At 38.8% G+C, this 72,089-nt stretch overlaps 2 protein-coding genes across 10 annotated transcripts; one reads left to right on the top strand and one right to left on the bottom strand.

The window, feature by feature from the left end:
- Positions 1 to 23,111: 23,111 nt before the first annotated feature.
- MOSPD2 (motile sperm domain containing 2) lies at positions 23,112 to 47,615 on the bottom strand. 5 transcript variants are annotated; one of them, XM_039339860.1, is made up of 15 exons: positions 47,357 to 47,615; positions 46,164 to 46,227; positions 44,963 to 45,118; positions 43,856 to 43,942; positions 41,987 to 42,141; positions 41,207 to 41,267; positions 38,256 to 38,294; positions 37,747 to 37,871; positions 36,513 to 36,680; positions 30,677 to 30,789; positions 29,550 to 29,646; positions 28,894 to 28,990; positions 26,956 to 27,085; positions 25,101 to 25,203; positions 23,112 to 23,991 (listed from the first exon to the last, which is right to left on the bottom strand). In XM_039339860.1, exons 1-15 carry the CDS (start codon positions 47,363 to 47,365, stop codon positions 23,851 to 23,853), a joined length of 1,545 nt encoding a protein of 514 aa, XP_039195794.1. In that variant the 5' UTR covers positions 47,366 to 47,615; the 3' UTR covers positions 23,112 to 23,850. The 5 variants fall into 5 exon arrangements, with proteins under 5 accessions (XP_039195794.1, XP_039195795.1, XP_039195797.1 ...); XM_039339861.1 differs by having other exon boundaries at positions 46,164 to 46,224; XM_039339863.1 differs by having other exon boundaries at positions 44,963 to 45,093; positions 46,164 to 46,224.
- A 60-nt stretch (positions 47,616 to 47,675) lies between these two features.
- Positions 47,676 to 67,549, top strand: FANCB (FA complementation group B). 5 transcript variants are annotated; one of them, XM_039339859.1, is made up of 11 exons: positions 47,676 to 47,910; positions 56,233 to 57,066; positions 57,247 to 58,266; positions 59,604 to 59,756; positions 60,935 to 61,027; positions 61,352 to 61,480; positions 62,009 to 62,166; positions 62,745 to 63,181; positions 65,136 to 65,373; positions 66,065 to 66,365; positions 67,413 to 67,549. In XM_039339859.1, the coding sequence occupies exons 3-11, from the start codon at positions 57,346 to 57,348 to the stop codon at positions 67,416 to 67,418; spliced, it is 2,436 nt and encodes an 811-aa protein (XP_039195793.1). In that variant the 5' UTR covers positions 47,676 to 47,910; positions 56,233 to 57,066; positions 57,247 to 57,345; the 3' UTR covers positions 67,419 to 67,549. The 5 variants fall into 5 exon arrangements, with proteins under 5 accessions (XP_039195793.1, XP_039195792.1, XP_039195789.1 ...); XM_039339858.1 differs by lacking the exon at positions 67,413 to 67,549 and having other exon boundaries at positions 47,677 to 47,910; positions 62,748 to 63,181; positions 66,065 to 67,131; XM_039339855.1 differs by lacking the exon at positions 67,413 to 67,549 and having other exon boundaries at positions 47,678 to 47,910; positions 66,065 to 67,131.
- The last annotated feature ends 4,540 nt before the right edge of the window (positions 67,550 to 72,089 follow it).

The raw sequence follows: 72,089 nt of genomic DNA, 5'->3' as shown, positions 1-72,089 counted from the left end.
GTGAGGAAATGGGGTCGGGATGATCTTCTGGAAGCTGAGGCAAGCAGGAGCCATGGAAGTGCAGTCGGTATCTGAGCCGTCAGTGGCAGCGGCGGCGGGGGCAGTGGCTCCTAGCACCAGTGCTCTCCCTTTGGAACCGGCAAAGGATATGGACCAGCTGCGTCTTCGCCTCTGTGTCCTCAACTGAGCAGGATTACGTGGGCACCCTGCGCTTCCTGCAGGGTGCAAATGCTGGGGCTCCGGAAGGTATGCCTGGACCCCGGAAAGGGGAGGGAGTCACTGGGGCGGGCGAAAGGTTGCGTCGAGGAAGAGGAAGGGCAGCTGTGCATCTGCTCCAGCGATGGGACCCTCGGTGGCCACTTGGTGGCCACGCCCACTTGGCCACACCCGCTCAGTGGCCACACCCACTTGGCCACACCCCTGGGGTCACCACAACGTGGGGAGCTGTATTATGGGGTCACGGCATTAGAAAGGTTGAGAACCACTGTACTAGAGGCTATAAAATGACAAAAAAATGGGAAAACACCAGGCCCAGATGGGCTTCCGGCGGAACTTTATAAAAGTCTACAAGACATATTAAGCGAACCACTGAAAGATGTTTGTAATGGACTATTGTTAGAGGCTAAACTTCCAAACACATGGATAGAAGCAAATATTACTTTGATACCAAAAGAAGATTCAGACTTGACGTATATTAAGAACTATAGACCGATTTCATTACTCAATGTGGATTATAAAATTTTTACTTCAATAATGACAGAGAGGTTGAAAAAATACTTAGTTGAATTTATACATCCAGATCAAAACGGCTTCTTACTGAAGAGACAAATTAAAAATAATTTAAAGGTGATAATGGACGTATTAGAATACTATGAATTACATCCAGGGAAACAATTAGCATTAGTATTTTTAAACGCTCAAAAGGCATTTGATAATGTTTCCTGGCAATTCATGATTCAGCAACTGCAAACAATGGACTTTGGAAAGAACTTTACAAATATGATAAAAACAATATATAGCAACCAGACAGCAAAAGTGATAGTGAATGGAGATTACACTGAGAGCTTTGAGATAAGAAAAGGCACGAGGCAAGGGTGTCCACTATCTCCATTATTATTTATCTTTACTTTGGAAGTGTTAAATAGAAGGATTAGACAGGACATAGAAATTAAGGGATTGAAAATAAAAGATGAAATATACAAGTTACAAGCATTTGCCAATGATTTAGTGTTTATTTTGGAAGAACCTTTAGAGACGATTCCTAAGCTATGGGGAAAGATAGAAGAGTATGGAGAAATGGCGGGATTAAAAATAAATAAAGAAAAAACTAAAGTAATAGTTAAGAACCTCACAGATAAACAAAAAAGGCAAATGCTAGAGAAAACAGAGGTATAAATAGTGAAAAAAGTTAAATATTTAGGTATCCATTTTTCGACCAAGTGTTCATCAATAAAAGAAGACAATTATACAAAATTATTGAAACAAATAAAGCTAGACTTGGAAAGATGGAAAAATCTGCAGCTGTCAATATTAGGAAGAATTGCTACAGTAAAAATGAATGTGCTGCCGAATATTTTATTTCTATTTCAAACAATTCCGATAAAACTTGAGAAATTTTTTTTTCAAGATTTAAATTCATTAATTTTGAACTTTATTTGGCAGGGGAAGAAAGCTAGAATTAAGATGAAAACATTACAATATGCTAAGGAAAATGGAGGATTTGGGCTGCAGGAATGGGCATTGTACTATCAAGCATCTGTGTTAACATGGGTGAAAGAGTGGATAACACTTAGAAATAAAAGGTTGTTGTATTTAGAGGGACATGATTTACAATTGGGGTGGCACGTTTTCTTATGGTATGGGAAAAACAGAGTCCATAAGTATTTCCAAAATCACTTTATAAGAAATGCCTTGTCAACAGTATGGGAAAAAATTAAAGCTAAAATATATCTAAAAATTCCAAGGTGGTTATCAACAATGGAGGCATTTATACATCCGAACTTGGTAGACTTTGAAAAAATATGGACATATAGTGATATTCTAAATACTGATGGGAATTTAAAATCTAAACAAGAACTGGAAAACCAGGGAATCAACTTGTCATGGTGGGCACATTTACAGATACAAAGTAGATATGAAAAAGATGTAAAAATGCATGGATTTTATAAGGATCAAACTGCGTTTGATAAGATTTTGTTAACTTCAGATGAGAAATTAATTAAGAAAATGTATAATTTTTTGTTAATTTTGGATATGGAAAGCGAACAAGTGAAAGAAACAATGATAAGATGGGCGAAAAATTTTGGCTATAATATAGAATTAGAAAAATGGCAAATGTTATGGGAGAGAAATTCCAAACTAACAATGTCAACTTCATATAAAGAAAACTTGTATAAGATGTTTTATAGATGGCACCTGCCACCAGCAAGATTAGCAAAAATGTTTAAAAATATGTCAGATAGATGTTGGAAATGTAAACATGATATAGGCGTGTATTACCACATTTGGTAGACATGTGGCAAGGCTAAGGTTTATTGGAGAAAGATACATACGTGCTTAGAAAAAATATTGGGTGAACAAGTTGATTTTAAACCTGAACTTTTTTTATTAGGTATAATGCCTGAAAAGATTAATAAGCAAAGACTATATTTAATCTTACACATTACCACAGCAGCAAGAATAATTTTTGCACAATACTGGAAGAATGAAGGACTGTCATCAGAAGAAAAAATAATCAGGAAAATATTGGAATGTGCAGAGATGGACAGACTAACTATGAGACTGAAAGATAAAGAAGATACAATTATCAAACTTGGGATTTATTTTATTGTTGGTTAGAGGAAAGAATGAAGGATTAGGAATTGAATATGTATTAGCATAGCTAATCCCAGACAACTCATTGATTGGAAAAAATAACATATGTTTATGGAAAAAAACCAATAAAATCTTTAAAAAAAAAGTTCAATCAATTCCAACTTTGTGAGATCTTTTTTTCTCTGCAAGAAGTTGAAATTGATTGATTGAACCTTTTTTATATATATACACGGTGGTGGAAGCCTAAAGCGAAAAGGTTTTATAAAACCCAGCTGAAGGCCTAGGATTGGGATGACAGCATGCGTTCACCACCACGGCCCTATAGTTACATAAGGCCAACAGGGAGGTGCCCATTTGTGTGGATTATAAGTGCACTATTAATAGAGCACTTCAACAAAATTCATATCCGATGCCTGTAGTCAGCCATATTTTGGTGTCACTACAAGGAAGTCGCATATTCGCCAAATTAGATTTGGCTCAAGCCTACCAACAACTGCCCGTGGACGATGCCACAGCAGAAGCTCAGACCATACTTACCCACAGAGGGGCTTTCAGGGTAAGACGCCTACAATTCGGGGTCAGTGTCACCCCAGGGATTTTCCAGAGTGTGATGGAGCGCACACTCAAAAGTATCCCAGGAGTGTGTCCATATTTCGATGACGTCCTCATAGCTGGAGAGTCAGTAGAAATATTGGCAGAAAGGCTCAAAGCCATCCTTCAGCGGTTCCGCGAAGTGGGGATGAAACTAAAGATGGAGAAATGCAAAATAGGGATAGCTTCAACCGAATTTCTAGGGTTCCGCATTGATGCCGCAGGCATTCACCCTGCTGAATCCAAGCTCAAAGCAATTCAGCAGGCCCCCAGTCCTACGTCAAAGGGGGAGCTTCAGGCCTTCCTAGGGTTACTTAATTTCTATCATGCCTTTCTTCCACACAAGGCCGCAGTGGCAGAGCCATTACAATGGCTCTTGGACAAAAAGGCACAGTGGCAGTGGACGAGCGTCCATGAGAAAAGCTTCTCAGCAGTCAAATCACTGTTGTCTTCAAACTCGGTACTAACATTAAAATTCGTGAATCACCTACAATAAGGGAATAAAAATAAATAAGAATGATTATATGTTGAGAGCTTTTACCGACGATTTGGTTGTGACATTATCTCAACCGACAGATTCGGTAAGGGATTTGGTTGAAATCATAACCCAGCATGGGAAAGTTTCTGGTTTTAAGGTAAATAACAATAAGACTAAAATATTACCGAAAAATATGTCTATGAAGGAAAAGGATATGTTAGCCAAATTAACAGGTTTTGAAATAGTGAAAAAGGTTAAATATTTGGGAGTATATATTACAGCTTCTAATGTTAAATTGTACAAAAATAATTATGAGACATTATGGGTAAAAGTGCAAAAGGATTTAAATGATTGGAAAAAATTACAGTTATCTTTGCTGGAGAGAATCTCAGCGGTTAAAATGAATGTTCTTCCAAAGTTTCTTTTTTTGTTTCAAATGATACCTATCTTGAAAAAAGATGCCAACTTGGAGGAATGGCAGAAGGGTATTAACAAGTTTATTTGGGCAGGGAAAAAACCAAGAGTTAAGTTTAAGATTATACAAGATGCATGGGAAAGAGGAGGACTTAAGGCGCCTAATTTAAAATTGTATTATGATGTGGTGGCTTTAACATTGATTAATGATTGGCTTAAGCCAATAACTTAATAAATAAAAATATACTTGTTCTTGAGGGATCGGATTTATTATTGGATGGCATGCATGTTTAATTTATAATAAAAAAGTAGATCAGGTTTTTAAATCTCATATTTTAAGAAACTATTACGTGTCTGGAAGAAGTATTATTATAAGTTAAACTATAAAATTCCAATTTGGGGGATTCCTGGACACGTGATAGAGGGGGTATCTAGGGGTGTGAATTTGGATAGGATTTCTTATAAGGAATTACTTAGTTTGGTAGGGAAGGATTGGCAATTAAAATCTTTAGCTGAGTTGAAGCAAGAAAATATTGTACACTCTTGGTTTCAGTATAATCAATTGTTAGTTAGGTGGAGTTTAGATCAAAAGGTTGGTATTACTTTAGATGACGTGAATTTGGTAAAACAGATTAAAGATCAAACTCGAGCCCATATAAATATAGAATTTATAATGTTTTAATAGAATTGGATTCTGAAACAGAGTTAGCTAAAGACGGTATGGTAAAATGGGCACAAAATATTCAAGAGCTGATTCTACTGGACACCTGGGAGACAATTTGGGTTAGAAATGTAAAATTTACTCAAGCTCAAAATTTCAGAATATTCAGAATAAATATGAGACTAAAAAGTATTATCTAGCTTATGAGTAAATTTTAGATTATTATTAATAGTTTAATATGGTAGAACTTATATTAGTCTTAGTTTTATGGTTTAATTATATTATTATTTTCGTATTTAATTTGCTAATATTTATTTTGAAGAGGAGTTAAAGTATGTTATGGATTAGATTGTTTGTATAGTTGGGTAATGTTAGATTATGATTGTTTATTTGTAACCCTGTAATCAGCTCTGGGAAGTGGGGGAGGGGTGGAGGGGTGGAAGGGATTTGGGATATATATTGTATAAAATCTTTAAAACTTTTAATAAAAAAACTCGGTACTAACACATTTTAACGAACAGCTGCCCATCAGTATTGCTTGTGATGCATCCCCATATGAGGTAGGGGCTGTGTTGAGCCATTTAATGGCTGGTGGGAGACAAGTCCCCATAGCCTATTATTCAAGGACTCTGTCCTCGGCAGAATGCAACTACGCCCAAATAGATAAGGAGGCATTGGCCATTGTGCCTGGCATTAAGAAATTTCATGACTATTTGTATGGTTGGCCATTCACAGTCTTTATGGACCATAAGCCACTACTGGGTCTGTTCACGATGGACAAACACTTCAGATCATTTCTCCAAGGATGCTGAGGTAGTCCATCTTTCTGTCAGCTTATAGTTACAGGCTGATTCACAAACTTGGCAGGGAAATGGGCCATGCAGATGGCCTTAGCAGACTGCCCCTGCCGCACTTAGAGCCAGATCCCACTCCAGCAGCTCGTATTCTGGCTATCCAGGATTTGCCGGAGTCTCCCCTAATGCAAAGGATGTGGCTGCCGAAACAGCTTTGGACAAGACACTGAGCCGCGTGTTGAATTGGGTGCTCACAGGATGGCTGGACATAAGTTTGGGACCTAGATTTCAGAGTTTCAGTAGGAGGAAGGACGAGATTTCAGTTCACAAAGGCTGCATTTTGTGGGGGAGTCGGGTCATAGTCCCATACTCATTGAGGCCCAGGATACTAGAGTCTCTGCATGACGGACATCTGGGAATAGTCTGGATGAAGGCACTCGTGAGAAGCTACCTGTGGTGGCCAGGGTTAGATAAAGATATTGAGGCCCAAGTACACAGATGCTACATTTGCCAGCAATCCCGACTAGAAATGCTGCAAGCCCCTGTCCATCGATGGGAAACCACACAAGCCCCATTGGTCCAGAATCCACATCAATTTTGCAGGCCACTTTCAGGGACAGCTGTTCCTTATTGTGGTGGACAATCACTCTCAGTGGTTAGAGGTCGTACCTGTCCAAACTATGACTACTGCCAGGACTATTCAGGAACTGTGCAGGATCTTTGCAATGCACAGGTTACCCGACGTGATAGTCTCAGACAATGGGGCTCAGTTTATCGCTGCAGAATTCCAGTCCTTTTTAAGGGCTAACATGATCAGGCATGCGACTTCGGCCCCTTTTCACCTGGCCTCTAACGGCCAAGCAGAACACATGGTCCAAATGATCAAAGAATCCTTAAAAAGGATCGTAACCAGCAACTGGTAGCATAGACTAGCACAGGGGTCGGCAACCTGAAAAAGTGAAAGAGCCACTTTGACCCATTTCCCTCAGAAAAGAAAAAACTGGGAACTGCAAAATGTTTGTGTGCGTGCGTGCACGTGCACACGCGTGCGCGCAGGAACAGAACAGAGAACTTGATTGAAGAGGCTGGATCAGCTTCATTTTCTTTCCTCCGAGGCCAGAATCCCCAACGCCCCTCCCCACGTTGATCCAGAAAGATTTGCGCCTTACCCGAACCCCAAATCAGTCCCTTCCAGCAAGTTGCCAAGCCTCCCCTCCCTCCTCCTTCCCTGGCAGCTACTGTGTTTAAATTTGCTTTTTCTTGGGTGGCTACAGAGCTTCCTTCATTTTCTTTCCTTCCTATCCCTCTTCTCCCCCCTCCCCCCCACCTTCCCTTCAATGCCCTTGCGCTGCACTGTATCCTCCTCTCCCTTACATGTTAAATTTTTAAAGTATGGGCAGCTCTGCCATCCTGGCTTCTCCCCTTGGAAAAGACTACTCTCTCCCCACCCCGCGGTCTCCCTTTCTGGGACTTTCTTTTTCCCACCTTTTGGCGCGAAGGTTCCCAGGGAGCGGAGGAGGCTGACGGGGAATAGGAGCTGCTACGGCAAATCTGTCGAGGCGGCAATAGATGGTCGCTCGGGCTCGCCTATCAACCTGCTGCAGGAGGCCAGAGTTCTGCTCTGGAGGAAGGTGAAGGGACGCGGCTGCCCGTTCGCCGCCTCAGCTGGGACTGGTGCCCGGCCCGGCGAGATACGTGGCTGGCTCGGCTTCCCAGGGAGTGATGCCCTCGCCAGCCGCCGCCTCAGCCATGTCTGCCACCTGGCCTGGCCTGGGGAGACACGTAGCCGGCTCGACTGCCCAGGGACAGCCCAAGGAGTGATGCCCCCGCTGGCCATTACCTCCACTGGGACTGCCATCTGGACCGGCTCGGGGAAACACGTGGCCAGCTCGGCTGCCGCTGGGGGGCAGCAGAAGGAAGAAGGGGAGGAGGAGGGAAAGGAAGCTGCAGCTGCCGGGACTCCACACTGCTCGGCCTCGCCCTCCGCCCTCGCCCTCTGTCCATCTGATGTAGCCACGGTGGGGGCTGATGCCATGTGGGCCACTGGCCCTGGCCGCAATGCTGCGGTTGCTATGCCTGACTGGCCCCTGCCAGCTCCTCCGCTGGTCTGGCTGCTCCCTCCCAGAAACCCCTCTTGCCCCGGCACCCGCCCGAGAGCCAGCAGGAGGAAGAAGGGGAGGAGGAAGATTGAGGAAGCCGCTGCTGCCGCCCCAGCCAGGACTCCATGCCACATGGTCTTGCCCTCCACCCATCCGATGTAGCCGCAGCGGGGTGCCATACGGGCCGCTGACCCTGGCCGCAATGCTGCAGCTGCTCTGCCTGACCAGCCCCTCCACTGGCCTGGCTGGCTCTCCCGGGCACCCTTCTTGCCCTGCTGCCTGCCCGAGCCACCTGTGGGGCAGCAGGAGGAAGAAGGAGAGGAGGAGGGCAAGGAAGCCAGCCCCGGGCCCCAGGAGGAGGCTCTCCTCTCCTATCATTGCTGCATCTCCCTCTTCCTTCATGGCAGCCGGGACTCTGGGCGCGCCTTCCGGCCGGCGGGGCCAACAGTCGCACTGGCTGGGGATCACAGAGGCTGCTCTCCCTTGGCCTGCAGCTTGCGGGAGGGCTAGCCTGCTCCCAGTGGGATTCAGGGGCTTCCCCACACAGCTCCATGGCCACGTGCGCCCCAGATGGGGCCAGCCCGGGAAAGGGACTTCCTGGCGTGCTTCTCTCAGGGGGTGGGGCATCTGGGCACTCTGGAGCCACAGGTGATGGCTCAAAGACCGCATGCGGCTCCAGAGTTGTGGGTTGCCGACCCGTGGACAAGCAGATTTCTTACTCTGCCAATACACGACTCCATGCACTTCCATGGGCAGAAACTCAGCAGAATTAAGATGGGTCTGTTGCTTAATCACTAAGCTGGATCATCTGCATCCAGATCGAGTTACATCGGAATCAGAACAGCCAACGCCACCGAGGAGATTGCATGTTGACGACCCAGTTTGGGCTCAAAACTATGGGCAAGGGGCACTGTGGGTGGTAGCTGTGGTTGGTAATGTGTTAGGGCCACTCTCTTATGAAGTGGTTCTGGAAGACAGTTGTTTGATACGCAGGCACATTGATCAACTGCGCAGGAGGCTAGCGAACCAGCCACTGGCTCATGACTCTCGCAAAAGCCAAATCCAGGGAGAGCCTGACAGCAGCCGTGCATCAGAGTCTTCGAGCATGGGCAAGACTTCCAGGAGAGGGACACTAGTGGACAGCGAGTTGGCCCCGAACCCAGAGACTGCACCCACTGAGCAATTCCAGCAGTCGGCTCCAATTCCCAGCCTGGTGGAAACCTTTCCACCTATGGATACTGGCTTGGGTCTACTTGGATAGACCAGCCACAGAGACTCAGGGCTACCTGTAGTAAATGGATCCCAAAGCCCCAGTCTACCCAGCCTGGCCAGCGAGCTATTAGATCGGGGGCCTACAATGGTGCCGAGGCGCTCAGAACGGTCAAGAAGGCCACCAAAATATTTACAGGACTGTGTTCAATATTTGTCATTATGAACTATCTAGGGGGAAGGGGTGTTATGTATTGAGGTTAATTTACTTGGAAACTGTTAGAAATGGCCAAAAGGCTGCACCTGTTTAAGCTCCAGACTGACTGTCTACATGTTAATTAGCTTGTCTTTAAGAGGGTAATACTGCTTTAATTCTATTGGCTGCTGCCTAGTGGTGAGCTGTATAAATAGTGGTTAAGCAGCAATTAGGGCTGCTTCTGTTGTTAGCTGAATAAAGAGTTATTGTTGCACCATTCGCCTCGTCAATGCCTGACCGAATGGAAACATAACACCTTAGTTAGCTGACTAGCAAAAAGTTCATCTATTTCCTCTGTTTGGTTGGGTGGCCTATAGTATACACCTATGGCAATGTCATTTTTCCTCCTTTTATATTGACCCAAATGCATTCAAGACAGTTTTCATCATTGTTGTGCTCTATTTCTGTAGAGATGTAGTTATTTCTTATATAGAGAGCAACTCTACCTCCTCTTTTATTTGGTCTGTTTCTTTTAAATAATTTAGATCCCTCCATATATATACACTGTATATGTAATATTGGTTATTCAGGTCTTTGGTTATAAATAAAAATAATTTTGATTATGATTATATAACGTGGGGTGGGGGAATGTGAGAAAACCCACAATTAATAATAGGAATAACGAGGATGAAAAAGAAAGCAATCATCTTAAAGAAAAATGCAAGGCACAGCAAACTTGACTATTTTAGATGTAGGATCACATAGGATACTACTTGTAAATATTTTTGTAGCAAGGCTACCTGGCTAACTAAATTGAAAAAATTAGGCTATCAATGGCTAGTAGCAATGATAACTATCTGGAACTGCAGACTAAAACTATTGCTTCATGCAAGTAGGGGGAAACAGGGCAACCATCAAGCTAAAGCGGTTTCTATTGGCCAGTTTGGGAAATAGGATATTGCTAGTTTTAATGTAACAAAGTCCTTATGTTCTTGTAAGGCTAGGTCAGATGATAGAGAACTTGGGGAAGTGAGGTAACTAGACAGAAAAGGGGAGGAAAGCCTTTCCTTCCAGTTTGGATAATTCCAAAACTGTAATAACACTTAAATTAAAAAAAAATAATTAGCTATTATGGAACATAAAATCCTTGCCCCTTTTTGTCTAGCAAGGGCAATCCATTTACATGCCAGGGGTGCTGCTCACACACGGTGCTCAAAGTTGGAGCCAATGGGTAAGCCTCGGTGCCCAATACATTTGAGTAGGATTTTATAGGTCCAACTTATCAATCCATACTCCCTATTTTCAGTTACTATTTAAAAGATATGATCACCCATATTACCCCTCTAGATTTAACTGTTGTTACTCACTATTGCTAAATATACAATAGCTCATTTCCAATTACTTTTGAACTTAGCAGCTATATCCTCCTTCCAGTGGTGAGATTTTGGTTGATTAACATGGGAATTTTCACTCTAAATGATATAATGAAGTTGACTACATGTTCTAGCATGTGTTATCATTAGAAAAGAGTGCACAGTGTTCCATGCAACATACCTAAACTGTAATGTATTGAGGTGAATTACTTGGAATTGTTGAAAAAACGGTCACAAGACTCTGTCAGTTAAGAGCCAGACTTGCTGTCTACATGCTAATTATCTTGTGTTAAGTGGGAACTAATACTTGAATCCTATTGGCTGCCACCTAGTTGCTGAGTGTATAAATAGGGATGGAGCTGCAGCTATCCAGGCTTCTGTTTAAACCTTTAATAAAGAGTTGTTTTTCACATGCTGCCTTGTCGATGCCTCACTGATGACTCACAGAACACCAAACATAACAGTGCCGATGAAGGTGGGATATGCTGCCAAACTCGAAGAGCTGAGTCACTAAGGGGGTAAGCCAAGCAATGATGCCTTGGTTGGGACCCCGATCCCCCCCATTCCTGCCAGTACAAAAATGCTGGAGAAAGAGCACTCCTAAGGAACCGTCCCTGGGAAATTAAAAGAAGCCTTGGCAGCACGAGGCATTGCGAGGCCAAAAACAACGAAAGCAACTTACCATGGCCAAACTCAGGAAACTCTCAGAATTTGACGTCGCACATCCAGAGAGGTGGAGCTCGGACATTGTGAGAGTTGAGAATTACTTTAGAGTTCGTGAGGACAGCTTGAAGGCTGCAACATTGCTGTCTGTTTGTGGCCAGGTGACGTTTGAGATCGCTGAAAACTTAATAGCTCCGGCGCTGCTTGAATCTGTTACTTATTCTGAACTTAAGAGAATGCTCAAAGAACACTTTGAGCCAAAGCTATCGGTCATCGCCTGGAGGCACACCTTCGAAAGAACAGACCAACAACCGGGCGAATTGGCTGCCGAATTCATTGCTGCCCTTTGTCAAGCAGCCTGATCCTGCAAGTTCTAAGATCTTGAAGAGAGGCTACGAGACCACTTAGTGTGCGGGTTAAGAAGCAGGGATCTCCAACAGAAATTGTTTGCCAAAGAGACTTTCATTTCAAGATGCCCTAAGAGAAATCACAGTACAAATATTTCCAGAGCATTAAATCAGAAAATTGTGTTCCTGAAAGTCAGTGTCATCTTTTCAATTCACTAGAAACAGTGATTCCTAACATCATAAATATACTAGATGGGAAACTAGGATAAATTCTAGTAACAAACGGTCTACCTTTCTGTTTGGAAGAAACACCTCTCAATTGCGCATATGAAATAAGCATGCTTTTTGAGAAACATGACTTGGGACAGTTCTGTTATTGAAGTACCTCTATAGCAGGAAGGCCAGTCCTGGCATCTCTCTGTGTGGTGTCTGAGAAGTATGGTCTTCAGAGCCACTCCAATAGTTGTTGGATTATGACATTTCATATGAGAAAATGTGAAACTTTTTAAATACATGGAGTAAGACTTTAATACTGTATTTAAGTAAATAAAAATGTATGCTTTCATCCTGCCCTCTTCCTTCTTCAGCCTATTTGTTTTTAGGACTATCGCCTGTGAAATACCATCAAGTGGTCAAGAGAGACCTCAATCTGAAAAAGTTTTCAGATGCTTCAGTTATAAGATGGAGTCTGTGTTCAGGCATTTTGAGAGAAAGTTTTCCTCACCCCCAGAAAGATAAAGCTGGGATGATCACTAGTAACATTTTCAGAAGCTCAGAAGAGCACATGACTCTACTTTGGTAAGACGAGTAAGAAAAGAAAGCACAAAGTGGGTGGGGTGAGTTCAGGAGTGGCAGAGGGAGGGGATCTCACACAGAGTTGAACAAAGCAGATAATAATTCCCCTGCAAGCACCCTCCCCCAACAGTATGACAAGCCCCAAAAATACATTGGCAAAAGCAAGAAAGGGGAAAAGGGAAAGATTAAAGCCAAATACATTTGAGGGGCTCTGACATTCACCCCCCCAATAGAAAGACAAATCCACTTGTAAAACAAAACAGGAAGGGGAAAAGAAAGGAAAATAAAAACATTATTACGCATTAATACACATTATTCAGGTGTATCTGGATATTGTGCATGAAAGCATTTAAGCAATCTAGAGGCCCTAACATGCTTCTTATAAACCCATTCATTCTATGAAGCAGGCAAGTCTTTCCAGGCCACTAAGTACTGTGTGGACTTGTGATGTTTGCAAGAATCTAAAATGTCCTTAATTTCAAAGTGTTGCTCTCCCTCAACCATAACAGGTTGGGGAGCCGGAGTGGTTACAGGTTGTATTTTGGAGGTGACCTCAGGTTTCAATAGGCTACAATGGTAAACTGGGTTGATTTGTCTCAAATTCTTAGGGAGTTCCAACTCCACTGTAACAGGATTGATAATGTGTTTAATGGGAAACAGACTGATAAATTTTGGCCCCAGCTTCTTTGATGGCTGCAATGAATGTAAGAATCTAGTGGAGAGATAAACTTTATCTCCAATATGAAAAGGTTTTGCACTTGATGAACCCACTCCTTAAGAGAAGGGATGGCAGGTTCGTTGACAGGCAATTCAGGCATAGGAAGGAAACTCTGCCCATTAGCCACTTGGAAAGGAATGGTATTTGAGTGAACTGCTTCGGCAGCACATATACTAAAATTGGAACGATACAGAGAAGATTAGCATAGCAAATGGCAACAGATCACTCCAATTGTCCTGCTGATAATTAAGAAAACAATGGAGGTATTGTTCTAGAACTGAGTTCGTTCGTTCTGTCCCCCCCATTCATTTGAGGATGACTAGATGACAGCCCCTGAACAGAACCCAAAAGGTCTGAAAAGGCTTTCCAGAACTTAGAGGTGAATTGGACTCCCCGCTCTTTTGGGCAGCTCAAAAATAAAATCCATAGAGATTTCTCTCCAGGGTGCTGAAGGGCTCACTCCTGGCTGAAGAAGGCCAGGCGTTTTTCCCTGCCTACGTTTAGCAGCAGCACAAGTAGGCAGTTAGCCACATAACTTTCAATGTCTTTTTTCAAGGAAGGTCACCAAAATTGCCTCTTGAGCAGGTGAAGAGTCTTTACGAACCCAAAGGGTCCTGCCATTTTTGAATCATGACAGGCCTGCATTATCCTCAGTCTCTCATTTGCAGGCACATATAACTTTCCTCCAACCCAAGCTAACCCATCTTGCACTGAACAGAGATTTTTATGGCTGTTGAGAACCACTCGTCTTTCTCCAATGCCTTCCAGAACTCCTCTACCACCACATTATCTAGGGGAGGGGGTTTCTTCATCTGCATTATTGTAATGTCTGGGGCAGCCAATTGCTGTGGGGAAAGTAGAGGTTTAACTATCTCTGCCTTCACACTATTATATTGTGGCATTCATGACAAAGCATCTGCTAGGAAGTTCTCCCCCCCGGCAGGTAGTGGATGGAGAAATTAAAATAGTGGAAGTGCTGGGACCAGCGCGCTTGTTTAGGAGACAACCTCCTGGGGTTTTTCAAAGCTTCCAGGTTTTTATGATCAGTCCAAACCTGGAAAGCAATTTTGTTTCCTTCTAAGAAATCCTCCAAGTCACAAGGACCCATTGTATTGTGTATGCTTCCTTTTCCCAAGCAGCCCACTGTTATTCAGCTCTGACAACTTTTGGATGTGTAAGTGCAGGGCTGTAACTAGCTCTGTTGATTTTTCTGCAATAAACTAGCATCTGCCTGAATCACAAACAGCTTTTCCAGGTCTGAGTGTTTCAGCATTCGTTCCGCTGAAAAAAGCCTGTAAAAGTTGGCAAACCACAGAAAGCTCTACAGTTGCTTTCTGGTGCGGGAGGAGTGGAGACTAAAACATTACAAAGAATGGCTGCAGGACTTGGGTTTGGCTAGTCTAAAGAAAAGTAGAAATAGGGGTGACATGATAGCAGTATTCCAGTATTTGAGGGGCTGCCACAAATAACCGGGGTCAACTAATTCTCCAAAGCACCAGAGGGCAGGACAAGAAACAATGATTGGAAACTGATCAAAGGAGCAACCTGGAATTAAGAAGAAATTTCCTAACAGTGAGGACAATTAACAAGTGGAACAGCTTGCTTTCAGAAATCGTGGGCGCTCCATCACTGGAGATTTTTAAGAAGAGACTAGACAGTCACTTGTCTGAAATGGTATAGGTTTTCCTGCTTGAGCAGGGGGCTGGACTAGATCTCCAAGGTCCCTTCCAGCTCTATTCTATTCTATTCTATTCTATTCTATTCTATTCTATTCTATTCTATTCTATTCTATTCTATTCTATTCTATTCTATACTGCTTGTACTAGTTTTACATGGTTGCCCAGCATTTCGATGCAAATTAAAACGTCATCTAAATACATCAACACCCTCTTATACAAATATTTATGTAGCATCTCATTTATCAACTGCATGAATACTGCAGTTGCCCCTTGTAGCTCAAATGGCAGCGCTCTGAAATCAATTTACATAGATTGCCCTAAAGGACAATTAAATGCAGTTTCCCACTCATTCCCCTCTTTAATTTTTATATTAAATAAAATAAGCTTCTCTCAGGTTCAATTTTGTAAAAAATTTCCCCTTAGACAGGTACCCTAACATGTCTTTCATAAGGGGGAGGGGGTACAAATTTTCCACTGATATAGCATTGAGATTTTTATAATCCACACACATTCTAAGGCCCCCATCCTTTTTCTCTCTAAATAATATAGGGGCAGCTGGAGTTCATGGCTTCCATGGCAACCATGGACCTGACCCAGGTAATTCAGGACCCAACTCATAGGGGTGGTCACACTCGACCTTGTGTTTCTCTCGGGCAATGGAGACATGATCTGGAATTAAGGGGAATAGAGATCTCGCCCTTGTCATGGACAGATCATTTCCTATTGAGGCTGGACTTCAGAGCATCACTCCCCCATCGCAGGGAGAGGGAACTGACTAGGTGGTTCCGCCCCAGGCACCTAATGGACCCAGATAGGTTCCAGGAGGAGCTTGGGGAAATACCTGACTCCCTTGTCCACAACTCGTCCGGGTCCCTGGTTGCGGCCTGGAATGAGGCAGCGTCTGGGGCCCTGGATCGAATTGCACCTTTGCGACCTCTCTGTGGTGGTGGTCCCCGGAGGGCCCCTTGGTTTACTGAGGAGCTCCGGGAGATGAAGCACCACAAGAGACATCTAGAGCGATGTTGGAGGGCCAGTAACTCTGAATCTGACTGATCACTATTAAGAGCCTATCTTAGGACTTATTTAGTGGCGATAAGGGCAGCAAAGCGTGTTCACTTTTCCGCACTTATTGCGTCCGCAGAATCTCGCCCGGCCGCCTTGTTTAGGGTGACCCGCTCCCTTCTTAAAGTGGAGGAGGTGGAGGAACCCTTGCAGGGGATTGCTGAGGAGTTTGTTCAGTTTCTGTCGGACAAAATCGCTCAGATTCAGAGAGACCTGGACTCCGACTGGGCAGTGCCAGCCGAGTTGCCAGGGGTCGGTCTTAGTCATGTTATCTGGAGCGAGTTTCAGCCTGTGACCCCTGATGAAGTGGACAAGGCCGTGAGGGCAATGAATGCCGCCACCTGTTTATTGAACCCGTGCCCCTCCTGGCTGGTTTCTGCCAGTAGGGAAGTGACACGAGGCTGGCTCCAGGCGATAATCAACGCCTCCTTGATGGAGGGGTCTTTCCCGCAACCTTTAAAGGAAGCGGTGGTGAGGGCCCTCCTCAAGAAGCCTTCCCTGGACCCAGCTGTTTTGAAGAAACTTCGTCCCATCTCCAACCTCCCCTTTGTGGGGAAGGATGTAGAGAAGGTGGTGGCGTCTCAATTCTTGTGATCCTTGGAGGAAACCAATTATCTGGACCCTTTTCAATCTGGTTTCAGGCCCGGCTACAGCACTGAGACTGCTTTGGTCGCACTGACCGATGACCTCTGGCGAGCCCGGGATAGGGGTTATTCCTCTATCCTGGTGCTTCTTGACCTCTCAGCGGCTTTCGATACCATCGACCATGGTATCCTTCTGCATCGTCTCGGAGAGGTGGGGGTGGGCGGCACCGTATTGCGGTGGTTCTCCTCCTACCTCTCTGACAGGTCGCAGTCGGTGTTGGCGGGCGGACAGAGATCGACCCCTAGGCGCCTCGATTATGGGGTGCCTCAGGGCTCGGTCCTGTCCCCCCTCCTTTTAAACATCTACATGAAACCGCTGGGTGAGATCATTCGGCGACACGGGGTGAGGTATCATCAGTATGCGGATGATACCCAATTGTATATCTCCACCCCGTGTCCTTTCAGTGAAGCAGTCGACGTGATATGCCGGTGCCTGGAAGATGTGAGGGTCTGGATGGGGGTGAACAGGCTTAGACTCAACCCTGACAAGACCGAGTGGCTCTGGGTCTTGCCTCCCAAAGGCCAACTGGATGGTCCATCTTTAGTCCTGGGGGGGGCAAATTTACCTCCCTCAGTGCAGGCACGCAACTTGGGTGTCCTCCTGGACTCACAGCTAAATTTGGAACATCTATCGGCTGTGGCCAGGGGGACCTTTGCACAGGTTCGCCTAGTGCACCAGTTGCGGCCTTATTTGGACCGGGAGGCTTTACTCACAATCACTCATGCCCTTGTCACCTCAAGACTGGATTACTGTAACGCGCTCTACATGGGGCTACCCTTGAAGGGCGTTCAGAGACTGCAGTTGGTTCAGAACGCAGCCGCGAGAGCGATTGTGGGCGCGCCAAGGTACGCCCACGTGTCACCTATCCTCCGCGAGCTGCACTGGCTTCCTGTGGGTCTCCGGACGCAATTCAAGGTGTTGGTTATCACCTTCAAAGCCCTTCATGGCATAAGGCCAGGTTACTTACAGGACCGCATTCTGCCGCACAGCTCCCAGAGACTGGTGAGGTCCCATAGATTGGGCCTCCTTCGGGTCCCGTCAGCCAGACAATGTCGGCTGGCGGGCCCTCGGGGAAGGGCCTTTTCTGTGGTGGCTCCGACCTGGTGGAATCAACTCCCCCCCGAGGTTCGAACTACTCCCACCCTGCCGGCCTTTAAGAAAGCCGTTAAAACTCTCCTGTTCTGGCAGGCCTGGGGCTGATGTCCCCGGGGGGCTGGGATATGATCGGACTCGCGGTATGACTGGATTATTTTATTCTTTTATGACTGTTTTTAACCTTGTACGCCGCCCTGAGTCCTTTGGGATTGGGCGGCATATAAATATTTGTAAAATAATAAATAAATAAATAAATTTTCAATTTTGCAGGTTAAATGAACCCCCAAGCCAGCTTTTTATCTTAAAACCTTCTAAGTTCTTCCATTTCATTAGGCATCATAGCATACATTTTCAGCTTAGGAAAGGTAGCCCCTGGAATTATCTCTATAGCTCAATCTGTTGGTTGATGGGGTGGGAGTACATCTGATTCCTTTTTATGGAATACTTCAATTAAGTCTCTGTATTCTGTGGGGATGCTGTTCTGTAATACCCTGTCTGATAGAAAAGAAATCCAGGCTGCCCAGGGATAGGAGTTCTTTCCTCCTTGCTGGTTGGGGAAGAGACCTCTATGACCTTTTGAGCAACTTTTGCTTGTTCTTTGAACTTTGGCATCAGCTTCTTTGTCTTAGTCTTGTTTGGACCTTAATGTGTTGACATTGGGTGTGGCGCATGACAATCTGAGTCTCCATGCCCCTTTCCCCCATAATGGAAGCACCCTCCCCTACCAAGGTGGTAATCTCCCTTCTGGTCACTGGAACATTTCTGTTGCTTTCTCGGCCAGCCAGGCGCCTCTCAGCTGCACAACAATGTCAGTTGTCTTGACTGGTGTGATGTCAGTAATCTACCAGATCTAATTCCACATCAGTAGTCAACTTGTACTAATCCCTGAGGAGATTAGGCACTCCTCTGGTTAGGCAGGTATAATATAGTTCCCTGCTTAATCCATTTCAGAATTGTAGACCAACATTATGTTCAGGCCATCCTCTTACATGAGCCACCATGCTACAAAATTCTCTATTCAGCAATCGGTTGCTTCCCTTGCTTGATCATCCCGATTCTTGCATTTGCCTTCCTTGCCTCGGTGGGATCTTCAAACTGATTCTGTAGCTCTTGCATGGAGGCATCCACATCATTGAGCTCGGGGCCTACCTCATCATATAAGGACACCAACCACTTTGCTGCATCCCCTTCCAGGTTCGCAGAAATAGCATTCACATATGATCCATCAACTCACTGGAAAAGGGCCTAATGCTGGGAAAGATTGAGGGCAATAGAAGAAGGGGACGACAGAGAATGAGATGGCTGGATGGAGTCACTGAAGCAGTAGGTGTGAACTTAAATGGACTCCAGAAGATGGTAGAGGACAGGAAGACCTGGAGGAACGTTGTCCATGGGGTTGCGATGGGTCGGACACGACTTCGCAATTAACAACAACAACATGATCCATCATTTGGGTGACTACCTCAATATCTTTCTAAATAATTCCACTTCTGGATCAGAAAATAAACCAACTTTTCCGGTCAGCCATCAAACATGACTTTAATAGGAGGCTGTTGATCCTCTCACACCAGTACATATCCAGGTGGTAGGTTAGCATCTGGTGGTGCTGCCTAAGTTCCTCCCTTTTAAGCAATATTTGATGTCTCTATCAAATCAGCTTCCTGGTTTTTGATGAGCCCGTCAATGAGTTTGCCTCTCCCATCTGGGTTAAAACCAAGGACTGCAGGAGGGGATTTCCCACTCCCCCGTTGTCTTCTTGTCTATTTTTCAGTTTCCCACGCTTCTTGGGTTGTTTTCCCCTTTAGAATTTTCATCCATGGGATTTTTCCTAGGTTCTGAGTTTGTTAAAGTCAGCTCTTTTGAAGTTTAAGACACTGAATGGATTGTTTTCTGTTGCTAGTGTATTATATTAAATTCTAGTATGATGTGGTCACTTTCACCCAAGGTTCCGGCCACTTCAATTCCCTCTATCACAGCGGTTCTCAACCAATGGGTCACGACCCCATTTGGAGTCGATCGACCACTTTTCGGGGGTCGCCAAAGGCGGCGATCCGCCATTTTCTGCCCTCCGGGGGCGCCGCCGCGCATGCGAGCCGCACATGGAGACGCCGGCGCACATGCGAGCCGCGCATGGGGGCAGCTCCGCGCATGCGTGCCATGCACGGGGGCACCTCCATGCGCGCCGCGCATAACGTTTGTGTGATGGGGGTCGCCATCACACAAACGTTGAGAACCGCTGCTCTATCACTTCTTCTCTATTTGTAAAGATTAAGTCCAGTATAGCTTTACTTCTAGTTCCCACCTCCACTTTTGGGTGACAAAATTGTCAGCTAGGTTGGTTAGGAATCTGTTTGATCTCCCGCTCGTTGCAGAGTTGTCTCCCACTGGACAGTTGAAGTCTCCCATTACTACTGTGGTATGCTTCCTGCATACATTTGTTAACTGGTTGGCAAAGAGTTCATCTATTTCTTCTGATTGGTTTGGTGGCCTGTAATATATATCTATGGCTATGTCACTTTTTTGTCTTTTATAGTGACTCATATACATTCTGGAGAGATTTTATCTTTGATCATATGCATTTCTGTAAATATGTAGTGTCCTAACATATAGTGCAACTCCCCCTCCATTTTATAGATGTTTCTTTTGAACAATTTGTATCCATCCATCAGTCCATTCCATTCATGGGTTTCGTCCCACCAGGTTTCTGTAATGCCAACTATGGCATATCCTCCCTCATGTACTATTGCTTCTAGTTTGCCGTTTGTTCCCTAAGCTTTGAGTATTTGTATATAAGCATTTAAGACTTTTATGCCTGTTCATGGATATGCTTCCTGCATCTCCTGATTGTTGTTTGAGGGTTTTCTTCTCTCTCATCATTGCCTACCTCATAGATTGATTTGTTTTCTTGGGATTTGTGATTGGTTTTATGTTCTAGAGATTCTAGAGATTGGACATGCTTCCCCCTTGATTTTAAACCCCTCCTGATGAGTTGAGCCAGCCTTTTTCTGAGTACATTTTCCCGTTTTAAGTATTTTATGAAATACTTGGGAGTATCTTTCAATCATGCTATAAAAAAGCAAAGGCAAAGCAATATTGAGCTTATTCATTTATAACCTGAACAGATGCTACAATTCTGATGTCATACCTTGTAGTAAGAATATTTATTTCATTTAAATTTATTGACTGTCCACATCCAGTGAACTCTGGACTGCAGACGTAACTAAGATACTGAAAACCAGCTAAAATATTAAATAAACAGCTATTTGAACTAATATGCTTTAGTGATTAACTCCATAATTGATTGACCTAGTTAACAGGCTTTACACAGGTTGACTTGGGGTAAAAAAATGAAGGTAGCTTGAGTTATAACCACTCATTCAGTGACTGTACAAATTTATGACACTCCATAAATTTGGTAACTGACTCACACTTATGACAGATGCAGTGTTCTGCAGTTACATAATTGCCATTTGCGATCTTCCCTGCTAGTTTCCCACAAGCAAAGTGAATGGAAAAGCTGGTAGGGAGGGTGTTTTTTTTTTTTCTTCCTGTCAAGGAGTCCCAATATGGAGAAAAAGATCTCAGGGATATCTTACTCCTTACTTTTTAAAAAATTTGAAGGGGTTTTCATACTTCTAAACATACTTCATATGTTTATGAAATGGGAATATTATCCTAGTCCAGCTATAATGTACTACAATATGCAAAGACTTTTTACATTATTAATAAGAGTCAGCTGACTAGACCCATTTACCTTCATTCTTTTTAAAAGCTGTACTGTCACAAACCTACAGTTTCATCCCATTTTGTTCAAGTAATAATCCAACAATCTGCATACTAAGGTTAAATTTTCACTCAAATTCTACTGAAGTAAATGAATAATTCAGGTAGAATTTTCTGGAGCTATAAAGCAAATAACACAAAACCAGTCCTTTGATGACAAACAAAACCAGGTAGAGTGGAAGGCGATTTAACAGTACATTTTAAATACAGATTATACTGAGGTGCAAGAAAAGGATTATAGATTTGAAAATGTATCAGAGTGGTGGGTTTTTTTAAAGAATTGCAATGAACTAATTTATTTCACAATTTGAATTATTCATCTGTAACATATTAAAATAGAAAATACCTACTAAATTCCACATAGAAAATATGACTACGTTATAAAATATACTGAAAATATGTTACAATATTAACATTAATATTTGGCATAATTTTTTTTCTTTTTTTAATATTTGGCATAATTTTATGGATATATCAGGAAAACATATATATAAATAGAAAAGATAACCTGAGGGTATCCCAGAAAAAAACAGCTAAACATGACAAACCACTATAGAATGGATCCAGGAACACAAAAGGTAACCTTGGAAATATATTATTATACAAGTATCATTAATTGTTTTGGATTGAAATTGCCCTGTAAATTAATATGCTTTTTTATCAAAATTCTTAGTGAGTTTCATTATTTCACTGTCTCTAGGAATAAAAATAAGGTGAACTAGACTCAATGACAGCAGGGCAGTATTTTTTTTTAAATGGGGTCTTCCAAATTAGTATTCTGTAACCAGCAGAATGAGCAAATCATAATTATACCCATTAAAGCTGCACATCCAATACAGTTAAATGCACAAGCCTATTGAAACCCTGTAAACTTACAGGAATGCATTAAAAGTGTCCTAATTACAATGGCAATTACTGATCCAGAAAAAAAGGTGTTAGTAGTACTATCAAGATATACATTTGTGACAGCAGTTGCATTTTATAACAAAAATATGCTCTGCCCTGAATGCTAGTTTTTGCTATTATTCAATAATTTTCCTACATATGGAGAATTTGGGGTAATCTGAGATTTTTAAAATAAAGAAATACTCTGAAAATGTAACAAAAATCTCTCTGTGCAGAAATGTTTACTTCATTTGCATGACAAATGAGAAATCCTTATATATGATATGCTTTATGTTTTGCAGGGGTGGGAAATGATAGCCCTTTTATAACATGTGAACTTCAAATCCCAGAATTCCTAGCAGTTGAAGTCCACAAGTCATAAAGGGGCCATCGTTCCCCACCTCTGTTTTACAGTATTTTGCAGTGTGACAAAAACATTCAGAACTTATTTTAAGACTTGCTTTGAACCATATATCTACATTTTGTCTCAGTTTGACAAGAACTAAAAAAAAGATTGCACATTAGTAAATATGGGTAGCTGATATTTATCAGCTTCCATTAATTTTCATGAATTGTTGAGCCTAATTAAGTGAAAGGAATATTTGAGAAATATTCACATTTTCGAATGGGACTTCATCGAAACGTCGCCAAGACACTTCCAATTTTACGCGGGAGAAAACCTGAACAACCAAAGACCTACATACAAACACCCACGAAAACCTCAGAATGAATATATATATATATATACACATACATACACACACACACACACACACACACACACATATATACACACACACATACATAAAATTCCAACTGTAGTAATCATAATTTATTATATTCTACCAGTTATTACAAGATTACTCAAAAATGATTTCAGTAATACTGTGTGAGGAAATTGAGATCTAAGTGTGACTGTTAATTCTGTAGACATATTTTCACTAAAAAGAATACTGAAATCATAGTACTGTATATAGCACCTTTCTAAATGAAACAAGCTACAAGAATCTTATAAGAATATATTTGGAACTATGGCAACCACTTCTGGGTAATAGGGTTATATTGACAATAGGGCTATATTGACTGCAAATAGTTGAGGGTAAAATAGTTGCAATATTTCTGGAAGATATGAATAAGAATTAGGAATGAGTTCTTCAGTTTTAAACTGTACATTCATGGGCCATGATGGTATATGGGCATCAGGAAATTGTGATATAGGAAATTCTAGTCTGCTATTCTCCAATTACATTTCAAAGGAAATGTTACATTTTATGCACAAAATTAAGCAATTTATCTTTTATAGCTTCTGCATGACAGAAATAAAGAGAAAATTATTTTCACTTTGTAAGTTACTATGATGTCCAGTGGAAAGACTCTTATTACCTCGTATTTTTAATTGTAATAAATTAACAAACTCGTATGTGCTGATTAAAGGCAAAGATCACATTATTCCTTTTTTATTTTTTAAGAAAACCTATATAGATCTCACTTTTGGCGGATAAGGTTCTTTGCCTTTTTACAGCACAATTGTATAGATGTGACATTATATTTAGCTTCCTGGAGCACAGAACAGAAAGAAGCAAACAATAATGACTAAGATAAAGACTAGAAAAAGTATGAGTTGTTGGAACCAGACACAACGGTCAATCTGTTCTTGAAGTCTTTTATTAGCTTGTAGTAGTTGCCTTAACTGGAAAAAAGGGGGAAAAATAGAAGATGTTATCAACAAAGAACTGTTTTTCCCACTTGATTTTGCTACAATTTACCAACATACAATATAGTTAGGATATAAATAGATAGAAGCAATTATAATTTTTTTTAAAAAATCACCAAATCACACACGTAAACCAATTTATAAAAGAAGCAAATGTATTTCAGTCACATGTATTAAAAGTAGTATTTTAAGGAAAGGCACAATCTTATGATTTAATAGTTTGACTATATAAAAACAAACTAGTTTGGAAGTATAGATGATCTACTGATTTTGATTTTGCATATCAGAATTATTTATTCTTCATTTTAAAAGAAAAAAAATTTACAAAATCAAATACAACAGAAAAAATCAGTTTTAAGGGTTCCTCATGTAAACATTGCTAAAATCAAAACTTTTTAAAGTATGGTTCTTCTAAGTTTCTATTGCTTTATCTAAGAAGTAATGTTACAAGATTTAGTTAGTACAAAGAAAGAAAGCCTACATGAAAGTCTTGAATTTCATCATAAAGACCAGTGTATGTGTGAATGAAAAAGCATGTTCTGAACATTCAATTGTCTTAGAAGGAATCTGTTATTTTCAGGAGAAAATGAATTTCAAGGTGAACAGGGAAGGCAATTTTTTTAAATATAAATGTATGTTTAAGAATGAAATTTTATGGAAATATAATACCAAATTATGGAAATTAGTTAAAAACGAAGCTGAGAATCTAAGAGTTGTACGTGTGTGCATGTAATAGTACTGGAAAGCAGCTGATATTCTATTATGTCAGCACTTTGGAAATGTCAACAACTTTTTGGAGCCTGCCTTTTCATGAGATTTTGGTGGGTGGAGGAATAGACTAAAAAATCCCATTTTTTTCAGGGCTTTTTTTTCTCATAGAACGCTCAGAACGGAGTTCCTGCACCTTTTTTTGGATGGAACCTTGTAGGGTAGGCAAGGCGGGTTGTATGACATGTGTAAGTTCCTACACCTTTTTTTTTTTTTACCAAAAAAAGCACTGATTTTTTAATTTCCCTAACTTTAATGTACTTAAGGAATGGTGGCATAAAAATTGAAAGAAAAGTAATAATAGTCATACGTGCTACCTGAAAGTGTAAATCTTCATTGGTTTTTGAAGGGCTGTTAAAGGCATTTTCATTTATAATTAAAGAAGAATTCTTGCTACTTTCTACAACATGGCATCTTAACCTGAAACAGAAAGCAATTATTTTGAGTTCAATTCTGCAGAATTATCGTTGTTTTCTTCCCTGGGTTTCCATTTTTTTATTTTTTTTATCCTGATGTTTTTTGTATTTCATAATGTATTTTTTATGTTCCCCTTTACTCTGTGGCATTAAAATCAAAGAGAAGAACATCCAGAAAATCAGTGCATCAACAAAATGACACTGAACAAGAATGTGGAGCTTTCTTGGAACTGTGCTGTAGACTGGAGATAGATGTCGTATCCCTCCCCCTTTGTTGAGAGAGGGCTGTTCAATTTTGACATAGATGGTCTTTTTGACCCCTCTTTCAAACCAGCGGTTCCCTCTCTGTCCAAAATGTGAACTTTACTGTTTTTGAAAGAGTGGCCTTTATCTTTTAAATGCAGATGGACTGCTGAATCTTGTCCTGATGAGTTTGTTCTCCTATATTGTGCCATGTATTTATGAAGTGGTTGTTTTGTTTCCCCAATGTACAGATCTGCACATGGCTCACTGCATTGTACTGCACATACTACGTTGCTCAGTTTGTGTCTGGGTGTTTTATCCTTGAAGTGGACAAGCTGGACCTCTGCCTGACCACTTCCTATTTTAAATACAGTGAAGGTTTCTACAGACAAATACACAGCTGTGCCATGGGTTCACCTGTGTCCCCCATTGTCGCCAATCTCTACATAGAAGAGGTAGGAACCAAAGCCCTAAACTCCTTCACAGGCTCAAGATCAAAACACACGAATTGGAGGCATTTACCAAACATATCAACTTGGTGGACAGATACATCAAATTCACACATGAATATGTTAAGGAAAATAGTCTAACCTTCCTGGACTGTGCAGTATACATTAAGGAAGACAGAAGCCTTAACATTGAAATTTACAGAAAACCCACACACATAGATCAATATTTACATTTTCATTCACACCACCCACTGCAACACAAAATGGGAGTTACCAGAATCCTACACCACCAAGCTGAAGGCCTACCTACCAGCAAAGATGGAAAAGAGAAAGAACTGAAACACATCAAGGAAGCCCTAAGAACTTGTGGCTATCCCAAGTGGGCCTTCATCAAATCTCAAAAAAGACCCAGCAGGAACTCCTCCATAACAGACAAGGAAGAAAACAATAAATGAAGCAATGTAGTCATTCCATATCGGAAAAGCTCAGGAGGATCTTCAGCCAACACAACATATATGCACATTTCAAACCCAAGAATACACTAAGGCAGAAGCTTGTTCACCCCAAGGATAAAACACCCAAACACAAACTGAGCAATGTGGTATATGCAATACAATGCAGTGAGCCATGTGCAGATCTGTACATTGGGGAAACAAAACAACCACTTCATAAACACATGACACAACATAGAAGAACAAACCCCATCAGGACAAGATTCAGCAGTCCATCTGCATTTAAAAGACAAAAGCCACTCTTTCAAAGATAGCAAAGTCCACATTTTGGACAGAAAGGACCGCTGGTTTGAAAGAGGGGCCAAAGAGTCCCTATATGTCAAAATAGAATAGCCTCATGACATAGATAAGCAATTTACACATATTAAGTTTTATGCCAAACTAGCTTTGCAATATTTAGCCAACTTTGGCTGGTCTCAGAAGGTAATCCAGCCTGGTTAATACTTGAATAACAAATCATCAGGAAGCTTAAGTTTGACTGAAAAGAAAATATTCTGGAAGAAGGCATATATTATAATAATGTCAATTTGAAAGTCAATATAAAATGTTTACCTATGCTCCATCACTTTGTTTCTAGGAATTTCCTTCCAAAATTGAGATAGTTCCTGTGCCCCTAGTGTAGAGCACTGTTCCATTTCTGCTGCCATAATTAGAAAACGGTCTTGCAAACAAGCCAGACAACCTATTCAACCAATAGACAGTTTAGTAAAAATTATTGTACTTAATTTAGATATAGTTAATAGCCTGAAGCAGGAAATATTACATTTTAATAGATGTGTACAAAGTTAATATACAAAAAATGTAGCACAGCCAATACTGAACACAAATGCACAACTCCCAAATTTCACAAAACTCTTGAGAAGAGTAGAAAATGAAAAGGGAAAAAATGTAGTCTTTATGAACTTTAAACTTGACAATGTATTTAGCCAGATGCAAAACTACAGAAAGAATAGTCTGAGCTGAAAGAGCTTACAAGACTGATGGACAGTAAGATAACTTATATTCAAAATTTTTAAGTTAATTGAAATACCAATATTTTCAATGTAGAAATCTAATTAGAACAAATATAGCAGAGGTTAAACTGAATTATTTTATTTATTTTGCTATTGTAATTTACTAAATTACAGTGCAAAAGTTGGCTTGAAACTCAACATTAAGAAAACCAAAATCATGTCATCCGGCCCTCTCAATTCCTGGCAAATAGATGGGGAAGAAATGGAGGTAGTGACAGATTTTATTTTTCTGGGCTCCAAGATCACCTCAGATGGGGCCTGCAGCCAAGAAATTAAAAGACGCTTGCTCCTGGGGAGGAAAGCTATGGCAAATCTAGACAGCATACTAAAAAGCAGAGACATCACCCTGCCAACAAAAGTGCGTATAGTCCAGGCCATGGTTTTCCCAGTTGCAATGTATGGCTTTGAAAGTTGGACCATAAGAAAGGCTGAGCGCAAAAGAATTGAGGCCTTTGAACTGTGGTGCTGGAGAAGACTCCTGCGAGTCCCTTGGACTGCAAGGCGTTCAAAACGGTCAGTCCTAGAAGAGATCAACCCCGACTGCTCTTTAGAAGGCCAGATCCTGAAGTTGAAACTCAAGTACTTTGGCCACCTAATGAGAAGGAAGGATTCACTGGAGAAGAGCCTAATGTTGGGAAAGATTGAGGGCAATAGAAGAACGGGACGACAGAGAATGAGATGGCTGGATGGAGTCACTGAAGCAGTAGATGTGAATTTAAATGGACTCCAGAAGATGGTAGAGGACAGGAAGACCTGGAGGAACATTGTCCATGGGGTCGCGACGGGTCGGACACGACTTCGCAATTAACAACAACAACAATTTACTAAATAATTTTAAATCACTATGATACAATTATTTTATATTTTAAATTTATCAATGAGAAAGTCATATAAAATACCTTCATTTAAAATCAAGTTGCTGTAAATTTTAAAAATGAACAGGGCACATTTGCACACAAACATTTTATATTTGTATAGTAACTGGCAATGAAGGATATTTAAAAATATTAATCAGCATTAGCATAATTTAATTAAATTCTGTAGGGTACAACAACATTTAATTTTCTAAGCTTAATATTTTTCAAATTTAAAATTGTTTCAAATAGCTCATAACTTGAAATTGCATTGTAAATTTATAGTTTTATTTTTATAAAATTGAAAAACTTTGGATATATTTTAAGAATGGTATTAGAAGACAGTAATGGGAAGTAAAAAGACTGAGAATTTAGATTTGGTGGCTACTTTATTTCAAGAATATTAGGACCAGTTTTGATGCTCTTTTTTCTCCCATCTAACACGGGGATAATTGAACTAAGTTATTTTAATCAAGGAAGAACTTAAAAGCTGCCATTTAAGTTTAAATAGATGATCTGATTTCAACACTACCTTCATTCCAGAACTTGTACAAAAATAATCAACCTTCTCAAGGCAAAGTATATTAGACAATTATTGCATTCTATGTGTAAATGTTACTTACCACCATGAAGAGATACAGCAATATCTATTGAAGTACCAGGTTCACAACTGCTGTTACTTGGCTTTACTCTGTACTTGTCAGGAGCAGTTGTTCTCACCTATATGAAGTATATTCACATTAAGAACAACAGTTCTCCCATAAACCATTTTATATCTGAAGCCTATTTCTATTTTTAAAGAAGCTGTGCAATTCAGTTTCGATTTTTTCATGTCTTTATAAGGAACGAAGCACATATTTTAGGAATGCTTTTAAAACGTGCATTTTGTAGTTTAATCTCATTTAACTGGAATGTAACCTATTTAGCGCTGTGGTTTATAAGCTCCACATTAACAGTCTTAAGAATGACAAAATTCAGTGCAAGAAAATCAACCATAGCACTCATTTGGATTTTCCTTGAAATGCACCATCATGACAAAAAGATAATAATGATTGCCCTCTTCTGTCCAAAGGATTCTTTCAACTAGGGAATATTACTCAGGTAACCTGAATCTTTATTGATGAATATAGAATCACCCAGGGAACTACAGAGAAAAATCAAGAGTTCTGAATCTCATGACTGAAGGTATTTTTTAAAAGCAAACATGCAAATATAAATATATTTATATGCTGCCTATCTACCATCTAATTAAGTTGAACATAAAAAGTGCATTATTTACCTTAAATGCCACTGCATTTTTAGTAACATTTGTCAGAATTATCAAACATTTCTTCTCTGCAGTTTCTTTGGACCCAAAATGCAATTCTTCTGCCGGACTATTGAAAAATATAACATTTTCTACAATAAGTATTTGGAAAGACTTACATTATTTTCTTTAAAATAGTTAATAAATTTATTTTAAATAATTATATGTGATTTATCAGTCTCAAAGATAATACTTCAAAAACTTTAAATTTTAAGAAGAATTTTAAAGGCTTCTAACAATACTTTAGATAATTTTTTTACAATATACAGTATAATGCACAATGGAGATGAAATTCTCCTTTGCATTCCAAAATATGAAACATTGTTAAAATAATGAATTATTTGAAGAAATACAATCAAACTTCAATGAATGGAGGGCAAAGCAATCATAGGAGCAAGTAACAAAAATTTTTCTCAAGGCTTTTTTTTTTTTTTTGAATCTCATGCCGTGCTTCATAATATGGTTAGTATCTTGTTGAACAAGAATGATGGATGTTATACGTTGATAGCTTATTCAGTATAGTAGCAGCTCTTCAAAGTCTTTCTCTATCCCATCAAATAATTTTTAGAAAAAGTAGAAAAGAATTTGAATTGAAGATGTACAAACTGATCTTCAACATCTGAAGTTAAACTTGTTTTTTCACATCATCTGCCAGTCTATAGCAGAAACATGGTAATTTGCATACTGAAGTTATTGGCTTTAAAAATATACCTTACGTGAGATGAAGGAATTTGCAATATGAAGATTTATAATGTATTTATTTTAAATGTAACCGTCCATGCCAACTTAGAAATGGTTTCCTAAACTTTCATTATATTTAAAAAATGAACTGTCATTCAGTAAACACAAACCCATACACTGTAATATATACTGTTATTAGAATAGAGAATTCTTCACATTAGTTTCTGTAAAGGACTACAAAAAGCTTATAGAAAGTAAGATATAATTATATTTATTTTGGTCCAAACTGGGAAAAGTGTTTGCAACCCAGCCTTTACAGCCTATCCTATCCAAAATAACCTACTTCTTCAATTGAGGCTGCACTACTGTTAGAACATATAAAGGTCTATAACGTGAAGGTGATTATTATTGTCATTTACCTGATATGCAATAAAGATCCTTTAAAAGTGGTAAGTGCTTTCTTGGCATTTTTTGTTTTAGAATCTAATTTGTCACACTCTTCTGATTTTGGAGTTTGTTCTGAAGTATTTGCCTAAGCAAACAAAAACAGCAGCTATGTATATTCAGAGTTAATTATTTTGTACAATAGAATATAATGGTACAATTATATATTTTCAGCTATTGAATTACAGTACATCAAAAATAAGAATATCAAATGTAAGTAGGGCCTTATAATAAATTCACACACACAAAGAGAGAAATGTAGGATAGATAGTAGTCTATCCTACCATGTACTGATATATGTGTTTCAAACACTGCAAATTTTTATAAAAATAATTATCTTTTTCACAAGATAAAGTTTTTTTTTGAAAAACCTGGTATTGTAGGTAATGTATTATATATCCTAAACCTCCCCAACAAATACTCTGATAAATCTGGGATTCTTTGGAAGAATTGTTACCATTAGTACTTATAAATAACTGTTACTCTCACTTTCTTTTCAAAAAGAAAAGAGTATCATGATGGTTTTACATAAATCTTGTACAACTACACATGGACAGTTTTGTTTACTGTACTTCAGAAAGCATTTTATAAAGCTGGAAAAGACAGAAAAAAATTGCCAAAATGATCAGAAGATTAGCATAATTCTATGTGGAAAGTGTACAAAATGTAGGTACTATTTCATTTTAAAAAAGAAGAGGAAATTTTAGTACATACAGTAATGGCCAAAATTGTGGAAACCTTTGGGAAAAGTGTACATTTGAGGTTTGATGGCTAATAATACCCCTTTTTTGGAGTTGTTGTTGTTAATTGCGAAGTCGTGTCCGACCCATCGCGACCCCATGGACAACGTTCCTCCAGGTCTTCTACCATTTTCTGGAGTCCATTTAAGTTCACACCTACTGCTTCAGTGATTCCATCCAGCCATCTCATTCTCTGTCGTCCCCTTCTTCTATTGCCCTCAATCTTTCCCAGCATTAGGCCCTTCTCCAGTGAGTCCTTCCTTCTCATTAGGTGGCCAAAGTATTTGAGTTTCAACTTCAGGATCTGGCCTTCTAAAGAGCAGTCGGGGTTGATCTCTTCTAGGACTGACTGGTTTGAACGCCTTGCAGTCCAAGGGACTCGCAGGAGTCTTCTCCAGCACCATAGTTCAAAGGCCTCATTCTTTTGCGCTCAGCCTTTCTTATGGTCCAACTTTCACAGCCATACATTGCAACTGGGAAAACCATGGCCTGGACTATACGCACTTTTGTTGGCAGGGTGATGTCTCTGCTTTTTAGTATATGCTGTCTAGATTTGCCATAGCTTTCCTCCCCAGGAGCAAGCGTCTTTTAATTTCTTGGCTGCAGTCCCCATCTGAGGTGATCTTGGAGCCCAGAAAAATAAAATCTGTCACTACCTCCATTTCTTCACCATCTATTTGACAGGAATTGAGAGGGCCGGATGCCATGATTTTGGTTTTCTTAATGTTGAGTTTCAAGCCAACTTGTGCACTCTCCTTCTTCACCCGCATCAAGAGGCTCTTTAGGTCCTCTTCACTTTCTGCCATTAGAGTGGTATCATCTGCATATCTTAGGTTGTTGATATTTCTCCCCGCAATCTTAATTCCAACTTTTGATTCATCTAGCCCTGCCTTTCTCATGAAGTGCTCTGCATATAATTTAAATAGGCAGGGCAACAGAATACAGCCTTGCCAGACTCCTTTTCCAATTTTGAAACAATCAGTGGTTCCGTGTCCAGTTCTCAGTGTTGCTTCTTGACCCACATATAGGTTTCTCAAGAGACAAATAAGATGGTCTGGTATTCCCATCTCTTTAAGAACTTGCCACAATTTGTTATGATCCACACAATCAAAGGCTTTAGCATAGTCAATGAAGCAGAAGTAGATGTTTTTCTGGAACTCCCTAGCTTTCTCCATGATCCAGCGTATGTTGGCAATTTGATCTCTAGTTCCTCTGCCACTTCGAAATCCTGCCTGTACTTCTGGTAGTTCTTGATCCACATACTGCTGGAGTCTAGCTTGTAGGATTTTAAGCATAACTTTACTAGCATGTGAAATGAGTGCAATGGTGCGATAGTTTGAACATTCTTTGGCATTTTTTCGGAGTAGTACCATACAATTATATATCAATGGAAAGATAACCAATAATGTAATGCAACAAAATTTGTTCAATTATCTGTATTCTATGAAAAGTTATACCCAAATAACCAGAAAAAGGAAGAACAACTTGCTTAGGTTGATATCATGTAGCTTTTCATCATCTGATTGTAGCCAATGAGCATGCATGTTTAGAGAGCCAATCAGGTGTCATCTTGTTTTGGCAATGAGCCAATCAGATCACAGCAGGATTCAGTTATTGATGTCATGTATTGAAGCTGAGAGGAGGACATTTGTCAGTGTATTATGTGATCGCTATCAAGTTGGTTGGGTTTTTTTGTGTTCTTTCATTTAGTGAGCTGTAAAACATAATAAAATTAAAGTAATGGTGCAAAGAGTTGACTGGTCACCCAGAAAGCAATGTAAAATAGTATTATTAAGTGAGCAAGGCTACAGTTATAAAGAAATTAGAAGAAAAATTGGTGGAAACTTAACCAAAGGTGGCATTTCTAAGTTTTTGAAGAGGTATAAGGAGACTCAGACACTACAAAACCACACTGGTAAAGGCAGGAAAAGGTGCACAACAGCAAGTGATGATAGAAGAATTAAGAGATTGTGCCTACGTGACAGAAGAAAATCATCTGGGTGTATACAAGATGAAATGGCGCAATGCAATGTGAAGTTGGGTGCAAGGACTGTTCGGCGCAGATTGCAGGAATTTGGCCTAAAATCTAGAATTCCACAAAAAAGCCACTTTTATCTCTCAAACAAAGGTTGAAAAGACTAAACTGGGCTAAAACCCATGTTACCTGGACAGAGGAACAATGGGACAGTGTTATTGGAGTGATGAGATCAAGATCTCCTTGTCTGGTAGTGATGGCATAAAACACATAAGGAGAAGAATCAGAGAAAATTTGCATCCTGATTGCATTACATGTACCATGAAACACCCAGTTAGTGTTATGATCTGGGGTTGTATGACATCAAAAGGTGGGGGCAGAATTTGTGTGATTAATGGGAATATAAATGGCCAAAAATACATTAATGAAATACTTGAGCCAAACTGAAGCCTCCTGCACATGATCTTTTCCAAGACAATGAAGCATTTATATTTCAACAGGATTCAGCTCCATGTCATGTTACTGTTTTGTGCAAAACTGGTTTCAAGATAATCATGTTCCACTGCTGGAATGGCCTGGGAATAGCCCAGACCTTAACCCAATTGAAAATCTATGAAGCTGACTAAAGAAACTTGTTAGTCAGAAGTGACCCAGCAATAAAACCCAGTTAACAGAAGCAATATTCAATCTTGGTTTCACATTATAACAGCTGCAGAACTAAAGGACTTGGTTCACTCCATGGGAAGACATTGTAAGGCCGTAATTCATGCTAAAGGTTACCCAACTAAGTATTAACTGACATGGTGATAATTTTTGTATATCTCGTTTTTTCTACGTGTTTCACTTTTCTTCTTTATAACTGTTATTCTAATAGCAAATCCTTCATAAAAGTTATTGTATTACATTCTTGATTAAATTTTATTTCTATTGATATATAATTTTATGGTATTACTCCAAAAAAGTGGTGTTATTAGCCATCAAACCTCAAATGTACACTTTTCCCAAAAGGTTTCCACAATTTTGGCCACTACTCTATATAAAAATTCATGGTCATCCAACAAGATTGAAAAGAGAGAAAAGACAAGAAAATGTTGTATAGGAATTCTACATAACCTTTGATGGAGATTACAAATTTAGCTATGAAGGGGGATAAGAAGATTAATGTAGGATAAGGCCACTGATACCTATTAGTTATGCATGACTGAATTTTTCTGAAAATATGACAAGAACAAGAGCAGGAGATAGTACAGTACAGCTTTTTATATCTTGTGCCTTGTTAAGTTTATACTGTACATTGCTACTATAGGACACAGGTTTTCGTCTAATATAGCTCTTTTTAAGATAAACTACTACTATTGCTATATTTAATTTAATGAAATACTGAGAACAATATATTAGTTTGGTCTCACAATCCTTTCTTTGAATTACTAGCAATGGCAAGTAGATTTTGATGTTAAGAAGATGGAAGGAAAAATGTCTGTAGCTTTATATATCTTGTTGTTAACTGTGAAGTCGTGTCCGACCCATCGCGACCCCATGGACAATGTTCCTCCAGGTCTTCCTGTCCTCTATCATCTTCTGGAGTCCATTTAAGTTCACACCTACTGCTTCAGTGACTCCATCCAGCCATCTCATTCTCTGTCGTCCCATTCTTCTATTGCCCTCAATCTTTCCCAGCATTAGGCCTTCTCCAGTGAGTCCTTCCTTCTCATTAGGTGGCCAAAGTATTTGAGTTTCAACTTCAGGATCTGGCCTTCTAAAGAGCAGTCGGGGTTGATCTCCTCTAGGACTGACCGGTTTGAACGCCTTGCTGTCCAAGGGACTCGCAGGAGTCTATATCTTACATCTAACCATTTGTACATTTAAATGAAACTAGTGAACGTGTAAACATTAAAAATTTGGCAAATAGTAAAGTGGCAAAATGGTCTGTATATCTTTCATGGGTCTTGTGAAGCTTAAGATTTCATGCACTGCTGCAATGTTTTCAAATTCAGTGTCATCTGTTGCAGATGGTCACATGATCAAAATTCGGGTGCTTGGCATGTATTTATGACAGTTGCACTGTCCTAGGGTCATATGATCTATTTGTAACCTTTTCAGCTGGCTTCCAACAAGCATAGTCAATGGGGGAAGCTGGATTCACTTAATGACTGCATGATTCCCTTAACAATTGTGGAAAAAGGGTCATAAAATGAGGTAAAAATCAACAACTGCCTTGCTGAGCAACAGAGGTTTTGGGCTCAATTGTGGTCGTAAGTTGAGGACTACATGTAATGTACATATAGATGAAATAAAGTGGGGACAAAGATTTTCAGCATGTACTCTTGATATGGATAGGTCTGTCAAGTTATTGAGATAAAGATATAAATGTGTACCATTCACACACACACACACTTTAGGTTCTAAATGTAAAAATTAGATGTCACTTCTACAAAAGCATTTTTTTTTTTATGAATGCTTTGGAAGACAGGACTGTAGCTTAAGTACCAGTCAGTATTGGTAGGAATATAGAGCATTTTGATGATGCTAGATTGTTTTTCCTTAGGTTAAGTAGAAATATGAATCTTCGAATAGCTCCAGTGTCAATACTTTGTTTTAATCTACATTTTACATGTGGGCATCAGTTTTTGAAATACAGGTTGTCTTTGGGTTATGATTGGGACCGGAATTTCAACTACTCATTGGCATAAAGCATAATGTTACATGACTGCCTCACTTAGCAACAGCAGTTCTGGTTATCATTGTAACTGGAGGACTGCATGGGTCATTAAGTGAGTACTTTTCATAACTTCTCATAACAGACAAAGGAATTAAAGTTATGTATCAGAAAGTGAAACAGAAAATAATAAAATTCCACATCAGAACAAAAATTATTTCTCAGATGAAATTTGGCAATATTAACCAGGAATTAAAATTGGCTATCTGCAATAAGCATATCAGTTTTTTAAAACATGGACTTTAGATTCTGACAGCAAGATATGATGGTCAAATACTTCTTAGGCATTTTTATTAGATACTGCAATTTAACAGTAACATGGGAAAATAGACATGTAACAGAGATGTCATTCTCTTATGTACCCTTCAGTTGAGGGTTACCTTTTTTGAATTGAGTGCTTGTTCTTCAGTAGTATCTATGTTGTCTTTGTTATCGGTGTCTACTTCTTTGCATTCAGCTTCATCTTCACTAGTAATGGGTCCATTTTCACATAATGGAGTTTGAAAATCATCATCAACTAATGGAGGATAACTGTATTTGAAAGCATCCTATAACAAAAAGAAATAAATAAATTATTTGTGACTATGAAAGAAAAGATTTGTGGGTAGACTGGATATAAAATTTTATAGGGAAGAAACTGGATTCAATTACAAACAATCCCAAAAAAGATGTGGGTGGAACAGTCAACTTGATTCACTCCTTAAGTGGCTACATTTCAACTGAACCGTTTTTGATGCAGCAGAAGCTGAAAATGTTTGCTTGTTCCGGTTTTCATAAATCTAGAATCTACAAGATTCTGAGGATTTGGGGAACTACCAAATGGCAGAAAAATCTCTCTTTGCTGCTAACATTAGAAAGGAAGTGCTAGGTTCTTTAAGAACTTGACTCGGTGTTTAAAGAAACATATACAGTACCTTCCACCAACTGCACTTTGAGGCAGCCTTGAACTATGGGTTTCAGTTTCTATCGGAGAAAAGATTTGACCTTAAGAAATACATCACAACTGCCAACACTATTTCCTGTTGACAACTACAGATTTAAACTGCAATGAAATGTCACATCTGAATAATTTTTCCCCATTTGGAGTATCATACTTTCAGATTCCTTCAAAGCAGCAATTCCTACTACTGAATCTGGAAAGAATAAAAGATACAGATGTGCAGGGAGATTTGCACATCCCTAAAACACAATGACTGAATATTTCAACCATAATTAGTTTTCTATCTTTTCATATGCAAACATGAAATCCTCTATTAACCACAAACAATATTTGAAAAATATCATATAAGGGCTTACAAAACATGACCTTGGAGCTGGCTAATTAACTAATTCATTATTGTTAATCCTGCAGCTGGCTAATTAAGGCTAGATAATAAAAGATTGTATTTAACTTTTTTTTTAAAAAAAATCATAAATCAGAGAAAGCATTAGTAGACATAAAACAAAATGGAAAATTATAAAGGCTGAACAAAAGATTTGTTTCCCTGTTAATGATTGTAATTCAATATCAAATATAGTGAGTGAATATATCAGAAGTAATAATTATTTTATGTTTATTAATAATCTTCTCATATACATTATGTAGATATCATAATTGCACAATTGCATACTTACAGTCCCACCCATATGGGGTGGTAGGTATTCAACAGTTATGTACTCCTGGATTTCATTCTTATTGGTCAATTTCAACAAGGCGGCTGCTTCTGGACCCAACCAATTTTTCACAATTTTAAAAGCAGCTAGATAAAAAGAGAGGAATAATCACGATAGTAAAAGGTTTTACCAACCTATTTTTATTAATATGACATATAATGCAAATTCACTTCAGATTATTGCCATTACTTAAAATGGGAATTATATAGAATAACTTAAGAGAGTCACATATTTGGGAAAAATATGTTCAGAATCGACTGAAATATGTAAATTTATTTAAATAATTTATAAGTGACTTTTGATGCTTCGGATAAAATAGACATAGAAATCTAAAATATATTCATGCTTTTAATTCAACTGTTAATCATAAGAATATTCCTACCATTAATGAAATCAAAAATCTTTGAAGGAATATTAACTTCTACAGTTTTTAAGATACTCTCTAAAGATAATTTAAAATTGCAACTCACCATTCATTACCCAAGGCAATTCAAAAATCACAATTTTTGCTGCAAGAACAAAAAATAGTTTTTATTTACTTATTATTTATTTAGAAAATTTATTTGCTGCCCAACTCGTATCCAACTCAGGGACGCTTTTGTTTCCATGAGCAACAAAAAGAAAGTGTGCTTTGATCATTTTTAATTGCTACATTTTTTTCTATTCTTTCTCTTCAGAGGTATTATTTTAATAATTCTTATTTTTTAAAAAAGATTAGTTTTTTAAAAATATATTCTCTGGAATTATGGAGTGCTATAAACCAGGGCTTTTCAACTTATTCACAGATTGTACCACTTTTAAGACATGACAATGTTTGAGTACCACCAGTGCTTAGCAAGGTGTCAAAAACTTGATGACTAAAAGAAAGGGGGGGATTTTGGGTTTTACTGATTAGATTCAATTGTTATAGAAATGGCTAGTTTATAATATTATGGAAAAGTAAAAAGTTGAGGTTCAATGTTAATGGTTCTTTCTACTGCAACAGAGGAAGTCTGTTCTTTTTCCCTTCTCCCCCCCTTTTCCTCCCCACTGTGTCCTACTATTTGCTTTTGTATTTTATTCTATAATCTAATAAAATATTACAAACTGTAGAAAAAAGGAAAAAGTACCACTTTTAATTTCTTTGGTGGCTGTTCCTTTGCTGAATCACTTTCCCTTTGCACTGACAAATGTATGATGAATTTATCCATGTTTATTAATATGCACCACTACCAGCTAGCTCAGGGGTCTTCAAACTTGGCACTTTTAAGACTTGTGGACTTCAACTCCCAGAATTCCTCAGCCATCATGGCTGGTTGAGGAATTCTGGGAGTTCAAGTCCACAGGTCTTAAAGTTGCTAAGTTTGTAGATCCCTGAACTAGCTGGTCAGCCCTTCTTAGCTCTCCTTCAACAGTGTAGTAAGAATGCACTCCCCCAATCCCTTCCCTGTACCCTTAAAGACACAGGAATCAAGTGCAAAGCAAGACAGGCTCACAAAATAAAAAAACACATAAACTCTGTGTCAACGCTGCTAACATCGAATGTTCTTGCTTTGACAACATATGGAGATGCAGCCATTTTCCTTTACTTTATGTTTTACTCTTAGAGTTAGAATTAGATGATACTGGGGGGAGGACTCAGGTGAATGGAAATATCTGTCCGCAGCTCGCAGTCAGTCAGTGGAGAAATTGGTAGAGAAGTTTGAGGGGCTGGAAATGAGAAGTGGGAAGCAACCTTCCCATTCTCCCTACGCCAGCGATCAGGACAATCAACTCCTACTGAGAGGAGCCCCCAGCCCCAGCCCTCTTTTACAATAAGAGATGATAAGACATGGCGGGTTGGCTTGGACTATGTACGTGCCGATGTGCTGCTACTCAAATAAAGATTCTTTAAGGTAAACAATGCCTCGAAGTTCTTTGAAGAGTTTCATCTGTCAGAATCATGGCACTCCGTTTTTTTTTAAGCTGCCTCAGGCGTGTCACGTGTCATAATGCTGCAACCAAAGACTAAAAGGCTCCGGCAATTGCAAAAAGCTTTAGCTTTAAATTAAACATGTTTACCTTCAAAGAAAACTTTCTAAAAGCCACAAACAGACTCAAGATAAAGGGGTAAAACTAATTACATTTGTTTAAAGGGATTAAGCCTATAGAAGTCAACACTTTGGACTCATTGCTAGCCTAAAATACAGACTAAAATATTCCAATAACCAAAGCAAACAAAGGAGCCTCTGAATTACAAAACCCTATAAAAACTGTACAAAATCCTTATGGTAACCCAATCAAGTTGCCAGCTAATCCAGAACTAAATAAACCCACCTCCTTTCCGACATGCCGGTTTTTCATTTCATTAGCACTGATTGCATTCTCTTGGCTGGAGAAAATGAACCAGGGCACCTTTTCTTACAGTAACAGCTTCTTCTTCTTCTTCTTCTCTGTCTCTGTTTCCTCCCTGCCGGTTGACCTCACCTTATCTTTCCCTGTTGTCTTTTTTTTCCTTTCCTGCCCAAACCACCTCCTTTTATAGCCTCTCTTCTCCTCCTCCCCCTTTTTCTTCAGTTCACTTCCAGCTCCGAGCCAAGTGCCAATCAGCTGGAGCCAATCAGCTGGAGCCCAGACAGTCCTGCAGCTGCAGCTGCCTCTCCCTCAAGCTTGGGTCACTTTGGCTCATTCCCCTCCCCCGCTATACTTTGCTAGCAGTCACGTACCACCTGCCACATAGCAAAGTACCACAGGTGGTACATGTACCACTGGTTGAAAAGCCCTGCTATAAACAATGCCTTTGGCTAAAATTAACTTTTTTTCTTGATGGGTCTGGCTTCTGAATCTTAAGAACAAAATTAAATCAATTTGGTTAAAAAAGTTAAACTGCAATCCCAGGGGCTCTCACTGAAAATGAAAATGTCACAAGTTTTCTTCACAGCATATCTGTAACACTGATCTTCAACTCAATCATCTTGCATCATATGGGATCTTCCAAATGGATATAATATATGCTAGCTTCTTATCTCTCTTCTTTCACAGACCAGAACCTTTCCTGTTTTTCTGACTAGACCAGATCCACTGCTTTCTGTCATGCTGTTGGAGCATTGCAAAAATATTCCTATACATCAGCATATATGTCCTCGGAGGACAGCTCAGTGGTCCAGTCCTTGACGTATATGCTTCTGTTTGCTCTTAACTCAGGGAATCACAGCTAACATTTATCCATCTTATCCTGAAGAAATTATCTGACAAAGAGGATGGCTTTTATCTGTCACTTCTCCCATCTGACCATTTTTTAACTCTAACATCTTAGGTTGCTCAATTTGATCATATGTCTCTGCTTGTGACTGAAAACTGTTTGGCTTCATTTTTTTTTACTTTATCTTTATTTTAGCCATCTCATTGGTGGCTTTAAGCCATTCATAAACATTTGATTTGATATGGATGCCTTCATACTTACTGAGAAAATTAGGATAATATACTTTAAAACAGCTAATGATATACCGGACAAAGTCAAAGTCCTAAAATAAAAACAGATTATCAGTTAATAAAAAGTCAGCAGATATTTTACTTAGCATCTTGGGGGCTGAGCTTTCCCAAATCACCCTCTCTGTGAGTTTTAGAAGTGAGTTAAGAGTTTCAAGCATTTTATGTAACATACAATATAGAAAATTGTATATCCTTACTAGAAATAACATTTAAAGGTTAAATCTTAAGTAACTTAAGTGTATACACACTGAAACAATCTATTCAAATTACGTATAATGTTAACTGGGTGTGCAGATTTAATAAAACCCTCTGACTGTTTGTATTATTTGCAATGAGAACCAAAACCAATCCATGTGGCATCCTGCATGCACTCTCATGAGGTTCTTTGCTGACTTGTCACAAGAAAATACTTGACTGCTTCATCAGAAGACTGATACAAATGCATTTTCCCAATAGCTATATAATGCTGAGTTGCTGTCAGATCTTAAATACATTTCCATGGGACTTTGAAAATCAGCAAACATTATTACATAATTTTCTATTAAGTAAATAGAATACTTATGCTAGCTTTTATTAAAGAGCTAACTTAGTGATTCATGACCCAGTCAATCCAGAATACTTAAAGATTTATGCCAAAGGGCAAATAATTAATTTAAATTCCAGTACTCTACCTAGAAGATTATCTAAGGCTGTTCTGTATAAATTCAATTTTCAAGCCACAATAAGATAAAATAATTTTAAAAATGCTTACGATATTACTCAGTCCAGTGTCAGCCATGTCGAACACCACTGTCAATGGCTTTCCATTTTCTTTTTTTGCATAGCGCTCTAACCAAAAGGCTACTAGTTTCTTTTTTTCAAATTGTGTTTTAGAATCTTTTGTATGTAATTTCACCCGGAACCAAACTAATGGGGGGGGGGGGGGAAATACATATAAATGTGTCAAAAAGGTAAGAACAGCTTTCAGGCTATCTCTAAATGAAGATACTATTTGTTTTTTAGCATATGTTTTCTTTTTTCATATGTCTCTATAACTTCTTTATTCTTTTAATTTAAAATTTTAGAAGATAAAACATTACAAATCAAAAATATTTTATACAGAAATCAGGTAAAATTAATTTTTCTTTACGAGTGTAACATTAAAAAGCAATGTTTCGGAATTAAAAACAACTCAAAGTGGATGATTTGATAAATATAATTTCCAAATCTAATTTTCTATTTTAAGTTGCATAGTACCTGCTACCCAACTTAAAATAGGGCCAGAAAACCTTTGAAAATTGCTATTTGATTATGTACCACTACTTCAGAAAAATTCTGAACATTTGATCCTGTTAACAATATTTTATCACATACTATACTATCACTTTCCAGGGAGTATTTTGGTTCACATTTTAACATAAGCGTGGCAATTCCTGCACTTTTTGGATATTTCAATTACTATAAAGGCTATTCATTCTAAATTAAAAATATTCACCTACTACACCTTGCAATGTCTAGAAAATCTAAAATGCCTAAAATTATGCTCCTCTAGCATCTTATAGAAGGATAGATTTCAGAGTCAGCCATGCTGGGCTCCACAAATGTTCAGAAGCTCAAATTAATTGAGTTTTCCAGAAGGCAATCTACCCTTTTTGTATTCATCAAATAAAACTGCTAAGACTGCACTGACAATATGACCCTACTGCCTATCAAATTTAATGAGAATAATTATTTATTTTCACTGAATTGGATTGTACCAGCCAGGTCTGAAGTACTGTATAGTTATGATGCAAACTTCAGTGGGAAGACTAAAAACAGAAAGAAATTTAATCAGGACAAGGATCTTTGTATACAAGCCTCAAAAGGAGTATTACGCATGGAAAATCTAAAGACCTCTGAATCCACTTTTATATGTTGGTAACAGTCAGTGGCACATTTTTTATTATTTCTTATGATAGATTTCTTATACAAAAAACTATTTTGTATACAATTTAGCTACTTGAATTGCAAATACAATCACAATCCTTCCAAAAAGAATACCAAATAAACAATAATTCAATCCATAATCTAGCCCAATTCGTTCTGAATTATCACTCAAATCATTACAGCTCTCAACTTAAAAAAATTACTGAACATGTTCATACATGATTATCCATGGTTTATTTCATTATGGTTTATTGAATAAACCACAATTTGACTTATTTTTAAGCCAACACCCAAGAAACCATATGGTTTAGTGAACAAAAAGATTGTTCAACCCTGAACTAGACAGAATAGGAAAAAAAACATTTAGCACTTTCAAATTTAAAATGAAACCTAAAGTATGTTATTATTTATATCACCTTTAAATACCTCTAGTATTAAAGCTCTATTTTTAATTTATACCTGTTACTAAAATAAAAATGCAATTGTTTTTAATACAGATATATAAAGATTGCATTGCTCCTCCAAATGTAGGTGCCATAAGCAATTTTAAATGTATATCAGAACTAAAGAAATAAATAGATTTTGTTATACACCACCACCACCAATGCCACTGATTTCAATGACTTTATCCTAATCCCTGTATTACTTTAAGTTCTGACAGTATGGTTGTATTTGAATTAATGAATGAGTAAATAAAATTGTAAATTTGACTTACATATTTTATAGCCCTCCTTATCGTAACCATGTAGATAAATAGCACCAACATCAAGCATCAATTTTGGAAAAGAAGATTCAGTCAAATCTGAAGAAATCAGTCTTGTTTTATCATTAAAATAATTATTTTAGTATATCACATATGGTAACAGCATTCTAAAATCTTAAATAAAAAGGGTAGATGAAATTGCTATATTTTAATCCAAAGAAAAGTTATTATTTCCAATCACTATATTTTAGATCAAAATAATAGTTACTACCTAAAGGGTAATGCCAAATTTAGATACAGATTTTTAAATCTAAAATGGAGTTTAAAATATTAGTTCAAAGTTAATTATATAATTATTCTTATTCTCATGTAATAGCTGCAAAACCCCTGACAATGAGGGAATTAGGCAACCACATTGAGAATCTCCAAGCACAGTTCATGGTTTAATTCTTGACACTGCATAAAGACTGCTGTGAATTAGATCAGCAATCCATAACCTTTCTGGCTTTGTGGACTAATAGCGGTGGGAGAGGAGAAGGGATTGGTTCCGCACAAGTGGCAGGTGAGCACACACAGCTCCATTTGCACAAGCGGCAGGTGCACATGTACACCGCTCACACAAATGGACCATTGTTTGTGCATGTGCTCACCGGCCGATAGCGCAGCTCAGTACCAGGCCATGGCCTTGAGTTGGGGACCCCTGAATTGTTCAGCAAAGACCTCACATGATTATGAATTCAAACTTCTTGCCAGTTTCCCCACTGAGTTTACACTGTAGAAAGCTGGTGGGGAATGTAAGACATCGCAATCACATGATTGCTGGGATGCTGAGATGGTTGGAATTACAAAGACCTGTCATAAGTACCATTTGATCAGCACCACTGTAACTTTGAACCTGAGACTATCCATATAAACATTTAATAAACATATTAAATTTGTATGCCATTCATCTGATTATGAAACATGGTGTACATATGGTTATACCTAGCCTTGATACCTAGTTTCATTTTTTTTCAGTTTAGAATACAATTTCCTCTGATAACAGTTACTTTCAGCTGTTTATATTTTTTATTAAATGCATATCAAAACATTTTTCAAACCAATAAAGAGATATCTTACCATGAACTGCATACTCTTTTCTCCACTGAAAGCTTTCATCAATCATCTTCAGTGTATCATCCACAATATCATCCCGCCATATTAAGAAATTATCAACCCAGGTATCATCTTGATGCAATCTTTCTATATCCCTGGAATCATATTTATTTCTTTTTGCTGATCAATATGAATAGAAGATTGTTATTATACTTTCTTATAAAAACTGGATCATAAAAATGCATTTGTAGCAAGCTAATATTTAATTTATAAAATAATTAAACAAAATATCTATACTTTTTCTTGACCTATGGACATTAAAAAACCCTCCACCAGAATTGCAAATGAGTTCTAACCATTTTTCAACTCCTTGAATATTTCAAACCTAAATGCCTACAAATACTTTATCAAAATCATATTTGAGCTAGCAGAAAAAATGCAGACTAGCTTTCTGCTGTTGAGAAGGCTGCACAACTGAACTGGAAAATCGTGTTTTTGATTTAACCATAGCACTTTCTAAATTTGGCTATCCATATGATACTGTTTTCTTTATCAAAGAACCCATATGCTGTGAAAACCTAGGCAAGAGCATAAATTCAATATGAAAAGGTTAAATTTACAACAGGGTAATGTTGTTTGTAACCACAACCAGTGTATATTTTTTTATTATAATTGTATAGTATGGGAATGTCAGTAATGCTTCTTTACTCTGCATCTGGTCTTTAGATTACAGATAAGCAGTATCGTAAGTATGAAAGCAAATGAAGCTGACTCAAGAAGCACCATGATATAATGGGCAGATTGTTGCAGCAAACACATTACATTGGGAGTGCATGAGAAGGTAAGTGAAACTAAATGTTTACCACTTAACCATGAGGATTTTCAAACTTAAAACTGTAGTCATTCACACAGCCTTTAGTAGTCACAGAATACAAAGAAATTCAAGAAGACTCCACCTTTGCTTTAGCTATGTACTTCTGAAAATAATCAATATTTTTTTTAATCTTTCCTACTGCAGACAATCTATAACAGGGATGTCAAACTCCCGGCCCACGCGCTGGATGCATCATGCGGAAGCTGAGACCGCCCTAATTCCGGCAAGGGGAAAAAAGTCACAATACATCGCGACACATCACGTGATGTGGCATGTTTGACACCCCTGATCTATAATGTTATAAATGCACAGGATAAACTATAACATGAACAGAATATTCATATTACCAACCTGATAAATATTCGGTCTCAAAACGCTGTCTGATTTCACTTATTAATGGGCCCCTGTTGTCCTGCTGAGAAAGAACACAAAAACTCATCAACACATTAAACATTTATATTTTTAGGCTGAGCAAACTTCACACTTTTTCAATCTACTGTACTTTGGTTTTTTACTGGACTTCAAGTTTGAGTAGTAAGGCTAGGTAAGTAGTGCTTCTAAGCACATGCAGAACTCAGAAACATGTTCTGTTATAAACATTTCATCCATCGGATGGGTTGTTTCGTTTGAGAGTCATTCTACTATCATTACTACCAGAATTACAAGTCCTAGAGGACAGGACTATTACAAGTCATTCTGAGATCATTCATCCTTGTCCAGCCCTTCAAAAGAGTGGGTGTGCAAAAAAATATGTTTACATGTATCAAGTTATAAAGGAAAATGTTTTCCTATAATAAACCCTTAGAGATACACTCAATGAAGAAAAATATTTTTCTTTCTACTTATTCATGAAGAAATTTGCTGAATATCACAGATCAAAATAACATATGCTGAAAAAAATTCCTGATTATGGGAATCTTAACTTGCAAAACTGGGTTCTGAAGAGGAGGTCTAAATACATTCCACTTATAAGTAAGTTTGAATCTCTGCTTAAGTCAGTTTTAAGCCAGTTTTAAACCAAAGTTTCTTTTGTTGGCTTTCTGAAAATGGAATACCTGGGGCACAGATATTTAACTTTTTAAACTCATCTGGGAAAGGAAGGAGGGGGGGACACTGCACCAGTTTCACAGGATCAGATAGTCAACTGTCCATATGTAAGAGTCTCTACATATATCAGTATATAATTGGGATCATTTCTGACCAGTACGGTCACAAGTTGTGGAAAGAAGAACTGTTCTTCAGCACATTCTGTAGAAACCAGGACTAAATTATCTTTTCTGAAGATCTGCCTTACTAGAGTCTAAAAAGAGGAGGATGCTCTCTTCTTACCTCAGCCATCTGGCACTGGAAACATACTCTACTATATTTAATTTTTATTGCATTTATATCCTGTCTTTCTGTTTTACCCGTCTCCACAACCTGTCCTCCAAATGAATTCATCACATCCCCCTCTCCCTAGAGAGAAAAATACTAAGACTATTCTTTTCCACCTCTTGTGGTCTGTCTTCCAAACTGCCTATCTTCAAGAGCACGTAACTACTCACATCCGCCATGGTACTGCTCACACCAGATTAGGAGCCGCAGCGAGGCAAGCGAGAAAAAGGGAAGATACACACAAACCAAAACCAAAGGGCGCGTGACCCAGACTGAAGTAAGAATTGACACAGCCAGCGCTGGAAACCTTCGGCGACAACCACAGCATGACAGGCGTGGCTGCAAGCCAATCCCCGTCCTTTCCTTCAGCAGTAGCTGTCCTATAAAATAAATAAATAAATAAGTAAGTAAATAAAAGCAGAGAAGAAAGTTCCCACCCTCTACTTCCGCATCCTTTCAAAGCACGTCCAGCCCTTTCCTTGCGCAATTTCGCTGTCTGCTAATTGGTTGCGTTGGTGTCTCCTCAGGGAATTGACGTCCCGCCCCGTGACGCCAGTAGCCAGCCAAGACTCAGGCCGTATCAATCCGCCCCCATAATGCCTTGCGTGGCGGGTTCTTTGATAGATGGCACGGCGGTTTTGGGCGCGAGAGAAGGTCGGCGCCAGATCTTACTACATGGAGTATGAAAGGGAAGAAGGCATTCTGGTGTAAAAGTAATTGCGTGGTATGTTTTAATAAATATTTGTACTGCCATACCCTGCTCCATTCTGCATATCCAAGTCTTCGATTGGGAAGATGGGATCCAGATCCTAAGCCCGGGAGGTGGGTCGGTAAAAGCCTGGATTATCAAGAGGAGGGGGTCCCTAGTAGCGCCCGCCAGCTTGTCATGGAATCTAGAGTTTAAGCGTCACAATGTAGTATGAAATCTCTTCAGCAAGATCTCAGCCCACAAAGAAAAAGCAAGTTGAAGCACAGACTTGTTAATTAAAATGGGGTTTGTGATTTAAGTCCCACTGAGCCTTGACCCAATCAGAACAGAGCTGGAAGGCACTTTGGAGGTGTTTTAGTCCAGATGTCCCCAACCTTTTGGGCACCAGGGACCAATTCTGTGGAGAGAGGTTTTTCCGTGGACCGGAGGGTATGTGGTTTTGTGTGCTGCCTGCATCCTGCAGATGGGGCTTTGCTTGTTTGTGCGGACCGGTTGCTGGCATGCCATGGACCAGTACTGGTCCATGGACCGGGGTCGGGGACCCCTGTTTTAGTCCAACCCCCTGCTCAACTAGAAGACCCTATGGCCTATCCAGGGGTAGGCAACCTTGGCTCTTTTATGACTTGTAGACTTCAATTCCCAGAATTCCTGAGCCAAGGTTGCCAACTCCTGGCCTATACCATTTCAGACAAGTGGCTGTCCAGTCTCTTCTTGAAAGCTTCCAGTGATGAAACGCCCACCACTTCTGAAGGCAAGCTGTTCCACTGGTTAATTGTCTTCACTGTTAGGAAGTTTCTTCTTAATTCTGGGTTGCTTTGCTCCTTGATTAGTTTTCATCCATTGTTTCTTGTTTTGCCTTCTGGTGCTTTGGAAAATAAGTTGACCCCCTCTTCTTTGTGGCAGCCCCACAAATACTGGAATACTGCTATCATGTCATCTCTAGTCTTTCTTTTCTCTAGACTAGCCATATCCAATTCTTCATATGTTTTAGACTCCAGGCCTTTAATAATCTTAATTGCTCTTCTCTGCACTTTTTCTGTCTTAACAATTTTTTTGTAATGTGGTGACCAAAACTGGATGCAATATTCCAGGTGTGGTCTTAGTAATCCACATTTTTCTTTATTTAGGTTACCTTGAAAGAATGTTGCATTCTGTGGCGTGATATTGAAACGAGGAAATTCTAGTGCAGGGCATTTCAGCCGGTGGTATGCATACCACTGGTGATACTTTGGCACCTAGTGGTGGTATGCGATCATCCTAGAGGAGAAGTAGCGGGGGAGCGGAATGAGCTAAGCGATGGCAGCGCTATAGAAGCATGAGGGAGAGACAGCTGGAGCTGAAGGGCTGTCGCGGCTCAGCAGATCTGCACGCGTGGCTACAAGCTGATCGGCATTTCTGTAGGGATGTTGGGGCTCAGCGCTGGGCTCCAACTAATTGACACTTCCAAAAGGAGTGCGTAGCTGGAGGTGCATAGAAAAGGGGGGAGAGATGAAAAGATATAAAAAGAGGTTTTGGCGGGAAACAGCCAGTGAGGGGCTGCCCCTGCCCCACTCCCTGGCCACACGCCTGCCCCCTGGCACCCCTGCTGACCGTCCCTGCTGATTGCTCAAAGAGAAACGAGGCAAGCCCAGATCGATGGGGTGCTGATTTACACCTCGTAGCTACCATAAAAGCCAGAATGTGCTTATCCTTAGTTTCATGGGGCAGCCCTGGAACCAGTGACAGCCTACCTCAACCCTGCCCTGCCCCCTGGCCACACGGGACCTAATGTCCCTGGGGACCGCATTCTGAGTGCTTCGCAGGTTTACTTTTTTAAGCTGCTAGATGCTCCAGGCAGGAGACTTCCCATTTTGACCCCTCCCCTCCTGTTATTGCCTCTGTGCCTGAAGGGCCTCTGCTGGACTCTCAGCTCACCTCTCCCAGACCTGCCCACGTGTTTCTCTGTGTGTGTGTGTGTGTGCGCGCGTGCACACATGGGGGGTCTCCTTGTAGCCTCACGCTGTGACATTGGGGAGGAAAAGAATGGGAGAGATAAGCTGGATGGGAACTTCTTGCAGCCTTCCATGGGGCTGGGAGTGGGAGCTAAGGGGGGCAGGGCGTGATGCGATTGGCGGCACTGTTGAGAAAAAAACAAGTACTCCAAAAAAACAGCAGAAGGTCTCTGTGGAGGGTGTAGGGCTGCAAGGGGGTGAGACATCCCTCCCTCTCTCTCTCTCTCTCTCTCTCTCTCTCTCACACACACACACACACACACACACACACACACATATGCATGGGTCTGAGAGAGTTGAGCTGAGAGCCACACAGAAGCAATGATGGGGAGGGGTCAAAATGGGAAGCCTCTGCCCACTGCTGCCTGCCTGTTGACACCTCTGCCTGTAGCCTCTGGCAGCTTAAAAAAAAAGGGAATTAAGGAAGGAAAGGACAGGAAGGAAGGGAGGGAGGGAGAGGGAGGGAGGGAAAGAGAAAAGAAGGAAAGGCAACTTTGTTGGAAATGCCCCAGTTCAAAAGAGAAAGCAGTTTTGTGTTCTGTTTTGTCACAGACAGAACTTTGTTGTCAATCCAAGTTAACATTGATATTCTTGAATTGTGAGTGCTTAGGAAAGTATCTCCTCCTTGTGTGTTGCTAACAACCATTTCCAGTGGGGGGAAAAGGACAAAGCAGAGTGGGAAAAAATATTTTCCTTTGCTATATTTCCAGTCTGAATAAGACCAAGACAGGATCCCTACAAGAGAGCCCTTTTAAGGCTTATGTATTAATAGAAAAGTAACTAAGCTACCTCTGATCTTAAATGCTAAAACTGTTGCACATCAAAAATGGAGGAGTTCTGATCAACTATCACAGCCACTATTTTGATAGTTTTACTGTACTGTTGTCTGTGGATGCCCACACTAAATGCAAGCATGGGATAAACTGAGCCTGATTTGTTCTCAATCTTTTAAGTGGCCACAAACTAGCAAAAATGGCATTTGATCACAAGACAAGGAAGCATCGAGAAATGTTTCCCCTTTGAATTTGAGCATCCAAGAAGGGACAGGAAAGGAGAAAGAGAAAAGAAGAAAGAAAAAGAAAAAGAAGGAAAGAGGGGAAGGAAGAAAAAAGGAAAGGAGAAGAGGAAAGAAAAAGAATAAAAGGGAGGAAGGAAGATTATAATGAGAGGAAGGGAGGGTGGGTCTGAGGGAAGTCCTGCCTTAGCACTTGGCCACGACCAGCCCTGCTGCCCTTTTGCCAAAGCTGGGTCTCCTTGCATAGAGAGGGAGTGAGCCTCTCTCTGACCCACACATTTTGCACACACCATGAGCAACCTGGCAAAGGAGAGCGAGCCAAGGAGCAGCAGCCTTGAGGAGAAGGTAAGTGCAGCTGGGCGCCCCCTTGGGGAAGGCTGGGCTGAGCTGGGTGCTTGCCCTCCACTGCCCAGGGCTCTGGGCAGCCTGCACCACCAGGAGTCCTCCGCGTGGCCTGAGAGCAAAGGAACTGCCACCAAAGAAATTAAAACTGGTACTTTTTTCTTTTTCTTTTTTTTTACGGTTTGTAACATTTTATTAGATTATGGAATAAAATACAAAAATACAAAAGGAAATAATAGGACACTGGGGAGGAAGAAGGGAAAAAAGTGAGCGGGAGAAGGGAAAAAGAAAATGTATTGACTTCTGACTTCCTCTGTTGCAGTAGAATGAAGCATTAACATTGAACCTCAACTTTTTACTTTTCCATAATAGTATAAACTAGCCATTTCTATAACAACAAATGAATCTAATCAGTAAAACCCAAAATCCCACCCCTTTTTTTTCAGTCATCAAGTTTTTGACACCTTGCTAAGCACGGGTAGTACTTGAATATTGTCATGTCCTAAAAGTGGTACAATCTGAAAAGGTTGAAAAGCCCTGTTCTAGTGCACTAAGTCTTAACTTCCAGGTAGGTGGACCCAGACCAACTCCCAAAATTCTCAAAAATGATCATCCTATCTGTGGAATTGTGAGAGTTGAAGTGCCAACACCTAGAAATGTATATAATTCATGTTTAAGATATGAATGATGCTAACATCTTTAGTTTTACTTAAATTTAATAGAAACTTGACATACTAAAAAACTGACATTGACAAGATGGATAGCAGCAGCTACACTTGTACAAATTTCTAGCTATATTAACAGTGGATTTTGAGCAGGTAAAGCTTGTTTTTAAACAACAGGTTATGAACATGGAAGAACAGTGCAATGTTTTTGAAGGAGCCAATCTTAAGTGCATTCAGAGACTTCAAAATATGGAATCTATAGTATCAGTCCTTTTTAATGGGTTACCAATATTTTTTAATAACATTTGATTAAGTTGTACAGTAAAATACAAGCTACAAAGCAAATAGGACACAATGGGGAGGAAAAGGGGGGAAGAAAGGGAGGGAAAGGGAGGAAAAAAATTGACTTCTGACTTCCCCTGTTGCAGTAGAATAGAGTATTAATGTTGAGTCTCAACTTTTTACTTTTTCACAGTAGTAAAAACTAGCCATTTCTGTAACAACAAATCAATCTAATCAGTGAAACCCATAATCAAAGTTTCATTTTTTTCCACCTCAAGCACAAAGTCCAGAAGCGGTCTTCATGTAGAAACGAAGATTCTTGTATTCTTTTCTTTAATCAAAATAGTCAATTTAGCCATCTCTGCTAGCTCCATCAACTTCTGTAGCCATTCATCCATAATGGGAATTGGAATGTCCTTCCATTTTTGTGCATACAGTAGTCTTGCTGCTGTCAACATATACAGGATCAAAGTTACGAATTTTTTTTCCAAATCTTTCTTCATTAAACCAAAAGAAAAATCTTTGGTTTCATGTTTATTTTTACTTTAAGGATTTTCTGTATCAAAATGTGAATCCTTCTCCAATATTTCTTTGCTTTATCACATGTCCAGTGTAAATGATAAAAAGTCCCTTCTTTACGTTTACATTCATTTGAATAGGATCAACTGAAATACCTTTATACATCCTAGATAGCTTATCTGGTGATAAATACCAGCGATACATCATCTTGTAGAAGTTTTCTTTTAAGTTATAATTCAATGTAAATTTTAAACTTTTCATCCACATATTGTCCCATTGTTCCAACATCACATTATAACCAAAATTCCTTGCCCATTGTATCATACAATGTTTTACATGTTCACTTTCCAAATTCAATTTCAATAGCATTTTATAAGCCTTAGCAATAATATGTTCGTCACTGCCACACAATAATGTTTCAAATTCATTTTTAATGAAGTCAAATCCAAAACATTTTTATCTAGTTTAAATTGTTCTTTCAGTTGTTGATATGTAAACCAATGACAGGCATAACCCTCTGATTCTAATTCTTTCCTTGATTTAAGAATAGGGTCACCTGAGTTGAAAAATATTATTTTACCGTAGATTTGCCAGTCTGGTTTCACAACATTTCTTTTCTAAAAAAAAAAAGGGGGGGGCTTCCTGTGGGGATACCCAAAGAGGCAGCTTTGTGGAAAATCTTATTTTATACTTGTTCCGTACTCCTAGTATGGCATGTCTGATAAAGTGATTATTAAAATCAACGTTAACTTTGACTTTATTGTACCATAAATAACTGTGCCATCCAAACCTTAGTTCGTGATCTTCCAAATCAAGTAGCCTCTTATTCTGAAGGTTCATCCATTCTTAAACAAGCAACATACATCAAAATACAGTTTCAAGTCTGGTAAACCCAAATCCCCTCGTTCTTTAGCATCTTGCAATAACTTATACCTAGTTCTTGATTTCTTCCCTTGCCATATGAACTTGGAAATGTCCCTTTGTCACTGTTTGAATGGGACATCAGTTGCAAGTATTGGTAATGTCTGGAACAGAAAAAGCATCTTTGGTAAATCATTCATCTTGATTACAGAGATGCTTCCTAGTAATGATAGATGCAATTTATCCCTTTTTTGTAAGTCCTTTTTGATCTCATCCCAAAGAGGCACATAGTTATTTTGAAACAATTTTATGTTTGTGTTTGTCAACATAACCCCCAAATATTTCACCTTTTTCTCAACCTTAAAACCTGACTTTTTAATCAGTATATCGTTATCCTGAGATGACATATTCTTAGCATCAGTTTTAGAGACCGAGTGCCCAAAAACTGGCCCTGCCCCTGCTCCACCCCCTGCCCCACCCCTGCTCCACCCCCACCCCGTCTCCCACCCCACCTGCCCACAGGGCCACTCACCGCCTCCAGGGCCCACCACAGATCGCCCAGGCAGCCCAGCAGTGCCATGGCCACGCCCTCTGCCCACGCCCCGCAGCATCAACTGTGCGCATTGGGGCATGAGGGCAAAGTCTTGTCTACGCTGCCTGGCTGCCATGTCCTTGGCTGTGCTGCTCCATGTGGGCCATGCTCAGGGGCAACTCTCCTCCAGGGGGGCTGCTGGTGAGAAAGGGGTCGTGGAGGGAGGTGAGGTTGGGGCAACGGCACGTGTGCCCACAGAGAGGGTTCCAAGTGCCGCCTTTGGCACGTGTGCCATAGGTTCGCCACCACTGGCATAGTTGCTTTCTGTTTATTTTGAAGCCTGCTAAAGACCCGAATTCATTTAACTTCATCATCCAACATTCTATATTATTTTTGGGGACTTGCAGGAATATAACTAGATCAGCAGCAAATGCCCTCAGTTTATAAACTTCTTTCTTGATACTTATGCCCTTTATTTTCTCGTCTTGCCTAATATCTCTATTTAAATAGAGCAAAATAAATAGCAAAGGGGACAAGGGACATCCTTATCTCATACCTTTTTGAATTTCACATGAGTTGGTTAAATCACCATTAATAACAATTTTTTGTTTGTTGTGATGTATTAAATAGCTTTAACTCCTTGAATAAAATTATCTCCAAAGTCCATTTCTTCCAGCACTTTAAACATAAAAGTCCAATTTAAATTGTCAAAGACCTTCTCTGCATCAAAAATATTAGAGCTGCCTGTTTCTCATTATGGTATTGTAAATATTCAATAATATTCAAGACAGCCCTCACATTATCCCTTAGCTGTCTTTTTGGCAGAAAATTTAAATGGGTTACCAATATTTTTGAAAGAAAATTCCAGACAATTTCATATGCAATGTCACCCCGTCCACATGGTGAGGATGTTATTGATTGAATAGCTTAATCTTTTGTACTTCTACAATGATATTCATGCACACTTTATAATTTGAGAGATAATTTTTCACTCTTACTTTTCAACATTTATTTATCCAGAAAGGTTTAACTTCTTCAAATATTATAGAAGTTTGTTCTGTTACATGTTGAACTTGGCCACAGCTTGCTTAACTGCCCATCTTAGTTCAATTGCTTATAGTGTTTATAATCTGTTTTACTGAAATCTTGGGTTTTACTATAATATTTATTCAGACATTCTTTTCCATAAATAAGGCTCCCATTTTTAGCCATAATGTAGACATGCATGCTATTATCTTAGGGCAGGGGTAGGGAACCTTGGCTCTTTTATGACTTGTGGACTTAAATACCCAGAATTCCTGAACCAGCCATGCTGACTCAGGAATTCTGGGAGTTGAAGTCCACAAGTCATAAAAGAGCCAAGGTTCCCTACCCCTGTCTTAGGGGAACAAAGACTTAAAATAATAATAATAATAATAATAATAATAATAATAATAATAATAATAATAATAATAATAATAATAATAATAATAATAACAACAACAACAACAACAACAATAAACAACTTTATTGTCACTTTGAATGTACACGAATCGGCATACATCAAATTGAAATTTCATTGCATACAGTTCTCAAAGCGTCACCACCTCCAATATACACACCTTGTTCATGGCCAGCTCAAGTTTCAGAAGGTCCATTTTAGTCTCTAGAGCAGTGATTCTCAACCTTTTTAATGCCGCGACCTCCTAACCGGTCGTAAGTCGAGGACTACTCAACTGGTGCAGCACCGTTTGCAGAATGGGACTTTTGGAGGGCTCAGCAGGGCAGAGACAGCCTGGACAATTCCTACTGGCTTTTGAAAGCCAATAAAATTAGACTCTATTCAAGAGAGTCTATTCTATTGGCTTTCAAAAGCCAATAGAATAAAAGGGAGTAGCACAGCTAAGGAAAAGGGGGAAAAAAAATGGTGGACTGCTTTGTTTGGTGACCCCCGTGAAATGGTCGTTCGACCCCAAATGGGGTCCCGACCCACAGGTTGAGAACCACTGCTCTAGAGAGTGAATGATGGTGAACAGGACAGATGGAAATACAGCTCCTTGTGGATTAGCCCTCAAATTAGCTTGTATTCCTGCAGATAGCCTCACCTCCTTTCCTTTTTCTGATCCTGTCTCTTCTACCTTTTCCTTAAAGGGACACTCCTTTTCGCCTCTGGAGCACGCTGCCACCACCTCCAACTCCTCCAAAAGCATCTCTCTCTTCTTCTGGGCCTGCCGACAGCCTCATCCAGTTCCTTTGCTCCATAAGCCCCGGGACCTCTCCTCTGCCTCCTTTGGAAACAGCCCTGATTTGCAATAGAATCCGTCGCTGTGCCACCAATCAGATCTTGCTTTGGCAGAACAATTTCAAACAGCGCAAACAACTTTTAATGGTCTCACCAGCAGTTCCAAAATAGCTTGCCATACCAGCAATGACTATCTGTCATATGTCACCTTAGTCCCACCATATCGGTCAAACACATTAAAAGCTTCCCGATCATGTGGCCTATATCCATTAGTGGGTTTCAAATATGAAACAACCATTTTTCTGGATGCTGCTTCCAGAAGTCCATTCTTGGTCTGGGCAACAAAAAATTAGCTACCGCTTCTGCTAAAGTGGTGCGAACTGGCTGAATCCCACCACTGCCTATATCCCTTCTATCCCTCCAAAAACCTTTCACCTTCGAGAGCCAATGGAGCCACAGCCAATCCAGGCGCCACCATCTTAGAACTTAACTCCGTATATTCATTATATTTTGTAATTCTTATAAATAACATTATATTGATGTAAATATCTTCATTTGTTCTGCCTTACTTCAGCCAATTCTTTTCTATGTCTGGAATTGTTTCTTATTTTAGAAGAATATTATAATAAATCTCACTCAAGTACAGCTGCAAAGGATTTTACTATGAAACATTTTAATGATTTTGTTGTGAAAAATATGCCTTGATGATTTCACTCTTTCTTATTCTGATAAAGGAGTCAAAGGTACCTAGTTTTAAAAATATATGTTTAGGATTAGGCTGTTTTTTTGGAATTTGGTACATTACATTTTTAAAAGTATAAATTCATAATATTGTGGCTCCTGCTCGAGTACTGATTGTTATTTATTGAAGGTAAAATAATCTAAATCTTTTGCAGTATTAATAAAGCTCTTTACATTTTCAGATTTTAAAATGTTCTTTGGATCAGAAATAACAGAAGAATCCTGTAGTGGAATTCAGAGAAACACCAATCTTAATACAATGGAATCTAGTTAACAAAAAAATGTTGATGGATCAGCAAGAGAAACTGTTGTCTTATAATGGGATACTGCTTCTTTTCCAATTATCAAGAGGGAACAATTCACAGAGTGATGATACCACAATTACTACATTGCATGTGAAAAGAATGACATTTGACAATGACACTAAATTGTTTAATGAGGTGTCTACTGGATCATTTTGCATATATGATGAAAATATTGAAATTATTCACTGCAGTAATGCATCTGACTTCAGAACTGGAATTCTTCAACCTTATATTCTTTTGAAAAAGAAGAAAAAGAAAAAAAATAAATATATACTATTGTTGCTTCATATCCATAATAAATTTGAACTGGTTCTGCAGTTTAAATTAGACTATGCAATCCAAGAACCTGTAAAATTATTGGCTGGTCCAACAATAATATGGTATTATGAAGGACATCTGTTACATATTTCTCCCCAAACTGGAACTGTTTTATGTGCCCCTATTCAGTTTTCTTCTATCCAATGGGCTGGTCAAGTTAAGAGTGAGGGTACAGTTGTTTTAGGAACCAGAGCTGCTGGTTTTCCAGGAGACAATAAGCAAAGTAATGCTAGCTCAGACCTGGCCATCTGGGGATATGAGTGTTTTGCATATGGAGTTGACAAACAAAAAGTACTGTTGAATGCTAGTTTTTTGCCTCACGCTTATGGCAGTGTGGTGCGTTGTGTATACGTTTGCAAAATTGAAGTAAGAAGAAGCAAGTATAAGACGTCACTGATTGCAGTTACTTCCAAAGGCCAATTGATTTTCTTTCAGGATGGTTGGCCTAAACATCTTCTGCAGCTTCCATATGAAAATCCTTTTTCAGTACAAATAGCTGCAGTGGATGGAGATCGTCAATTAGTAATCGTGACATTTGCTTCCGGAGATGTATGTGCTATATGGAAACATAACTTGCAGGTATTGAACTGATGTTATAAAACATTTTTTATTAGAATTGTGGAGAATCTGTCTCATGATCTATGGATATTCTCAGACATCCAGGTCATAGTTATCCCAAAGATGCTTTTTTACAAGGCAACTGGACTTTCTTGTTTTTCTTTATTTCACTTTTCATTCAAGAAACTTCTTCAGCTCTGGCTGGATGGTGGGGAATGGAAGGATTTATATTCCTTTCAGGCAGCTGGTCATTTGCATTTTTTTAGAGAGTTGTTAATACCACCTGGAGGTCTTATCTGTTTCATCAGGGTCACCTAAGTAGTGCAAATGGATGTGGAGCCTTTTTGGAACTGTTGAAAGGACTATGGTGTAGATTGAAAATAGTTGATGTCGTATTCTTCCCTTCTGAGAGACAGCTGTTGAAATTGATAATTTGCACTACTCAGGTGACCCTGACGACACAGGTAAATCTCCAGGTGGCCTCAACAACTCAAAAAGAATGCAAATGACCAGCTGTCTACAAGGAGTATAAATCCTTGCATTTCTCACCATTCAGTCAGAGCAGAAGAAGTTTCTTGGATGAGAAGCAAAACGTCTTCAAAGAAAAACAAAGTCTAATTGCCTGTGAAAAAGCATCTTTGGGATTCTGTCTCATTGTTTTTGTAAAATATTATCTGTCTAGTTATTCCAGTCCAGTTTCATGAAAGAAATGCAGATGCATGTACTGTTATTTTGCTTAATAAGTGTTGAACATTCAATCAGACAAAAACTTCCCTGCAGTTATGATATAGGACAACCATTGTTTACATAGGAACCTGATGTGCATTATGGAGTTCTGACATATGAAGGCTTTCTTGGTCCTTGTAGAAACGAAGCTTATTTTCTAAAATGAGTGATACAATTTTGACATCATAATGTAATTGATTCGCTCCTTTTTATTTTATATCAGCTCTGTGTCCTAATTAAATCCTTGCTTTTTATATCAAACCAGGCTGAACATAATTATGTCCAGCCTGGTTTGTTATAGTTTATAGTTACCTGAGTTTATGGTTAACTATAGTTTATAATTAACTATAGTTTATAGTTATAGTTACCTGAGGATTAGAAAAGGGCTGATGTGATTCCCATCTTCAAGAAAGGGGAAAAAAACAGACCCAGGAAACTACAGATCAATCAGTTTAACATCAATATCTGGGAAGATCCTAGAAAAGATAATCAGAAAACAGATCTGCGACCAACTAGAAGCAAATAAAGTTATAACTAATAGCCAGCATGGGTTTGTTAAAAACAGATCATGCCAAATCAATCTTATTTCATTCTTCAACAAAGTGACTAAACTAATCTGATTTATGTTCTAGGTGGCTTCTTGCTGGAAGAATGTGAAATCTGTTCTGGTAGATGATTTTGCTGGTATTGGAACTGAACAAATCTTAGTATTTTTAAAGAGTGACTCTGTTTCAGAAACACTAAAGGCATTTCAAATAGCAGATTTTGGAAATATTAATTATGAGGTAAGATGTGCTACAAATAATTGGGAAAGGTTTATTTTAAAAAGAATTATGCAGATTATTGCTTTAATATTTAATGTTTTTATTTATTTAAATTTAATTTTTAATTAATAATATTAATTTAATTAAGTTCATATTTCAATACAGATAGTAGCATTAAATACAGGATTTCATTGAACATTTTGATTTAAATAGCTGAGTTTGGTCACGTCAATATCTTGCAAATCAAAACTTTGAACCACTTAAATTAGTTACAAAGCAGACAAAAGCCTTCCTGTGTAAGGCTTAACATAGTTTATTATTCCAGTACAAAGTACATCTAAGCATTGGGCTTGTAGATTTCAGTCACCATCTCCAATACAAGTACAAGTAGTTCAAAGCTTCCATTTGTGTTTTATTTCAGGTTCTCATATTTTAGTAATAGCACAGTGAAATAAACCGCATATAAACTATAGTGGAATGAATCACACATGTTAAGTTAAAACTAACAAAACGTATTATGGCACCTTATGGTACAGTATATAAGCATAACCTGTGTTTAATCTTAACTATGACTTATTGAATAGCATAAAGTTAATTCTGTAACTTATGCATGAGACTATCATGGTTTACTTCATCTAATTCTAACGATTAGGGTTTGAATGACATAGTAAGCTTTCATTTTTGTTTCTAAAAGACAAAGTTGGGTTTATTTGATATAGATATATAGATTGTAACACATAAGTCCAAGATATTTAGTTTTGTGTGATTTAGCATTCTGATTGAACTTGGCCACTGTGTATGTCTCCTTTTCAAGCTTTTAAATTACTATACATTGTTAGTGGTGTAATTGGCATCTTTAGAATATTTTTTAAAATTGTGATTCCCCTCCTACCTAATCCATGTTACATCAAAAATCAGACTGCAACTACATGCAGCATATTTCAAACAGTTAGGAAATATATATAAGGTATATATGATGTGGGAGTGGGTGGGATTTTTTTTTGTCTCCTCCTCTGTAATATACAGGGGTGCACACAAAGCAGTGTCAGTCTCTTCTGCTGCCTGACCAGAAGGGGTGTGATTAATTTCAGTTTCCCTGTGGAAAGATCTTAAATTTATGTTTGGGTTCTTGTGATGTTCTCCACTTCACAGAGTGCTCTGTAAATCTTTGGTGTTTAATTAGTATTGCTTTTTCTTAGAGTAATGTAAACTATGGAAATGTCTTGTCTTCTGCTGAAGAGATACAAGAGAATCGCCTTCTTACTATCAAAGCACTTGAAGCACGATTACAGGTTGGTGTGTAGCATCTTTTTCTTGGATATACATTTTGTTTTATTTAATGAAACTTGTATTTTGACATGTTTTCAGTCCATCTACTATATACTATATACATGTTTTCAGTCCATCTACTATATTCAGTCCATCTACTATTAGCAACTATTCACAGCTATAAGCATGACTAAATATATATTATTTTACTTGAATTTAGAAATACATTTCTAGAAGTCTAAAAGCCAGATTTCTAATTCTTAAACTATATGAATAAAAATAGGACGAAAATACTTACCATGATGCTTATAAGAATATTATCACAAACCCTCTGTTCTCTTATATAGGCTGGTTTTGCATCTGTTCGAACCATTCAACAACATTTACGCCTCAAAGAAAAAGTTCTGATTGAAAGCTGTCATGCATTATTAGATCTTGTTCAAGATAGGAAACAAAGAATTCCTAGGATCAAAAAGGTATTTTGCAGCAATGTTAAAAATGGTGTGTAATTTTTTTCCATATTACATAGGTATAGAACTTGCTGTTTCTAGTAACAAAAGCAAAAATAATAATGGGTCCAGTTAAACAAGTAATGTTTAACTAATTTTTAACAGAATGCTGGTTGAAAAATGGTTGCTATAATGTTCAGAGATCACTGAAATATTGTGCCTGCCAATAGCACATATTTATAATATTCAGGATAATGATAACTTTTCAATAGTTTATATGGAATCGTATCACCAGGGCACTTGTATAGTGCAGTTTACTCAATTTGAAATTGAGGGAAAAAATCAGAATGGGTATAAATACTTGATAAGGATGATTTAAAATTGCATGTATCTACTGTAAATGTGTATGTAATTGTGGTAATTTTAGTTGATCCTCAAGTTTATATATTAGTTAAAATGCATTGTGAGTCCCACAATTGTAACAATAATAAATTCTCATTAGACAAAAAGTTACTTGGCTTTATATTTTTTTAAAAAATCATCTTTCCATCTAAGGAAAATCTTATTTCTCTTTGGGATGAAAGAGAGGAGGAATTTCATAATGGTTCATTGACTCCAACTGAAGATGAAAAACAAATTGTAAAAAACATTTGGTATCGTGTGGTGGATAACCAGTTAATAGTTGGAGTAGAAATCATGGAAACATTTGACTTGTGAGTAGTTTAAATTCTATACAATCACATTGAATCATTGGCAGCATTTATATAATCAAAATCTGAATTCCAAAATTGAACATATATCATTGGTGGCATTTATATGATTGAAGCCTGAATTCCAAAATAAAAAAGTCTAGATATATAAATATGTAAAAGTATTTCAAGACAAAATGTTATAAGATACATCTTATGAGTAAAAATTGAAGATATATTTGATTACAATGTATTTAATAAAAGTTGACACAAAACAGTTGTGAAATATAAATATCAAATACAGGTAGTCTTCTATTTACAACCACAGCTGAGTCCAAAATTTATGTTACTAAGCAAGACAGTTGTTGAGTTATATGCCAGTTGTGAAGTGTCCAAATTTTGAACATGTGACCTTGGGGGATGCCTCAACAATCGTAAATTGAAAAACAATCATAAGTCACTTTTTTCATTTGCACTTGAACTTTGAAAGTCACTAAACAAATGGTTGTAAGTCAAGAACTACCTGTACACAAGAGCATAGTATACTACAAATGCTGAAGCTATAAATATATTTGTTTACATTGTGTTCTTTTGTTTTGAAGCAGGCAACTCAGTGATGGTAGTTTATCTCTGATAATTGGCCAGAAGCGCCATTCACTTTCTCCATCAAAATGCCACTGTAAAGTAGTTACAGTGACAAAAGCTTCAGAGGCTGAGCCTCTATCATATTGGCACTTGGAACCATTGCCTAAAAGAATCAAGTTAAGTTGCCTTAATGAAGAAAGCAAGTGCAATGGAAAAGACTCTGAAGTGAAGAGGAATAAGGCAAAAGCCATTACAGCAGTTACCCATCTGTCCCCTTTCTTGGCATGGCATGAAATAACTTGTGTGGTACTGCTTCATGCAAAGAAGAGTGGTAACAGTGAAAACTGGCAGAAAAGCAAAAGATTGACTTTACTATGTGGAGATTTTTTACTAAGTCTGGTAGAGATTTCTACTGGAAAACTTTCAATAAATTTGAAAGATTATAAATATCCAGGTAAATATATATATTTACTATAATATATATATATATATATATATATATATATATATATATATATATATATATATATGCGTTAAGAAAATTAAAAACGTGAACCCTGGGAATATTCATGGTGAGAAATAAAATGATCACCAGGGTAATAAAAACTATAAAATTTATTAAAAAGCGCCTAGCTTTCGCCGTCACCTGCCGGCATCCTCAGGGATAGTGCGCCAGGGAGTGAGAGAGTCACTTTTATAGGTGCAAACAGGTCTGCACCTATAGAGCGAGGACATGGTTCCGTCACTGCCCCCCCCCGGACTGCCTGATTATGGTGCGGCGCGCGTAAAGCAGCCGGATACAGGGGTGATTGAGGAATCGCCCCCCCCCTCCGTGATCGAACGGCTTCCCCTCCAGCTCCAGACCAGCGGTGAATTACAACTACCCCGAAAGGACCCACAGGACCACCCAGACGACATCCATATAAGAAGTAAAAACATCAAAACTAAAAGAAAAACTTGCCATAGGAAGAACAATGGGACGAAGGAGGATCGCAAAATAAGCATGAAATGTGTATTGCCACCTGCCCCCAGCGGAGAAGAGTTAAAACATAGAGACTATTGCAATTACAGAGACATTTGCCCATCCACCTTAAGATTGAGGGAAAGAAGGATGGAGGAGGATGAATGTGCAGTTGAAATGAATAGAAAAGAACAGACCAGCCGTGCGCAGTCACTCTACTCAGGCCCGATGACGAGGTCGAGGAGTCGTGCGCAGACCTGTTTGCACCTATAAAAGTGACTCTCTCACTCCCTGGCGCACTAGCCCTGAGGATGCCGGCAGGTGACGGCGAAAGCTAGGCGCTTTTTAATAAATGTTATAGTTTTTATTACCCTGGTGATCATTTTATTTCTCACTATATATATATATATATATATATATATATATATATATATATCCCTATGAATTAAAGAATGAGACTATATTTTTTCAAAATAAAACTTCGTGTTTTTATACTGTGTACAGTATTGTCTGTATGTTACAATTGTGATCAAATTCAATATTTTTGTTTCAAAAGAACCTTTTTAAAAAAATAAATTATTTAGAATAACATTTTATGTAATATAAATAAGACAGCACTTTTCTATTGATTACTGTCTTAAAACCATGTCTCAACCCTTCTTCAATCTCCCTTTATAGGTAGTCCTTGACTTACCAAAATTTTGAGCCCAAAATTTCTGTTGCCCAAAATTTCTATTGCTAAGTGAGACAGTTAAGTGAGTTTTGCCCCATTTTATGACCCTTCTTGCCACCATTGTTCAGTGAATTATTGCAGTTGTTAATAACTTTGTTGTTAAGTGATTCTGGCTTCCCCATCAACTTTGCTTGTCAGAAGGTGGCAAAAGGTACCACATGACCCTGACACTCTGGAATTGTCATAAATATGAGTGAGTTGCCAAGCATCTGAATTTTGATTATGTGACCATGGGGATGCTGCAATGGTCATAAGTGTGGGAAATGGTCATAAAGTCACTTTTTTCAGTGCTATTGTATCTTTGAATGGTCTTGTTGTAAGTTGAGGACCACTTGTATCCAGTTTTTATAGGCTTCTGGAAGAAAGTTTAGAATTTGCTTGTTTATTGCAAATTAACTTCATAATTCTGAAGCAACCCTATAATTTCTTCAGTTACAACCCCAACATTCTAAGTATCAAAAATATGAGACTTTCCTAAACCCAAAAAAATGCAATAGCATGCACTTGCTATTTTATTAGATGCTTTCATTGTAGTATTAAGAGTACGTATTATATATTATTGTGCATTTTTGTATGCCAGTTAAAGTTTGTCATGTTTGAAATGGTATCTAAACAGAATAAAAATATATTTTAGAAACAAAATTAAGTAGATATCAATTTTAAATGTATTGTACTGCTTAGCTTTGTTACTGTTTTTTTCTTTTGGTGTTGCAGGTTCTACAGAAGATCTTTTGGCACTCTGTGCAATATCACACAAATCCTCTTTCCAAATAATCTCCCCTGATTGTACATTGCTTCCAGTAAACAAGTGGCTATTGGAACAAATGGAGTGCGTACCAATCAAGAAATATCCTGATTATATGGTTTGCTGGAAATCTGGAAATCTGAATGGCACTCTTTTCAAGTGGAATCTAAAAACACCTTCTGAAGGATTTTTAACAATATTCTGCAGGTAGTAGCCATTGAAAGGCTTATAAAGACTGTTAGTTTCTTAGGGAGTATTACAACTGTGCTGAATTATTTTGTAGAGGTAATAATTGTATATGTTGCTGACAGAAGACCCCTAAAAGACCATTTTTTGTCCCTCTGGTATCTGCTAAATAAGCAAGTGATTCATTTGTTTCTTTAAAAAAATTAAATAGTTCACATAAGGTGCCATAAAAAAAATTAACTACTGGCTTAAGGCAGTATCTGATAAGAGAAGTTAATAGGAATTTGAAAAGAAAACTTTAATTTTTTTTCAAAATTAACATTAATAATCAACCTTTAATTTTTTATTATGTAATGTTATGGAAGATAAGTAATCTCTTCACTGTCATAGTGCTGCTAAGAAACAGATAAGTAAATGACAAATGAATCTTAGAGAACAACCAGAACCAGTTATGAGAACATGGTACATAATGCTGCTCTGAATTTTGCAAGTTTTTGAATATATAGGACAGGTGTTAGTAATCAGCATAACAATTACTGAGGCCTTTTCAACATTGTTTTTATACTTGGCATTTATTCCAAAGATAAAATTTATTTTTTCAGCCAAAGTAGAATCGTGTTTCTTTGCCATGAAGAATTTTTTTTTCCATGTAAATCTTTCCATTAGTTCACTGAATACACAGTGTCAACTGACTCGCTCATCTATTTCACAGACATCAAGTTGCCTTGTTCCAATGCCTTCATGCCTTCATTGGATTGCTACCACCAACTTGCAAGATAAAATTACTGAAGTTAGGAAATAAGAATCTACTTGCTGAACAGCTTGGACTGACTTTAATAAAAGAAACAGAATTTTTCCAACAAGTTTTATCATCAGCTCTAAGACATACTGAAAATAACTTTTCTTTGAAAAATGAAGAAAACAAACAAAATAAAAGTAGCTCCGCAGTTGAACACTTCAAAGAAGCATTTATAAAGGAACAAAAGCCAAGTATGCTGAGTATGAATAGAACAGTGAGTGGTTCCTTATTCAGAAAACATATTTTGAATGTATTTGATTTGCAGATGAATTCTGATATGGTCTCATGGCTATGCTCTTCATTGTGACTTTATTTTGCAGTATTTATTAACTAGAACTATAATTCATTTATAATATAATATATTTAAATCTACATTTAATTAGCCTGTAAGATTTTAAAAAAACAAACCTGCTAGTGTTTTAGTTCTATTTCTAGGAAGTTTCTATTACAAGAAAATTATTTTGCAAAAATTTCAAGGGCTATGGACTATTATTATTTGGCTAAGCAGACGTACATTTACCAATATATATGCATTTCTCACAATTCTGTATTCACATATTGGTTTATTCTAAAACAGCAATTATGAATCTTTACAGGAGAGGAGAAGGATAGAGTGAAATATTTGATTTGATACCATTTACAGATAACGGATCGCATAGTGGTATATCCTGACATTTGCTATAATCAACGTTGAGTTTTTTAAGATGTGTTACCTAGGAAAAATCCTGCCACAGATAGCTGTATTAGAATGATTGATAGGAACCTTGTTGCAATGAGATACTAAGAGCAGCTATCAATTGTTGACTTATTTTTGTACAGATAAGATTTGTCACAGCAGGAATGATGTATGATTGCTTTAGACCAGTGGTTCTCAACCTTTCTAATGCCGTGACCCCATAATACAGTTCCCCATGTTGTGGTGACCCCAGGGGCATGGCCAAGTGGGTGTGGCCACCAAGTGGGCGTGGCCTCCATGTTGTGACCCCCAACCATAAAATTATTTTAGTTCTATTTCATAACTGTAACTTTGCTACTGTTCTGAATCGCAATGTAAATATGTGATATGCAGGATATATTTGCATTGAACATAATTAAAGCATAGTGATTAATCACAAAAACAATATGTAATTATATAATGTTAAATATTTATTTTTAATTACAAAACAAAACGTAGAAATCCAGATCTACATCCTAGCATAGCTGGAGCACCATCTATGCAAACACCACAAACCTTTTCCCAAGATATGTTATGCTCTTTCAGAAATGAACCAGCTTTGTCAAATACATCACGTGCAGTAGTTGTTGTTTCAAGAGGTTTGCAAAACAGAAACTCGTCTTTAAAGGCACCATCGTAAATATACCTCACGAAAACCAGTAACTGGGAACAGTTTGCAACGTCTGTAGATTCATCAAGCTGGATACTAAATATTGGAAGTGGAGCAGATTTAATTTCTTGGATTACCTGATCAAGAATATCAGCAGACATATCATCTATTCTTCTGCGGATAGTGTCATTAGACAAGGAAACTGCATTAAATTTTGTCACAAATTCGTCTCCGAGCATAACTTGAACAAGGTTTTTGGCCGCTGGCAACAGTAACTCCTCTGCAATAGTATGAGGCTTCATGACTCTGGCGATTCTGAGTGCCACCAAATATGACCCTTCAACGGCCGCTATATTTTGTCTGTGGTACTTGCCACCAGTGTCAAGTCTGCCTTTCTTCAGCTTTTGTTCTGAAATAGTTTGTGTCCTTGCCAGCATAGCTTGGATGCTTGCTTTCAAAATGTTGTTTAAGTTTGTTAGGCTTCATCGATTCTGCTGCTAAAACTTCGGAACAAAGTACACACTGCAGTTTCTCGATTCCCGCTGTATATATAGATGTGAAACCATATTGTAGGAAATCCTCACTATATTTCCTTTTCCTGATGTTCTTCGGATCCATTGTCTTGAATGGTTTGCTAGTGAAAATATGTAACAATAGCTTCAATAATACAAAACATGACACATGGCATAGTTCAGTCAAAACAGTTCATTAAAGTTTCCTATGATTTACCATTCTCTGTGTTGTTCTATTTACAAACCCAGTGTTTCTCAACCTTGACAATTTTATGACATGTGGACTTCAACTCCCAGAACTTCACAGCCAGCAATCACCAACTCCATGGGAGGAGTCTTACTCCTTTGGTGGAAAATCAACTCAACTATCCTGGGGAAGAAACCAGGCTCATGCAATTCAAATTTTTAGCCAGAGATCTGAGACCATGAGAAAACACAAGTCCATATTTAGGTGGCCACATAACTGAGTATTCATCATGATTTGGGAGCCCAAGATGCACCACCCAATCTCGGGAAGTGTAGGCAGAATCTGCCCAATATATAGACATATATATATATGTACTGGAATTGAAAAAATGTTGAGTTTTTAGACTGGAACTTTGAAGTGCTTAAATTAATTAGGTGATTTTTGTGTATAATGATATGATCTGATAAGGTATGATAATTATTTGGATGTGATTTGAAGTTTGTGTAATGAATTGAAATGAAGTAAGGTTTAACATTGTTTCTTTTTTTAAACTAAGTTAGTTATTATTGGAAGAAGATATAAATGAGACTGGTGATTAAAAGAGGGATGTGAGAGATTAAGAACTTGAACATATCTGGAAGAGATAATTGAAGTGATAATCTGTTGAAGTAAAACAATATTTGATTATGGAAATTGTAAATTGATAAAGTCATAAAACAGGTTTAGTAGTAACAGAAACTTAAACTAGAAATGGAATGCTGTATTTTCCGGCGTATAAGATGACCCCCAACTTTTGAGAAGATTTTCAGGGTTTAGGATTCTAAACCCTGAAAATCTTCTCAAAAGTTGGGGGCCGTCTTATAGGCCAGAAAATACGGTATTTCCTAGTTTGATGTTACCTAGTGTAAGGACCCACCCCACTTTGCATCTTAAGAAGACAGAATTCTTGGAATAGTTCTTCCAACAGGCATCCTTTATTAAGAGAAAATGGTTGCAGGCGTTCTAGACAAGACTTGGGGTCCAAGCTCTCCCGTTCAAGGTTTTAAGGTGTTCCCCAGTAGCCCCACCCAATCACCCCCTTCTTCCAGTGACAGTCTCAGGCATTACACTCCCACCCCATTTTCCTTACTGCCGGCTGGATGGAGACTTCAGAGGGGAGTACATGAAAGGTGCCCCATTCAGAGGGGAGTACATGAAAGGTAATAGCCCCATTGTTATGGTTAGTCCTTTTGGTGATATCCACATCCAGTCCCTTTGAAGTGTACTGAAGGAAGTGAGGGCCATAAAGCCCCTTTGTTCACCCCCTTCCCTTCATCATATGACAGAATCCAGAGAAGGCAGAAATGGGGTTTTCTATAGTTGATAACTAGAGATTAAATATAATTGGATTCTGACACCTAGTTTGATAATGAAACAACTGCAAGAAAACACAGAGATCACCAAACCACAAACCAGAAGTCATAGGCAGCACATTGCAGAAGTTACCAAAACTGTATCAAAGATCTGTATCTCCAGATCACCAGTTGATAGCATCAGTTGAAGCAAATTCTAATCCACACATCAAGAGGGCATCCAGGTGAAGAAGATTCATTCAGGAGGAAAGGAAAGCAGACTGACACCATTTGACTGCACAATCAGCTCAGCTAGTTGACTGGCTCCCTCCCAACCCCTTACTGATCTCAGACACTGATTCTGGGCCAAACACAAGGCAAGCAAAATGCCATCAACATAGTGATGCCACCTCCTTCCAAAGTCCAAGCTGATTTCTTTGAGCATTTGTTTGTACTTGGAAAAAAGCAGAGTAGAGGAATATTTTTTAAGTGGATCTGAGTCCGTGGGAGACAATGGAAGGTTGCAGGACCAATTCTGGGTATCTGCAGCTCTGTATCTGGTAGACATGGCACCCCCAAATGACACAGGTTGTAATTAGAAAAAAAACCATTTCTCTGGATGTTTCTAGGAAAACTACAAAGGTGACTGGAATTACTTTTAAAATAGTCAAAAGAGTCTCAACCTAAGCCAAGATTTACTGATGAAAAAGTTGCCAAGTGTAAACCATGCACCACAAGCTTCTTTTGGAAGAGAACAAAGTCAAAAAAAAGAAAGCCCTTTAAAACAAGCCTTCAGACCAGAAAGGATTTTATCACTATGCTTAAAAAATAAAAATCCATTAGTAATACTATATCACTGCTGCTTGCAAAGGGCTCCCCTTTATGCCGAACCAGGCACCTGATGAACTCTATTAGCTGAATAAACCATAACAGCAGCTTCCACAGTAAATCATGGTTTAACAACCACAAAACCAAGATAAGATTTGTTGGTTTGTTTGGATGCTGGATGAATCAAATCATAATACCCCAGGCTCTTTAGCCACTGCAGGGGAACCCTTCTCACTGAAGGTATGGGATGGTAATTTTTTGCTCCTCCCCCTTTTATTATAATTATTGATACAATATATTATTTCAATGCAGATTTCAGTGAAGTAATGTTTAACAATATGATTAAAATTATTAACATTTTTAAAAAAGTGTTGAAAATAAAACATTCTATCAGTGTACTTGCCATTTAGGACATCAATATTACAAGCATAAGATTATTTAACTTTTTATGCAAAGTTGAGTGGAAGATATTTCTCCGTTTTCATTCATTTAGCCACCATAATGTTCCCCAAAGGAAAACTCCATTTTTCCCTGATCCAGACCATGAAGAGGAAGTTTACGCACAGTTGATTGGTTACCTCTGAAAATTCATATATCCATGCTATAATCACAGCAAGGACATCATGCTAATCAAGACATTTTGAAGATGAGAGCCGAACATTAGTGACAGGTAAAAAGGATCAAGGGCTCTTATTTATAAAGCCCCAAGTGGAGTGGGCCTAGGACTCAGTCAACAACGTGCACAGAAAGAGCCACTATGCAATTAAATCAGAAAAGCAGATGCCAGATTCTGGAAACTAAATTAGAAAGATAATATTTCCTGCTCTAGGTCCCAGTAAGGAGTTTGACAAAATAAATTCCAAATTGAAACTTTTCAAGCACATGTATAAAATCACTCATACTTGAGTCGTATTTACGTTCACTGAAAAACAAGCACCGAGGACTCCAGCGAGGCTTAAATTCAGAAAAGGGACTTGTATTACCATTCGACCTCCTCAAAGTCAGCCCTTCCGATTCGCCGCACTGCAAATCACCAAAAGTACAGAAAAGAAGGGAATGGCCAGCCTCGCAGTCCCGTCGCTGATCTGCAGACCTCCCGCCCGGCTGAATATATTGAGCGCGGCTTTTTTGGTTCAGGGAACGCGAACGTACTCGAGCTGGTGGATGGGGGGAGAGGAAAAAGAACTGGCAGAGAAAGTGGAGGCGCGCAGGGCTTTTTGGGAAAGGTAGTCCTTGACATACAGCTGCCCATGGCCAACAACTCGATCTGGACTCTATCTCCTAGAGCGCATTAGGCAGCGAGCTGCTGGAGGCTTTCTCTGTGCGAGCCTCCCTTACCTAGTTCCAGATTCACATTGCATCCTATCAGGCCAAACGGGCTTGTGAGGCAGCAAGGCTGGAGTTACTGCTCCTGGCGGCGGCGGCAGAAGAGGAGGAAGCGAGCCTGCCTAGCTAGCACCCATTGTAAGCAGAGCGGGGAACTGGAGCAGACGGCGTCGGCAGCTCCAGAAAGGATGCACAGGGGCTTCAGGCAAGGCGGTCCCTGCTTTCCCCCCCCCCCGCTCACTGCAGGTGGCAATCAATGCCCAACCCGAGGGCCCATTTTCAGATGGTGGCTTGGCTTGGGTGAACGCGATATGGAGGAACCTAAGTTACCTTCCGAGGTGGGGAAAAATCATAGGTGAAGTTTAAACGACTTTCTCTTTGATCCCGACATCGGGAGAAGCGGCTTTTGAGGGATGCCCGAGCTTTAAG

Source organism: Crotalus tigris, unplaced genomic scaffold (genome assembly GCF_016545835.1).
Source record: "Crotalus tigris isolate CLP2741 ecotype Arizona unplaced genomic scaffold, ASM1654583v1 scf7180000017740.2609645, whole genome shotgun sequence".
Lineage (NCBI taxonomy): Eukaryota > Metazoa > Chordata > Lepidosauria > Squamata > Viperidae > Crotalus > Crotalus tigris.
The sequence above is the reverse complement of the archived record's forward strand: the minus strand, read 5'-3'. Positions and strand labels throughout refer to the sequence as shown.

Excerpts from the sequence above, each read along its gene's own strand:
- MOSPD2 (XM_039339860.1), bottom strand. Across the intron at positions 45,119-46,163 it reads TGAGACCGAATATTTATCAG|CAAAAAGAAATAAATATGAT; the intron begins GTTGGTAATATG and ends CATATTGATCAG. Across the intron at positions 27,086-28,893 it reads TGCTGTATCTCTTCATGGTG|GTTGTCTGGCTTGTTTGCAA; the intron begins GTAAGTAACATT and ends TTGGTTGAATAG.
- FANCB (XM_039339856.1), top strand. The coding sequence starts at position 57,346 with ATGTTGATGGATCAGCAAGAGAAACTGTTGTCTTATAATGGGATACTG. Across the intron at positions 58,267-59,603 it reads TATGGAAACATAACTTGCAG|GTGGCTTCTTGCTGGAAGAA; the intron begins GTATTGAACTGA and ends TTTATGTTCTAG. Across the intron at positions 62,167-62,744 it reads ATCATGGAAACATTTGACTT|CAGGCAACTCAGTGATGGTA; the intron begins GTGAGTAGTTTA and ends TTTGTTTTGAAG.